General features: G+C 44.0%; 1 long non-coding RNA gene across 1 annotated transcript; it reads left to right on the forward strand.

Annotated features, from left to right (window-relative positions):
- Positions 1–11897: 11897 nt before the first annotated feature.
- On the forward strand, positions 11898–41036 carry LOC123024348. The gene is made up of 3 exons (XR_006414899.1): positions 11898–12009; positions 39692–39814; positions 40666–41036. It is a non-coding gene; the product is annotated as an uncharacterized LOC123024348 (long non-coding RNA).
- Positions 41037–72089: the final 31053 nt, after the last annotated feature.

Genomic DNA, 72089 nt, shown 5'->3' on the forward strand with positions numbered 1-72089 from the left:
GCACATGCTACCATTAGACAGCTGGCCTTTGTGAACATGCTCACTCTGCCGGGTGGCCACTGATACTTCACCAAAGGAGAGCACAAACAAATGAAGATATGAATTTGCATAACATGTTCACATGTGCACACAATTATGTATTATATGGAAATTCAGTAATAATGATAACCAATGTTTAATGGAAATAAAATACTTCTCCCCGTCATGAGGAAGTCTGACAGTTGCCAGTTTGCAGTTGTTGCTGGGCAATGTCAGCGTTCCTGCTTTCTTATGTCTCATCGGCTTTACACCAGACTTGTACCTGGCAACTCTTTGAACAGAAAATGTCCTCTAATCAACAGCAAGCCTGGCCACCCTTGCTCTCCGTTAAACCAAGAATTAGGTTATTAACTAACTTAAATCTAACCATGATGTTAACATTAGAATGGGACTATCTGAACAAGTTTTTCTTACTTTGCAGGAAATGTGAGTGGAAAATTAAGGTGGTGAAGGAGAGTAAGAGTAGAGCAAGGAAATGCTAGCGGACTTCCACATTTGCTGGCACTTACGGCATGCTGCTGCTGGGTGGGTGAGGGGTTCATGGAGGAAACGCTCCAGTTCCACTTCAATGCCACCAGAAGGTTGTGTGTGTGTGTGTGTGTCGGTGGGATTACTCTAGATGGAGCTAGCATGCCTAAGTATGGCCTATGGGGTTGCAGCAATCCAAACCGATGTTGCATTTTTCCCCTTGATAGTAATGGTGCTCCATGCTTGGATCTCAGACTTAAAGGATCCCAAGTTAAGTTAAGGCTTCAGGGTGATAATCAGGCTACAGTACAAGCAATCATTAATCAGGCATCTAAACCACCAGTGAGAAGGCCAGTTTGGGCCACTACAAAGTTCTACAATGTTCATATCACGTTCTGCATGTTGAGCGGCGTTGTGAGAAAGCATGCTAGGTACTTGGAGTGCGGCTTAGTGGCTTAGAAAACAAGGAATGCTTGGAGCCAACTGTGCCTTTCCTCTTCAGTGTCTGGATATAAGTACACTTATGACCCACTTGGGCAAGAATAGTCTTGAGCAGAAGGCTGGTTTGTCTGGATCTCCACTCCTTTGAGGTGAAGGCTGGTAAGATGCAAATATCAGTTGTATACCTGATCTGACAATTGAGCTGGGGCGAAGTTGCCTGAACAAGGTGGGCAATTGGAGCTGCTGATTCAGCACAGGATCCCCTTTTACCAAGAGAGCAAAGAAGTTGGGTTTTTTCAGCATGAAGTCTAATCTAGACAAGGCAGACTTGGTTGTCTGGGGAATGTTTTTGTTTTGAGTTGAGGGATTCAGCTGGTGTTGGACAAGGTTTGTCTCCTCTTTGCAAAACCAAGTTTATGGCTTGGGTGTCCTTTTGGATATGATGTGGAAGCACAGGTGGTGACTGTAGCCAGGTGTGCTTGATTGGTCTGATTGGTACCTGAGCTCCATTATGAATGCACTAGTTACATCCACATTGGACTGGAATAATGTGCTGCATGTGGAGTTGCTTATGAAGATGACTCAGAAACATCAGCTACTAAAGGATGCAGTCCCTCAAGTCTTTGTTGGGTTGAGATAATGAGACCCTGTGCCAGCTGCACTAACTGCCATTGTGTTTCCAGGCCCAGTTCAAAGTGCTGAATTTGACCTTGACATTTTGAAAGGCTGCTTACACCCATTTGTCCCCGTCCATGTTTTAAGATCATCTTCAGAGGTCCTGTCCCTGACCCATCAACAAATACCACTAAGATTGGTAGACATCAGAGACAGAACTTTCTTAGTGGTGGCCCCTACCATAACGGAATTTTTTGCAGAGAGAAATATGCTTAGCTTTTAAAGGGGTCTTAAAATTGATCTGTTCTTTCTGGCATATAACCAAAACTATTTGCTATTCACTGCTGATGGATATTTTAAATTGTAATTTATTGAAATGGGGTTTATTAAAATTATTTATATTGGATATTATATATAAATAGGTTATTTTTATGCTATAAACTATCTTGAGAGAAGTCTGTGACTGTGAAATGGAATAAACAATTATGTTGCAGATGAACATGTTAATAATGGGGATAGAAATGGACCAGCCCACATTGAGAAATTCTCTGTTATTATTACTTCATGTATTAAGTGTGAGCCTTGGCATTCAAAAGAGAATCCCATGGGTCAGGTTAAGATATAGATGTTTGCAGACATTTCATAACCAAGAGTGAAGCCTAGGGAATGTTGCTTTTTCTGTTTTTTTAATCAGAGAAAAGAATGCTGAGCATGGCTGCTAATAGCCAGGATGCTGTTTCTGCCAGTTGCCCCTTCTTTCAGGCTTCTAGTTTGGTGAATAAGAGACTTTTTCAGCAGTGAAGTTGTAAGGACATAGGAAGGCAGTCATTTGGAAACATCAATTCTGCAAACTTTCAGGATCACTGCATACAGTTTCCTTTAAGCTTCACTGCATCAAGAGTCTGACATTTTTACTTCAGTTGGCTGGTTGGCTGGATCATTAGGATTTATATCCCGCCCCCCATTAAGTATTTAAAAAGGACTGCTTCCATTTCTTTGTTCCAGAAGAGCACACCTGCGATTCATTCCATATCAACATAAGTAAGTAAGTAAATAATCTGAAATCTCGTAGCTTCGTGCAGAAGTTTTTATTTTCAAAGACTGCTTCTCTTCACTTGGCCTATTCTTTTGTCAGCTGTTGTCGTTTACTTTAGCTGATGTCACTGTCTATCTGCATTTTTAAAGATTGCTTTAAAATATTTTTTACAATCATGCCATTTGGACATAATGAAGAGGCCCTTTTGTAAATAGAAGACATGTTCTGCATAACACAACAGCCCGCAAAAGGTGGCCAAATGCACTCCAAAGGCGCTGCAGCCTCTGTGCCCTCTTGTGTGGACAGCCTCAATGCCCAGCAATGTAGTACAATAAGGACTCAGATGGAGCAATGGTAGGAATTTGCGGAAGGAATGGGAAAGCCCTGGGAGCAGCGATCCAGCAGAAACAATTGACCATTGCAAGCCAGCCTTCCTAGAAACATAGAAACCGAGTGAGTCATAAGGACCCTCCTGGGCCATCTAGTCTGAGCCCTGGCTCTAGCCGGCTCCGCTCAAGACATGCCCACCATGTGCATGCCTAGCTCATCCTTGAAAACCGTCACTGATGGGGTGCTGGTTGACTGCAGGCTAAACATGAGTCAGCAGTGTGATGTGGCGGGCAAGAGGGTGAATGCCGTCCTTGGTTGGATAGCCAGAAGCCTGGCTTCTGGATCGAGAGAGGTATTACTACCACTCTATACGAATCTGGTGGGCCCACAACTGGAGTATTGTGTTCAGTTCTGGGCTCCACATTACAGGAAGGATATAGCCAGGTTGGCGTCAGTGCAGCGCAGGGCCGCAAGGATGGTGGCCGGATTGCAAGGAAAGCCACTTGAGGTGAGAGTGAAGGAACTGGATCTTTTCAGTCTGGAGAAGAGGAGACTCAGAGGGGATCTGCTGGCAACATATAGGTATGTGAGGGGGTGTCACACGGAGGTGGGTAGAGGCCTGCTCTCCCCTGCAGAGGAGAGCAGGACGTGCTCCAACGGAGCGAAGCTCAGGGAACCAAGGTTCAGTTTAGATGCCAGGAAGTACTTCCTGACAGTTAGGGCCCTGAGGGTATGGAAGGGGCTTCCACAGGAGGTGGTTGAGGCCCCATCAGTGTTCAGGCTTAGGCTAGACATGCACATGGTAGGCATACCATGAGTGGAGCTGGCTGGTACCGGGGGTCAGATAAGTTGTTTAAATAAATAAATAAATAAATAGATAGATAGATAGATAGATAGATAGGTGGCCCAGGAGACCCCTTCTGACTCTCTCTGTTTCTATGTTTCTAATCTATACACCAACTGCTGGATGATGGATAGGCCCTGGCTTGAGTGCACTCAGCATCAGTTCTGCAGTCCCAGGGTCAAAAGAGACATTTCTTTAAATTCATAATTATCAGCTGCATCTTCTCCAACCTACTTCTACTCTAGAGTAAAACTAGGGCAAGGCCTCTGATCCAGATTTTAACCCTCTCCCCCCCCCCCCCCGCCTTAGGATCCTGATCTGGATTGTCCCCCTGTACCTGCTTTAGATTAACACTGAAAGACAGTTTTAGTGTCTAGGTAGAGATTTAAATCAAAGTCTGCTTTGGCCACTGACAATTGGCGCTGGCACTTTTTCTAGCAGGGAAGAGTTGGGCAAGCTTTGCAGGGCCGCTGCACTCTGCACGCTGTCATGTTGCCCGTCCTGGTTTGCTGGCCAGGGGCAGAGGCCAGAGTGTGCTCCCTCTCAGTGCCTCCCCCTGGAGCAACATGGACTGCTGCCGCTGTTTTTATGGATCCTGCCACTTTACTGGGGTTCATTTGTTGTGTATGTACTGTAGTTTCCATTGTTCCTGCTAGCTGCCTTATGGATCTGCGGATCAGACAGACAGTATAAAAATGTTCATGGAAAATAAGCAGAGAGAAACCAATGAAGGCAACAGGAGGGAAGCCTCTGGCCAGCAGCTTCTGCATCCCTGTGTTCTTTGCCATGGTCTCTGTGCATCACACACACGGGTGCTGTGCATGCGCGGTGCCTCATTTGGCTAGATTGCTCTAGCTTAGCCTAGAATTCTCTGCGGGAGCCCTGCTCCGCTCCCCTGTTGTACAAACGGGCAGGCTCCTGCCATTTTGTCAGTACGCTTCCGACCACCGTTTGCGAGTGCATCGGGATCTCTAGTGTTCCACCTAGCTTCCCTCACACTCTTTACATCAATCAGGGCTGAAACCAACTTCCATAAAGTCGATTGATTTGCAATTTCCGCTTTCTGTGGTCCCACTGAAGCTACTCTGCCTTCTCCCACCTACGTTCACAGCGTTTTATGAACGGGCTAAAAAGTCTGCACCCCCACATGTGACCCATCGTCCCTGCCGTGCGACCTGTGCTAATGAAGCCACCTTCCAGCCACTCACTGCTGTTGATTTGCGGCTCGTGTTCCGGAAGGTCTGCTTCCTGGTGGCGATCATCTTGGCCCGGCAGGCACTGCAGCCCTTGGTTACAGGATAGACAGGCAAGCTGGGTCTGAGCTCTGATGCTTGCTGTCATCTGCTGAGGGATTCCTATGGGACTAGTCACGTGGAATATAAGTTTAATGAATAAACAAATAAATAAAGGGTTCAAATGAAGTTGAACCTATAAGTTTATGCTGATTCTTGCTTCCTTTGTGGCTGAGATCCAGAAGCAGGAACTAGTGAGAAGTAATCAAGACCCAAGGCAGACCTCACAGACAGAGGTTTGACTCATTAAAAGATTCACTATAGTTTTTGGCACATCTGCTGCAGTCATATTTCTACCGAGATGTTTCTTCAATGAAATGGGTTCTGCACTCAGAGAAATCCCACCAACGCTTTATATTTGCTGAACCAGGCGTGTGTGCTGTGTTGATTTTGTGTCCATTCCACTTTGCAAGAATGTGATTCGGGTACCGCAGGGAACATTTATGGGATATAAGTGAACTGTCAGGGGACTATTACATGACTGAATGTTTAGATGTCTCTGGATTAACTCAGTTAAGCTTAAATTACCTGATGCCATAATACTATATCCTCTTACCTAATCCATTTAAGCTAATATTTCTTTTCCTGTGCAGTGATTAAAACTTCCTTGTATATTTGAACTTTGTCTCTTGGTGAGATCAAGCAGAGTTAATTCTTCAGCTAGGGCCGCATAGACAATGACAATTTTATGATTCCATGTAAAATAATCCATGGTCATCTTCTAGCTAACTGTGTCGAATAAAACAAGCAGATCTGACTATATTTTGAGATGAGCTTGGTTTAAGTGGCATCTCTTACTCTGAAGCATTGCACCTGATAGTACAAAAACACTGATCGTCTTTCCCTCAGAATATAGCTGCTCATGCTAAATTCACGAACAGACTCCAGAGCAAGGTGGCCATCGTTCCCCCTTTAAGGTGCAATCCTAGCATACCTGGCCAGCCATGCTTGTATGCCTGGAAAGTCCTGAGGCTTGTAGGTGGAGGTGGTTCTGTGTACACATGCATAGGATTGTGCCCTAGATCTTTGTAAAATCTCAAGAAATCTAAACTTGGGGTAGATACCCCAGGGCTGAAATAATGAATTCATTTTAAAATCTCAGGGTAGTATATATATATTTTTTTTCATTCTCACAGAGTCCTTACATGGATGCCACTGGAGTCTTCTCTACATTCCTGTAGTGACTAGGGATCTCAGGGCCGGGTGAATGCTTCCTTTGGCATAGAAAGGTAGGCTGTCAAGTTATTAATTAGATTGCAGAAATGTTGTGTAAACAGAGTTGTTGTTTTTTCCAGTGGGTACTCTTAGCTAAAAGCTGCCTAGAACTCCAGGTGTAGAGGCAACTCCTTCAAAGACCCATTGCTGGGGCAGGAGTGTGAAAGGAGACCTGTTGTCGTCTTGCTGTGCTTTGGGGCTTCTTGGGAGCATCTCACTAGTGACTGGTGACCATGATGCTCAACTAAGTGGGCTCTTCTTACGTTCCTCCCATTGTCACCGTGGGAGAGCTCATCCCTTGCTTTGTGGAACAGAGGAGCGGGACAGGGAGGCAGAGGCTTCCATGGGATTCTCTGCTGTGGTTGCAGCTTGCACTGTGGCTTAATGCACTGCTGTGCAACAATACAAAACAATGGACTCTGGGTTTTTCCCTGTTTGAATTAGGGCTTTGCAAATATCTCTTCCCCCAGTGGGCTGAATGAGCTCAGAATGCATAGAAATGCTGAAATTTTAATATCCCCTTACGTGGGGTTGCCAGATCTTTTTTAATTTTTATTTTATAGGATTTTACATAATTCTAAATGAGAGAGAATGCAGCAGATGTTTTCCGTTTTCCAACATACTTTACTCCATAAAAATCCACGGTGCAGGCTTTATGGCTTCTGCCTTTAAAGAATTAATCTGTTTGTCACTTTCACACCTGGAACAGTTTCTGAGTGTTTAGGATATGAACACCTGGAGCCTCCTGTTCTGCTGGAGTGTGATCCATATGTGCTTCGTTAGTACCCCATAATGTGCTTCCATGGAGCCTTACCTGGGAGATTTGGGGGCCTGAAGTTCCAGATTCTTTAATCTATTCTTGGTTTTTGCAGATGCTGTAAGTGCATTTTCAAATTAATCTCTTTAACCAGAAGCATCAGAAACTTGTTTTAGAATAGGGAAAATGTACAGACTACTGAGTAATTCACATCCCATGCCTGATATAAAACCCACAGGGAACCTTCCAGCTATGCAGAACGGCCAAAAACAAATAGCTTCAATGTAGATCTGTGAGCAGTTATCCTTGGGTGTCTGCCTTCAGTCGTTCATCTATTTCAGGGCTGGGCAATTGAAACCTTGGTCTACAACTTCCATTATCCTTCATCATTGGCTATGCTTATTATGGCTGATAGGAATTGCAGACCACAATATCAGAAATGCCACAAGTTGCCCACTCCTGATGTATTTGTACATCTTACTGACTCCAGTGGGATTAACTCCTACAAAACGAACCATCTAGAAAACATGTCATAAATACATTCTGGAAACAAGCTGGAAAAATGTTCTAAGATTAATGCCCTTTGAAAAAAATGGAATAGAATATCCTTGCTGCTAAGGCCACCCGTCCCTGCTTACCTGGATGTAAGCTGCATTGAAACAGGGGGACTTATTTCTCAGTAAACCTGCACGGAATGGGTCTTACCTGTGACTAACTTTTGCTGGATCTGGCCTTAAAGAGCTTGACATATGCAGTATTTCCAAGAGTGTTTGTTGCTTAGCTAGGGTGGCTCCTTTCAGTGACGGAGCACTTTGGGGAAATTTGAATCAACAGGAGGGCTACACACGCCTGAATTGACTTCACGAAGTTGGCAAGGTTTTTTCTTGCTTATTAAAAACTAAAACTGAGTAAAGGCCTTGCACTGGTAGTCCCATGAGTTACACAGCACATGGCCTCCTTAGCATTTCCATATCATTCAATAGCTAACATGCTCTGAGAAGGTCTTCAGAGCAATCCAGAGTAAAAACCAGAAGTTGCATAAACTCTAAAAAGACAAAAATTAAAAACTAAACAGAGGGACTGAAAAGCTTGGGGAAATAAGAAAATCCTCATCTGGCTTTGAGAAGACAGCAATATAGATACCAGATGTTTCTCTTTGGGGAAAGCATTCCACAGCGAGGGTGTCACTGATGAAAAGACTCTCTTTTTAGCAAATACTCTCCTCCTCTCATTTGTTCAGAGCATCCCAAGGATTGCTCTGAGGTTGATTTTAGGGTGTGGGCAGGCACTTGGGAGCTGAAACTCCTTCAGGCAACCTGATTGTTGGAATATTGCAGTGGTGTGTTGGTGTTCCTGCAGTGGAGTGGGGTGGGACAAGATTATAAGGCAAGGACTCAGTTAAGATTTTCAGACAAAGAAATGAAAGTTTTGGCAAATTCACTAGGCCTTGACAAATCTGCCTCTGTAGTTCTGTGCTTATGTGTGAGACCAAATGCCTTTGTGGGACATTGACCTGTAGCTTCTTGGTTCACATTTGGCTTCTCGGTTGCCATTTTTGGCTAATTTTCTGCTCTGTGTAAGCTTGTTTTGATTTGGTTCTCTGTCCATAAGTCAGATGCTGACTTTATAATTTTATCATTATACTTCATGTATAAATTGGGTGTATAGTTCTAGTCCGTATTCTTGTTTTTGCATATATGCAGTGCATATTCTATGGTTTGCTACTGGCTGGGATCATGTGGTTTAGTTATTGGCGCTGTGCCACTTTTAGTCTTTCTCTTGTGCTAGTGCCACCTTGAACTAGCCTGGATTTCGTGCAGTGGCCTCATGGCAGCTGTGAAGGCTGGCTTGGCCCACCTCCATTCCTGCGTTAGAATGCGGCACCTAGTCTCCAGGTCCAAACTCAACTCTTGCTGGTTTCAATATGAAAGGAAAATACCTCTCCCCATACGCTTAATATCACAATAAATGAAAATGGAAGTTTGCTTGCTGATTAAATGTGCTTGAGCACACTGCAGATTTGAAACGCTTTTTCTGTTATGACATGAGACTGAAGTGCTAGCTATGGTAAGGTTTCTGTACTAAATGACCATTCCCTATTGCTAGCCAGAGTGGAAGATGCTTCTGAAATATAAGTGCTTTATAAGGTGCTTTATAAATATACTTTGCAGGGTGTGGGTGCTTTAGAAATATTAGAAGAGGGATTTGTAGAAAGACCAACTATGTAGTAAGCTTTCAAAAGTGGATTTCTGAGCCATGAAAAAGGAATTTTATGGAAATTTCATTTGTATGATTCCTGGCTGAGGAACACATGGCTTGCCATCCGGCTATCTTAGAATCAAAAGATCTGCAGTTAACTTGCCGTGAGACATCCATGCTCCTTACATGTGTGCGCTCCTCATCTCTATGTGTGAGCCCTACATACAAGTGAAATACTATACGGGGAGTTTACACTGGCTGATCATATTTGTAAGCAGCAATTTTGTTAAGTAATATCTGACAAATGTTCAGCATCTGATGCTATTTTCACCCCTCCAAACAAATAATGGAAGTGAGGATTAGCAATTTGCTAAAGAAGGCTGTAGCAGAGAGCAGTACATCAGGAAGTAGCATATCCACCCTCGCACCCAAAGTATGTTTCTAAAGGAAGCCATAGAATCATAAAGTTGGAAGGGGCCTGTAATGCCATCAGTCCAACCCCCTGCTCGGTTTAGGATCCCCAGTTAAAGCATCCCTCACACGGCTGTCCAGCTGCCTCTGGGATGCCTCCACTGTGGGAGAGCCACAACCTCCCTAGGCCTTTGCTTCCACTGCCATACTGCTCCAACAGTCAGGGGGTCCCTCCTGTAACTGGAGGCTGTAATTCTGTGTCCTTCATTCTGGGATGATTGCAAACAGATCACGGCCCTCCTCGTTGCAGTTGTATCAATGCAGTCCGAACTACCATTTGTCCTTTCTGTAGCCACATCACATTGTTGACTCATATTCAATATACATTCTACAACAGTTCCAAGATCCTCCTCACTTGTAGCACTGTTAAGTCAAGTCCCCCCATCTTGTAACAATGCATTTGGCTCCCTTTTCCTAGGTGCAGGACTTGGCATGTGTCCCTCTTGAATTCCATTCTGTTCTTTTCAGCCCAACACTCCAAACATTCAAGATCAATGTGAATTTTGTTTTTGTCTTCCAGAGTATTAGCCATTCCACCCACCTTTGTGTCATCTTCAAATCTGATAAGCATTCCCTACACTCCCTCATCTCATAAAAATGTCTCATAAAGATGTTGAAGAACACTGATCCCAGGACTGAACCCTTCAGTACCCCACCTGTTATTTCTCCTCAGTTTGAGAAAGTGCCGTTGATGAGCGCACTTTGAGTCCAATTATCTAGCTGAGTGTATATCCCCCTGGTAATTATTCCATGTAGTCCACTTTTAGCTAGTTTGCCAAGCAGGATATCCTGGTGCACTTTGGTGTTGAATGCTTTTCCCTGCTAACGGGTACTGAGGTGGCAGTGTGCCGCCCTGACCTTGAGGCGAGGGAGGTCTGTGCACACAACCAGCATATGACAGAAAAAGTAGAGTGTCTTGTCCCTCCGGGGGTCACCAGCCGCTTCTGGTGATCCACGTGGGGACGAGTGACACAGCCAGGCAGGGGGCAGGCAGGATCACTAGGGAATATACAAGTAAAGGAAGAATTGCTAAAATTTATAGGATATTAATGGAGTTAGGGGATCAGACAAAAAGTTTAAAATCAATACGGAAAATGGACGTAGGTAAAATAAAAGACAAGGATTGGAAGAATATTTAGAATAGAAGAGTATATAAGAATATGTCAGTTTGAATTAAAGAGCATGGATATAAGTTGATATGGAGATGGTATTTAACACCAGTTAAGGTAAATCAAATTGATGACAAATATTCTAATATGTGTTGGAGATTGGAACTTATAAACATATGTGGAGGGATTGTGATAGGTCATTTGTTTTATTGCTTTAATTGTGTTTATGTATGATTGCAAGCCCCCTTGAGTGCCATTTTTCTTGGTAGAAAGACAAGGTATAAAATTAATAAATTTTGTATTACACTGTTCTAAGAGCCAATCTGGCTAATAAAACAGGTTATAAAAACATTAGATTAATTAATTAATTAAAGTATAAATAAGATTCCAAAAGTTAGCAGCAACATTGCTGTTGTAGGTAAATTAGTTAAAAAGCAGGAAATGGATGTTAGGAAAGAAGGTATCAATAGACATTCACACAACACTAAGGGTTATTCAATGTATGGTGAGGCTGTGGCCTTTGGGAGTGAAAAGGATGTATTTACTTGGTATAAATGGCTGGTAGGCTGTGTTTGGCTTGGTGCACTATAAATTATATATTTTCTAATATGACACTTTTAGGTAAATAAATGATTATTGTTCTCTTCATAACATATAAGTTGGTAATGTATAAGCTGGATCACAATATGGATTTTTTAAATCTACTTGGTTTCTTTATTTTACTGTGCATGAGAACCATGGAGCGAATAGCCTTATTGGCCTTTGCACCATGTTTATAAAAAGGTTCACTGACATGGTGACTTCCGCAGATCGGTTCCTGTTGCTCTGGCATCAGGTGGCTCCCTGGGTTCAGTGGAGCCGTGGAGAAAACTGACGATGTAGCAGAAGTGCTGGTGGAGAGTGCAAATTCGGTGAACAGCTTGGGGTAGTTAAAACCCCTTCCCGATTTACACATCTGACTTGAACCATCTATTTCTTCTGATAGAGGTGGTCTGCCTAGAGCCTCTTTGACTTTCCTCATGATAACACTAGAGTGACTTCTCTCCTCTTCTACTCCAGGACAATTTAATGCCTACATAAAGCCACCACGTGAGATTACCTGCGGATTTAGACACACCGTCATTCATTGGCTGAGGACGCCAGTGCTACTTTACTTTTACATGAGGTTCTGGTGCATCCCGTGTGGGTTCTGCGTAAGTGTCTGGAGGTACTAATAGATTGGGAAGGGAAGAATAGATGGAATCAATTCTGGATGCCTCACGGGGTTTTTCCAACAACCTGGGGATTCCTCCTGCTTGGCAGATCATGGCTGTGCACCTGTGATGACTGGGATTGCGTTCTAATTGAAGGGCAAAGCCGGTCATCTAGGGCTGCTCCTGGCTCAAGTACAACTTCTGGGGGGTGGACAGAGGGCTGCCATGGCAGGCAGGAAGCACTGCTCATTAACTGCACTGAACCCACTGGCTGCTTTAGGCACAAAGCTTTGATCTGGTGGTCATCATACAGCCTTTGGTGAGGGTGTTGTGGGTTCAGGTTTGCAGTCCGTCCTGACTTAGGGGCCTGCTGCACATCCCACTCATCAGGGAAAAAATCCTGGTCTTGTCTTAGGAGAGGTACCACTCCAAGAGAGTGACTGAAGTTCAACAAACTTTATTTTAAGACGATTAAAGCTTTTTTATTCAGACACCATCTGACCCATTTTCTGATGGCTCTGCTGTTATAATTAAGGATTGCTTTTACTGTATTTGTTATGTGGTGACCTTTGTGTGTGTGCTTTCATTCCTTTTTCAAGTTGCTTTTTGTTCCTATTTTGTGAAGAGAATAAATAAATAAAGGGGAATAAAGAAAGATATATTTTGAGAAATAGCCACCCCCTTGCTGAATGCAGGCTGCTGCTTCTCATGTTTCATGGCCTTTAAAGAAATAAATATTACAAGACTAACCCCTTTCAGCTGAATATGCATATGCAGTCATCTGAGAGGGACGGCTTACCTCCATGGCCTGCACTGAGCAGGGGGTTGGACCCGATGAGCTTCTGGCTCCGTCCAGCTCTACTATTCTATGATTCCGTATCATTTTATAGAATGTCTAGGTGTAGGTGAGGGATCTGACAAGAATTATATTCATTCCCCCACCTTGCCCAGTTCATGTGGGTGAGTTAGCTAACCAGCTGCAAAAGCAAGAGAGGACAAAGAAAGCGGCTTTATTCATTTCTTTGAGGAAACACTTGGTCCCTGCTAATTTTGTTTTATTACTGATACTTGTTATCTTTTCACTGAATCAAAGAGCAGAAATGTTTTTGGAAAGCCTCTGTGATATATCCTTTGAGTTATTTATTTGCCATTGTGGAGAACTTCACGAAGTGCACAAGTTCATTCCTTGGGGTCCCTCAGGGGGAGATGCAGCTACATGTTCGGTCTGTAATGTCAACAGCTTTGTTTTACATGTTGCATGTTTTATACAAGGAGATCTCTGCATCTCAAATTTCCAGGTCAAGACACAGGTATGGCATTCAAGTCAAGCCCTTCCCAGCATAGGTGGCCAGATGGGAAAGGCTTATATCAACAAAGGTTGCAATTGTGCTTGTGGCAGGATCCAGTAAAAGGCCACAGTTCTGTACAAACTTGCCCAGGAGTGAATTCTGCTAAAATCAATAGCACTTATTTCAAGTGAGTGAAGTTATTAGTAGCACAGTTCCATATACTTTTTCAGAAGTAATCCCTTCATGTTCAGCAGGATTTTCCCCAGCAACGGTGCTGCTTTGCAGGTTGTCCTTGTTTGACAGAGGCAGCGCATCTTGTGCTTGACAGGCTGCGAGGACGACGGAGGCCTTTTCTACCTCTTCTTAAGGCTTACTTTTAGTTACCCACAAGCATTAACTTTTTGGAGCATTTCAGCATTTACTTCACACAATTCCTAATGGATACAAATATAGGGGCTTTTGAAGAATAACTGAAAGACAGGGGTTAGGTGTCAATTCCCCCATGGTAGCTGCCTCTTCCAGTGAGGTATATGCCTTCTTTGCCCCTGAAAACCAAGCACAAGACATCTCTAATTGCCAATAAGTCTCAGGACACAACCAGGTCTGAGGTTCCAGCTGGCCAGGTGCCTGAGCCCTGCCCCTGTTCTGGAAGGGGCAGGGAGAAGTACTACTATTATTTTCTCTATGTGATATCTTGGGTTCCAGCAGTTGGCTGAATTTTCACTGGATCCAAAGGGGTGGGGAGAGATGCTTGCAGGAGCACCAGGGACTGGAGCCTTGAGATACTCTGTCCCCATGCTGGGTAGGAGCTCCCTCTTCATCTTTTCAGAGCAGCACTTTCTCCTCTGCTTCTCCCTCCCGGTGTCTTCTCCCCTTCTGTTTGCTGCTGCACCCAAGAGCTTTCTGTCTTCCAGCCTGTCCTCCATGCCTTCCTCTTCCTAGTTTCTCCTCATCTGACCCCAGAAGAAGAATCTTTAAAGTTTCTTTGGAGGGAGCCAAAGACCCATGAATTAATAACAAATTTATCAACAGATGCAAGAATAATTATAGCAAAGAACTGGAAAGCTAAACATGATTATCAACTGGGTGTTTGGTATAGAGAAGTATGGAGTATAGCTATTAAAAAGAAATTAACTTGTGATGTTAAAGTGAAAAAGGCTATATAAGTAGTAATAGTTTTGATGATATTTAGGGACCATTTATTATGTGCTAATAAAAGGGAAAGGGCTTGAACATCCACCAGAGACAGTTTTGGAAGAGGGTGGGGCTTTCTGAAAGAGCAAATGATTTGGCATGTATCTAATGGTCCCAGTGGTGGGATGCATAGCTTTGTTATATTATAGTATGATTGTAATTGTATGTTTTACTTTTTAGCTGTATTGTATTTTAGTTGCACTGTATGTTTTTTATTTGTAAAAAAATTAATTTTGTTTTTAAAGAACCATTGTAAGGGACCCAAAAGACAGCTGATCATCTACCTAGCAAGGCAGAGAATGGCCTGGGGAAAGGGTGTCTGTCTGTGCTTCCTTCGTGCCCTCAGGAAATATTTCAGCAGTAGCATAGTGAGATAACTTCTTGGGGCAGTGGAGAAATGGAGAACTCTGTGGCCAGGTGATAGCACTCGCTTTTCTTTCGCCAACCAAGAAGGTGCAGTGGCAGTCATGCCTTACAGGCACTTCTGATCGAGTCAGACAGGTTGCCATTCTATCCAGATATAGGATTCCTGTCTTAGGGGAGCAAATGCCCAGAGCACTGCTAGAGAATCATGGCCAATGGCAACCCCCAGTATCTATCCAATGCTCAGGCTGTCTGGCATTCCAGTATTTAATTATCTCTGAGCAATGAACACAGGCTGCAACAAGGTTGGAGAATCCCAAGCCCTGCCACTTCCCATTCTCTGCATTTCTTTTGCTACTGAAAGGAGAGGGACTGGGGCTTCAAGTAAGATTGGTTCATCCCAGAAGATCCCAATACCTTTGCTGCATAAAAGTTTGTGGGGCAGGGACAGGGTGTTTGGTTTTTCTGAACTGTCCCCTTAAAGAGGCCAGTTTCCTTCACCACAAACACTTTGGCTTACAAAGCTGCAGCCATCCTTTGTAACACGTGAGGGTTCCTTAACACTCAGAAACCTTCATAGGGCCACTCTAGTCATACACAGTGATTGTATACGTGTGCCTCATGCTCACAACACACAGGTGATCATTTGATATCAGCGGAGAGGTGTTCGGACTGAGTCCAGTCTCCTCCTTTCTCCACTTCTAACAGATGGCTTTTCCCCATGTCTCCCACTACATGAATTCTGAGCACCATTTTCCTCAATGCATGTTTAAGACAGAAAGGAGCACTGCACGATTCTCAGAAATAAGAACAGTGAAGGAGAGCTGCCTTTCAATTATCATATTGGCTCAGGAAGTACAAATTTGTTCAGTCACAGCTAAATGCAAAATGGGTGAAATTTCCCCAGTCCCTAATTATAATAAATCTCCTTATATTTGTAAGAAGCATTATGTGCCAGCACAATTCACTTCACCTTTACAAGTCAGGAAATTGAAACTTGGAGATATCACGCGAAAAATCCTGTTTCTTGAAATGTGACACAATTTGGGACTTTAACAAGCAGGATCTAGCCAATAATCTAGCTTATTTGTAATAATGTGCAGAATGGTTCAAACTGGCTGGCATTTTTGAGAAGTTTAGAGTCATTATGAAAATGGGTCCTGCTGCAAAGTAATTGTTTCGATTTGCTGGTGGGATCACTAACATCAGAAATGTTTATAGTTGGACATTAGGCTGCACGGTTTTAAAAGGAAATTCCTTGCTAAAATTTCTTCCCCATATGAAGGACTACACACTTACAAAACTTCTATTTGTGTTATCAGGATTTTTCAGAAAGGTTATTGTGTTCTGCGTGTCTGTGCTTTGTGGAAGAAAAACTAAAGCAGTGGTGGTTTTATTTTTTCTCTTATACCTTAGCAGAAGGGCTTAGAATTCTCCAGCTGTTTTTATTAATGATTTAGTTGAGGAAGTACAAGGAAAGATAATCAGATTTGCAGATGACAGAAAGCTGGGTGGAACAGCTAATACTCTGGAAGACAGAGACAAAATACAGGGTGATCTCAATAGGTTAAAACGCTGGGCAGATACAACAAAATGGAATTCAATAAGGAAAAATACCAAGTCCTCCACTTAGGAACAAGAACCCAAATGCTACAGTATGGGGAACACTTGGCTCAACAATACTGCAAATGAGAAGGAACTTGAGGTTGTTGTAGATTACAAGCTAAATATGAGCCAACAATGTGATGCAGCTGCAAAAAGGGCAAATGCTATTTTGGGATGCATTAAACAGAAGCATCACTTCCAAAACACATGAAGTACTAGTTCTCCTTTACTCAACACTAGTCAGACACCCCCCCCCCCCCTTACAGTACTGTGTCCAGTTCTGGGCATCTAAGTTTAAAAGAGATGCAGAAAAACTAGAATGGATACAGAGGAAGGCAAGAAGGATGATTTGGGGACTGGAGGCAAAGCCCTATCAGGAAAGATTGAGAAAACTGGGCATACTCAGCCTTGAGAAGAGAAGACTTGAAAGGCTGTTAGAAAGAGGAAGGCAAGGATCTCTTCTCGATCATCCCAGAGTGCAGGACACAGAATAATGGGCTCAAGTTACTAGAAGCCAGCCTCCAGCTAAACATCAAGAACTTCCTGGCTGCTAGAGCAGTACAACAACAGAACCAGTGCTCTAGGGAGGTTGTGGGCTCTCCCACACTGGGGGCATTCAAGATGCAGCTGGGTTGCCACCTGAGAGGGATGCTTTAACTGGGAGTCCTGCACTGAGCACTGGTCCTGATGGCCTTCTGGCCCTTTCCAACTCTACTATTCTACAATTCTATAATGGCAGGCATTAGGAATACAACTTGGGGCCTTGTGCATTTAGGCATAGCTTGTACCCTTTTCCTAATTTTGCTACAGATTAATGATGAATCCCCCATGCTTAAAGCACTTGCTGGAACTATACCACCTGACCAGTTTAATCACACATTATTTTGTTGCAAATGTAATGTCTGGAAAAGCGCTTAAACCACACCATTTAATCATACACCCGTGAACTGATTTTAAAATCCCCTTGGCTGCATTGACCATGACCATTGATAGCCATGACTCTAACAACTCATGCCCGAGGTTGGTTGAATCAGCTTACGGGGCTCTGACCAATTGGAAATTACAGTGTTATAAGTACCAACAGTGTGTCAGCCACAAAATCTGTAGACAACAAATGATTACATGCTGCTCCTGTTCCTTGTCTTCCTTTCATCAAGTCACTAAATCACAAGGAATGATGAAAATAGATTCATAACTGTCCTGGTATTAATTTTCCACATGAGTAACTGCTGCGGTTGTCACAGAGCCTTTTCTGATCACCAATTGTAGGGGAGGTGTCCAAGTGACAACCTATTAATGGTTTGGCCACCAGACAGAAAGGTTTGCCTGATGCCTGTGGGGAGTCACTGGAAACAAGTCCACCTATTTAGATGCTCACATATTCTTGTAAATTAAGTTCTTATTTACAAAGAGCATATTTTTGCTTGTAGACCTGGATTAAACCTTCTAGCCCTGGCCTTACCATTTTGGCTGCAAGGCATCTATTTGTCTTTCCGTTTTCTTTCATGGTTCCCCTCAAATTAATAATAACTTTCCAAGAGGCTCTTTGGACTTAATGCCACTGGATATGATGTCCTCTTCTCATACAGTCTATGCTATAGCTTTCTTGTACTAAAATGAGAACTTTAAATTTCAAGGGAACTATTGCTTAATGATATATGTGCTATATTTTCCTGAGCTTGTGTGCTATTTAACAAACAGGGTTGCACAAATGAGCACAATTAATGCAATTTTTCAAGGTAAAAGAAAGTAGAAATTGTGGTACAAAATGTAAGGAACAGTGAACACGGAGTTACATTGCTTAGAAGTGAAATCAGAAAAATAAACATAAACGGCTGCATGACATAGAAGGAGCCCTGACTCACCCTAACACCAAGCGCAACCTAACTCAGCCTTAGCATTTTAAAAGCGGGATTGATTAGATGTTTGTACAATGCTGTGGCTGAGATGCTGGCTCTAAGAGTAACTGAGCTCACAACTGCAGGCCAGTGCCCAAGGCTGCTTGCTCCTTGTGGATGAATTCAGATAATCACCTGTTACTCTTAACCTGTATCTGTTGGACCGCATTAAAAAACACACCCAAGATTTTGCTTGCTGAAAGCATAGTGGTGCTGGGGCACACTGACAACTTGGCACAACACAGTGCATTGTCCTGACTTGCCTTAAATAACCCAAGATGAACTGTGACATGCGCTTGGCCTGAGAACTGGCTGACTGAATTTGTAGCGACTGTTGGGGCGATCAGTGACTATCAGTTGTGCAAACCAAGCCATCAAGGGTTACTTGAAGGTTAAACAATCATCATATAATCTTCAGTGAGTAACAGAGCTATGCAAAGGTTGCTTAACGCTTGGCAGTCAGGTTTACATGACACAGCACAAACATGGATTGCTCCGGTTGGGGGTACCAGATTCACAAGGGTGGCTGCATGCCCTCACGGCTCTCTGTGGGTTAAGCAACTCACAATTGTCTGCCTATATCACGTGAGCCAGCCCACCGCACGCCTTTGGAACAAAATTACTTTTATGTGATATGTGATGATGACAGTCACAGCTGCTCTGTGATCAGGAATAAACATGTTTCCATCCGTCATGCTATTATTACTCTATCATTATCATTATCATTATCATTCTCAGCTAAGGTAAATCTGAAGGGAATAGTGATGAGACATAAAAGAAAGGCAGATTCTTAGTCAAAGGCATTTTGGTTATAATTCAGTTCCGAGAAGTAACAGGAAATTGTTTTCTCCTCTTTTTATTACTGCAGCTGGAACAGGAATTTAAATGTTCTCACGGACAAGACCAAACTTGGCACTAGCATTTATTTAGGTGTTTAAAGCGATAGTGGAAAGGGTCTTCAGGATCCTAAAGGCTTAACATAGTTTTGCAGTGAAATGTAGTGAGAGAATGACAATAAGGATGGATAATACCGGATCTTTGCCAGTGCCACATGGGAAGACATTGGAAAATGCTGACAGTGGCACTGTGGAATGAACCCTGGGATGCTGTGATCGTGCTGAAGGGCTGGGGCTGTTGCCGTCAGCAAGCAAGGCTTCTAGGAAGAGGCTGGGCGCACGTTCTTTCTCAACGTGCTCAGCAGCAGCAGCAGCCGCACCACTCAGAAGTGCCTCTTTCCGTTCCAAGAAAGATAAGCACAGAGATGATGACTGTTACCTCAGTCTTCAAAGAGGATGCTGCATTTCATGTCCCCTTGAAAACAGCTTGAAGCTGGATATTATTCTTGAAATGCAGAATCTCATCCTGGATGTGCATACCAGCTTCTCTTTATATTCAGGGCAGATTTCACATTATGTTGTCATTTACTTCTTTGCACTGAATATCCCCTTAAACACTTTATGTAAAGCCTGTTCATTTCAAGATCCCGTGAAAGAAGTTGCAGTTCAGCAGCTCAGCACTTTATTATTCATGAGCTGCTGCCTCCTCACTCTCAATTTTGCTCTTGCTTGCCTGAAAGACAGAACTGGAATGTCGCTGTTCCTTAGCTGTAGCCAAGTGACTGTGAGTGATTAAAGGGAAAATGATGAAAATACTGCAGCGAGTTATTGCCACAAATCTCCTTCCCGCGAGTGTTGTGCAGACAGTTTTTTAAAAGCCCTGTTTATTTGCAACAGCTGCCAGATGCCATTAAAAAACCTATTTTACTCCAAGCATGGTATAAAGTTTATAACACGGTCCAAAGCTCCTGCCACTGGAGAAGGGGATGCATTTCCGCACTGTCTCTTTGCAGCGTTCAGGCAGAGAGGCCCATTTTCAAGGGCTCCTGCAAAGTGTCCTTGAAACTTTGCACAGTGGCTGGGATGATACAATACAGCAATCCACTCTCATACTTGAGTATGGGCTGGCCATGGATTGTTGCTGTCATGAACCACACTTACTGGGATTTTTCTAACCACAAACAACCCATGAAAAGAATCTGCTTCTCCTGTTGGATTATGAACAGTGGGATGTTTGCAGTTAACTATGGCTTGTTGGTGTGGCTGGGCCCACATACGACAACAGCACATGCTTCAACAGCAATTCACACTCAGCCTAAACCCCTTGAGTGTGGGTCAGCATGTTGTTAGCATGTTGTATCAGCCCAGTCAGTTTTAGACACTATTTGATCCAGGTAAGAGGGTATGAAAAATAGAATCTGGTGGCACATAATTCTGGGAGAGTTTCATGCTTCACGATCCGTTCCAGGACTCTGGTTGTGACCCAAATTGGTCGTGAGTCAAGTTAAATTTCCCCATAAGGTTCAATGTAAATAAGGTTAATCCGTTCTGTAACCATTTTTTAAATCAGAAAATGTGAAGCAAAGTGACGACAACAAAGATGGCGGCCATCTCCCCCCACCCCCAAGCACAAGCATGGCCAACTCCCCGCGCCCCCCAGCTCGACCGAGATCGCGCCCGTCATTCCTGCAGGTGCCCGTCATTCCAGCGTGCTGGGGGGCAGGGGGGGGGGAGAGACGGGTGTGATCGCAGGCGCACTGGGGGAGGGAGAGATGGGCGCAAACGGTGCGCTGGAGGTGGGGAGATGGCCTCGATCACAGTTCCGTTCATGCAGGGAAGGCGTGCCTGATCAGAGGTGCGCTCCTGCAGGAAAGACAGGCAGAATCTCAGCCATCTCCCCCACGGCTCTGCTTTGCTGCTCCTGTCTTTAGTTCAGCAGCATGCCTCTGATCACGGATGCCTTCCCTGCATGACAGGAACTGCGATCGTGGCCATCTCCCCACTGGGGGTGAGGGGGAAGATGGCTGCGATCTTGATCGCCACCCAAAGCAGTGTTCACCACCCAAGTAAAAATTTTTCAGTAATTTTTGTTCGTGACCCGATTTGTTCATGAGCCAAGGCGTTCATCAGCCGAGATACCACTGTACTGCATACAGTGGTCACCACCATATTTACTGCAAATAAGCCTGAAAATCGCCATAATACTTCAAGCTTTTAGTGAAGTGGGCAATGGTCCATGGTTGCTTTTGCCAAAATGAATGTGTTCATCTTCAAGGTACCACAAGACTCTTCGTTGGAATTGCTGCAATACAAACCTGCTCTCTAGAAACTTCTTGCTGTTCAGTCCCAAAGTCATGCCCAACTCTTTGCAACTCCATGGACAACATTCCTCCAGGTTCTCCTGCCCTCCACCATCCCCCATAGTACACCCAACCCCACACCTGCTACCCCAGTAATCCCATCCAGCCAGCTCATCCTCTGCCGTTCCCTTCTCCTTTTGCCTTAAATCCTTCCCAGCATTAGGCTCTTCTCCAGTGAGTCCTTCCTTCTGGCCAAAGTATTTGAGCTTCAGCTTTAGTACCTGACCTTCTAAAGAGTGGTCAGGGTTGATTTCCTTTAGGATTGATTGATTTGATCTCTTTGCAGTCCAAGGGACTCTCAGGAGTCTTCTCCAACACCACAATTCAAAAGCATCAATTCTTCGTTATGGTCCAACTCTCACAGTCATACATTACAACTGGGAAAACCATAGCTTTGAGTATATGAACTTTTGCCAGTGGGGTAATGTCTCTGCTTTTTAGTATGCTGTCTAGTTTTGCCATGGTTTTCCTCCCAAGGAGCAAGTGTCTTTTAATTTCGTGGCTGCAGTCACCATCTGCAGTGATCTTGGAGCCCAAAAAAATAAAATGTGTCACTTCCATTTCTTCCCCATCTATTTGCCAGGAAGTGATAGGACCAGATGCCATGATCTTAGTTTTCTTAATGTTGATTTTCAAGCCAACTTTTGCACTCTCCTCTTTCACCCACATCAAGAGGTTCTCTAGTTCCTTTTCACTTTCTGTCATTAGAGTGGTATCGTCTGCATATCTGAGGTTGTTGATATTACTCCCAGCAATCTTAATTCTGACTTGTGATTCATCCAGCCCGGCCTTTCTCATGATGTACTCTGCATATGAGTTAAATAGGCAAGGGTACAATATACAGACTTGTGGTACTTCTCTCTCCGTTTTGAACCAATCAATAGTTCCGTGTCCAGTTCTCACTATTGCTTCTTGACCCACGTACGGGTTGCTCAAGAGACAAATAAGATGGTCTGGTACTCGCATCTCTTTAAGAATGTGCCACAGTTTGTTATGATCCACACAATCAAAGGCTTTAGCGTAGTCAATGAAGCAGATGTTTTTCTGGAACTCCCTAGCTTTCTCCATGATCCAGCATATGTTGGCAATTTGACCTCTAGTTCCTCTCCTTCTTCGAAATCCTGCCTGTACTTCTGGTAGTTCTCGTCCACATACTGCTGGAGCCTAGCTTGTAGGATTTTGAGCATCACTTTGCTAGCATGTGAAATGAGTGCAATGGTGTGGTAGTTTGAACATTCTTTGGCATTTCCCTTCTTTGGGATCGGAATGTAAACTGACCTTTTCCAATCTTGTGTCCACTGCTGAGTTTTCCAAATTTGCTGGCATATTGAGTATAGCACTTTAACTGCATCATCTTCTAGGATTTTGAATAGCTTAGCTGGAATACCGTTTCCTCCACTAGTTTTGTTGTTGCTCAGATTTCCTAAGGCCCATTTGACTTCACACTCCAGGATGTCTGGCTCAAGGTCAGTGATAACACCTTCCTGGTTATCAGGAACATTAAGATCTTTCTTGTATAGTTCTTCCATGTAATCTTGCTACCTCATCGTAATCTCATCTGCCTCTGTTAGGTCCCTGATATTTTTGTCCTGTATCATGACCGTCTTTGCATGAAACATTCCCTTGTTATATCCAATTTTCTTGAAGAGATCTCTAGTTTTTCCCATTCTGAAACAGAGGAAAACGTTTCTTTCTCCTGTTCATTTAAGAAGGCATTCTTATCTCTTCTAGCTATTCTCTGGAATTCTGCATTCAGTTGGGTGTATCTTTCTCCCTTGCCTTTCACTTCCCTTCTTTCCTCAGCTATTTATAAAGCTTCCTCAGACAGCCATTTTGCTTTCTTGCATTTCTTTTTCTTTGGGAGTGTTTTAGTTGATGCCTCTTGTACAATGTTGCAGAACTCTGTCCATAGTTCTTCAGGCACTCTGTCTACCAGATCTAATTCCTTAAATCTATTTGTCACCTCCACTGTATATCTTTCAGGAATATGATTTAGGTCATACCTGAGTGGCCTAGTGCTTTTCCCTACTTTCTTCAATTTAAGCCTAAATTTTGCAATCAGAAGCTCATGATCTGAGCCACAGTCATCTCCTGGTCTTGTATTTGCTGACTGGATAGAGCTTCTCCATCTTTGGCTGCAGAGCACATAGTCAATCTGATTTCTGTGCTGACCATCTGGTGATGTCCATGTGTAGAGTCGTCTCTTGGTTTGATGGAAAAGAGTGTTTGCTATGACCAGCGTGTTGTCTTGACAAAATTCTGCCAGGGTTTGCCCTGTTTATTTTGCACTCCAAGGCCAAACTTGCCTGTTATTCTGGTTATCTTTTGGCTTCCTACTTTAGTATTCCAATCCCCCATGATGATAAGAACATCATTTTTGTTGTGAGTTTTAGCAGGTGTTGTAGGTTTTCATAGAAACTGTCAGCTTCAGCCTCTTCAGCACCAGTGGTTGGGGCATAGACTTGGATTACTGTGGTGCTGAATGGTTGGCTTGGATTCAAACTGAGATTATTCTGTCATTTTGGAGATAGTATCCCAGTACTGCTTTTCCTATTCTTGTATTGACTAGGAAGGCTACTCCATTTCTTCTGAGGGATTCTTACCTGCAGTAGTATAAATTATGGTCTTCTGAATTAAATTCACCCATTTCTGTCCATTTTAGTTTGCTGATTCCTAAGAATCAGGCTTGTCATCTCATGTTTGACCATGTCCAGCTTACCTTGATTCATAGGTCTTACATTCCAGGTTCCTATGGAGTATAGATCTTTACAGCATTGGACTCTCCTTTCACCACCAGATACATCCACAGCTGAGTGTCCTCTTGGCTTTGTCCCAGTCACTTCATTCTTTCTGGTACTACCTGTACAAACCCTAAATTTACTGGGGAGTAAGATCTATTGAACTCAGGGTCTGCTTTTGGTTAGATGTGCAAAGGCCTGAAGTGTTAATTTTATCCCCCCACCCCCCCCACAGAGGTGGCCTGGAGCATCCTTTGAATCTTCAAATTCCTACACTCTGTAAAAAGCTTTCCTGTATATATTGAACTGTTGCCTACGACATCCTCTATTGAGTGGCAGGGGAGGCTACCGCTTCTTACAGTGACAGGCACTAGAATTTCCCAAAATTCAAACAGGGCTTTCTAGGGGAAAAACAGCATGGTAGCTGTTCCAACACACGTCTCCACAAAATTTCCCCTCACCCCTGGTGTATAGGAGACACAAAACTACTGATTTTAGGATAGTTAATGGCTGAAAAAGTATTGATACTGCCTAACTGGTAGTATTGTTAAGCACTAACAATACTACTTGCCTTTATATTTCTTGCTGTAATGCATTTTAAATTTATCCATGTTAAGTATGTGTAGCAGTCAGTAGGTTTCTTTTACAAGGTGGCACTTATGTCTGTTATATAGCTGCATAGTAGTATGCAGAAAATAAATTATACCTGTATTTATAAAGTTTTCCCTTCCTCTGTTAAAGTCAATTGACTTCATTGGAAATAGGGCAAAGCTCGATGGTCCTGGACATGCTCAGGAGGCTTGGTGGGTGTCAGGGCACCCATGGGTACCATGCCGCTAAGCCCTGCTTCAAGGGGACACAGGGCCCTTGCGCTGTTTTACTCTCCAAAGCAACTATCCCTCTAGAAAATGTTTGGAAAATTTCACATCATATGGTTCAAAAATGTATTGTTTTCTATCTTTCTACTTTTTGATTATTGTTCCAAATCACCTACTGAGTACAGAGAAAAAAATCTACTTCTACATTCTTTGGGGGAAAACAATCTGGTTTCTTCTTCTTCTTCTTCTTTGTTGGCATCATCATCATCACCATCAATTTATATTCCACCTATTCCCAATACTGAGACTCAAGGTGACTTTCAACATTAAAAGACAGAACAATTAAATCATGAACAGAAAAATACAAAAATACAAACACACATTAAGACAACTACAATATTAAAAGTGTGTAGAAAGGCAAAATTAAATGGCAATTAAAATGATTGTCTCATTTAGTCTCACAGGTCCAGCCTGTGTTCATGGTCCTGCTCGGCTTTTTAAACTCAAGGATGGGATTTCCTTTACAGAGCTGCTCTCATGGGTAGTCTTCCTCTTCTTCCTCTGGCTTCAGCATCCAGTAACATGATTGTCTTTGGTGAGTTTTGCCTTCGCGTGATGTGCCCAAAGTACGCCAGTCTCAGTCTGATAACTTTTGCTTCCAGGGGAAGCGCTGGTTTAATTTGATTTTGAACCACCTTGTAATCTGTCTGTCAGTCCAGGGTATTTACAAAGCTCTCGAGCACCCTATTTCAAATGCATTCCTTTTTTTCTTATCAGTTTTCTTCACTGTCTGGCTTTCACATCTATAAATCGTGATTGGGAATACAATAGTGTGGATGATCTTGGCCTTGGTCTCTAATGAAACATCCTTCCACTTGATGTTCTTTTCAAATTCCTTCATAGCTGCCCTGCCAAGTCTCAGTCTTCTAATTTCCTGAAGTCTCCCTTTGTCCTTTCAAAGGGAGCAAAGGTATGCCAAATCTTTCACAATTTCAACAATTTCTTCCCTGTTGACCTTAAAGTTGTGTAATTTTTCTATAGACATGATTTTGATATTCTTAATGTTCAGCTGCACTTCTTTTGCACTTTCTTCTTTCACCTTCATCAGGAGTTATTTTAATCCATCACTACTTTCTGCAAGTCATCTCCATAGCTTCAATTCTCCATGTATCAGTAATGTGCCAATTTTCACTCCTCCTTCCTCTGATCCTAATTCAGTTTTCCTTATCATATGCTCTACATACAGACTGAACAGGTAGGGGGATATAATGCATACTTGTCTGGTGCCTTTGGCTGTAAGAAACCATTTGGCTTCAGTCCTAACAGTAGCTGTTTGTCCTCTGTACAGCTTATGCATCAGGATGATTAACTTCATTTCTTTCAGGGAAATTCGTAGCTTCTTGTGATTCACACAGTCATAGGCTTTGCTGCAGTCTATGAAGCATAGACGGATCTTTACCTGAAATTCTTAGCTGTGCTTCAGTAGCAAACATATATTCGTGATATGATCTTCAGTCCTCTTCCATTTTGGAACCCAGCTTGAATGTCAGGCATTTCTTGCTCCATACAGGGTGAAATTCTCTGTTGCAGCAGCTTGAGCATCACTTTACTTTCATGGGGAATTCATGCCGTGGTCCTATGGTTGCTGTACTCTTTCCATCTCATTTCTTGGAAAATATATTGAAGGTTCCTGGCCTGGACCATTGTTTTGTTTTCCATATTTGTTGGCATATTTTTGTGAGGATCTTGATTGATTCACTTTCTGCAGCTATCGGTATCCAATCTACTCTGGGTGCTTTATTCCTTTCAAGTGACTCCAGAGCAGCTTTTACTTCACTTTCTCATATTGCAGGTTCCATCTTATAGCAATCCTCTTGGAAGGATTTTATCTCTCCCCCCACCCCCCTTTTTGTGTGTGTCTCTGCTATCAAGTTTTTCAGTATATTGTTTCCACTTTATTTTTTTGCTGATCAATATGTTCCCATGCTGGGCTTTCAGCATTCCCAATTTAGGTTTCAATTTTTTTCCTGTCTTCAATCTTCTAGAAGAGTTCTCTTGTTTTTCCTCTTTTGTTGTTCTAGTTCTTTGCACTGCTCATTATATTTTTTATAATGTAGAATAATCTTTGTGTCTATATGTGATGATTACTGAAAATTTGCATTCAGGAGTTGGACCCTGTTTCTGTCGCCTTTGCTTTTGCTTCTTGCAATTGTGTTTCTTCTCCCATCCATTTAGGCTTCTTCTTTCCTTTTGCCAAAAGGAATTGACTTTTGCAATTCTTTCCTAATACCAACTCTTGCTTCAGCCCACAGCTCTTCTGGGTTGTGGTCAATTGTGTTCAGTAATGTAAATCTGTTCTTTATCTGAGCTTTAAATTCCTCAGGAGTGCTATTAAGTTGTATTTTGATATTATGCTTCTATTGGTGAACTTTTCAGCTTTACTCTGATTTTTTATATAAAAAGTAATCATTACCACAATCTGCTCTTTGTCCTGTTTTGGCAGTGAGCATACAAATTCTTCATCTTTTCGTCCAATTTTGGAGCTTATTTGATTTCTGTATTGGCCATCTAGACATATTGTGTTTGTCTGGCTGACAGTGTGTCATTCCAGTCCACTACGGTGTACTCAAACCAAGTTCTGAGATATTTAACTGTTCCACTTCTTACTGTATGATTTCCAGTTTGCCTTGATTCATACTTTTGACAGTCCATGTTCCAACTGTATGTGTTGTGTAGGACTGGACTTACCTTTTGCCTCTCAGGATGGCAACCTTTGGGCTTCCTTTGACCTAGTTGCTTCATTAGCAACTGTGCTCTTTGTACTTGTCCTCTGCTGTTCTCCAGTAGCTGGCTGAGTGCCTTCTGACCTGGGAGTCTCATCATCTGGCACAATCTCTCGTTTCATTTTGGATTGTTTCATCGTAGGGATTCCAGGGTAAGTAATAGTCAGAAGTGGATGGGGGTGCTGTGCAGTGGTGACCAGAGATAGCCTCAGGATCACTGCCATTGTCTGCAAAAGATCCTCACCTCCACCAGTGTCTCCTTCAGCCACCGCTGCTGCCCATCACCACTAGAGACATCCCTTCTCTTCTGCTGATGTGACAGTTACTGTGGCAGAGGGTGGATGCATCTCAGTCTGGGGTCTCAGCTCTGACCATCCCATCCTGAGTGACTCTGCCGGGCAAGTGGCCTAGTGAGAGAGTCTGTCTTCCTGGAGGCCTTGCTCTCGGGTTCTCTGACACTCTCTAATCTTCTTAACGTGCGCATCTGAGAGGGGGTCTCAGACCATATGGCACAAATATAATAGTCCAAGCTACTGACTTCTTCAGGAAATTACTAAGCATAAATGATGTCCTAGGAAATACCATCATAGGAATCATGGATGTTGAAGCTCTGTACACCAACATTTTCCACCAAGATGGATTACAACTCTATGGAAAAGAATGAATGAACACAATTAGGTCTTCTGAGATGATCATATTTGTGACAAAAACGTGGGGGGATATCTATGTTGAAGAATACTCTCTGGCTGATGTTAAAATGTCATTCCTGAGCAATGGGACTTAAGAGGGAGACTAGCAGCAGAATTTATTGAATTTCAATACATCAGGGGGCTCAGTTTTATCACCTCTGGCTGGTATTGAGATAAAGATTCTTTTTTTATTTTTCTTCCATGTTACTTGCATTAATTAGCTTACCCAGTGCTGGCATGTTTGTATTATCAGCAACAATTGCTTTGTGAAAGGCCTTCCCAGTTTGGGAGAGGTCTTTCTCTCTGACCCACCACAATCAGAATGCAGAATGCAATTTGCCCAGAATGCAAGAGAGGAACTTCTTGTTGGATGCTTCTACCTTCTGGAACTCCCTGCCTAGGCAGGCACGGCGAGCTCCATCTTTATTGTCTTTCTTCTGGCAGAGTGTCATTTTTGTTCAAAGAAGCTTTTGGTTGTTAAGCAATCCTGTTTGTTGAAGTAGCTTTTAAACTAATGGGTACTTTTTTCTTATTTCTTTTAACTGATATATTTTTATGTTTTTCAGCAGATGAAATTTAATGTGGGTGCATGTAATCTATTAACTGCATTTTAGTAGTGTCGCTTTGAACAGTATTGTTAGAGAAAATGAAGGAAATACATCAAATGCATAAACATAATCACCTCTGTCTGTTCTTTCCTAATGTTGTTCCCATCTGGCTGCAATGTTTGCTTACTTCCATCCACCCCAGCCTTGTGCATATGTACCCGCAGCTCAGGATACAACTCTGTGCATCTGAGGAAGGAGAACATTTAATGAAATCTTAAGGTGCAGGTTGCTTGATCACGACTTTCACTTGAAAAAGGAAAGTCTTTGAGGACAGTCATCTCAGTCCTAGAATGATTTTATGAAGCTTTTGAGTGTTGTGCAATGTGCACGTGCTATAATGGACCAGGGGAAAGGGCTTTTAAAAGAAAATTCTTAAGGAAATGCAGTTCTGTTGAATGGCTTGAATTATTGGAATGATAAACATGCACTATGTATTTGAATGAAAGGGAACATTTTGAGGCAGACAGGAAGTATGGATTATTTCATTTTCAGAGCAAAGGCAGATATAAGTTATTTACAAGTGAAAGCAGTACAGGAAAGGGAAAGCAATACTCCAAATCCAGCCAATCATTAAAAAATACATGGAATTGATCAACTTATTTAAGCTGAGTCAAACCATTCTTCTGGAAAGAGAACTGACCAGATGTCTCTTTATTACCCTGTACAATGCACTGCTCACAGGACCACAATCCATCAGGGGTTTCAAACTGATGCTACAAAAAAGTGGCTGACACATTTTTACAGAAAGGCCCACGTTCTCACAACTTTTGTGCATTTTTACACTTGACAAATAGCTGTTTGACTCCAGTTTTGTTCCAATTCACTCTTATGTCAAGCGCAGGAGTCCCTATTCAAGTGCCCGCCAATGCACTGTTTCCTTTCCCTTTCTCTCTTTGTTTCTCCCTTGACAGACACTTGTGTACTTTTTCTGTCATGTAGCTGCTGGACATCTGAAAAAATGGGTTTCAAGGATTTTGCAACAAAAATAACACAGCATGTTAAAAAGAGGCCTGAGCAAGAAGAAAGTATTTGGTCAGCGAGTTCTCATGCTCTATTTTCTTTTCTTATACTAAGTGTTGACAGTGGAAGGGGAGATGCATCAATATGACTGCGCATGCACACACGTGTGTTAAAGAACATTCCAGGATTAAGCATTTTAAGTCAAATCATTCTAGTTCAGCCATAAATTAAAAACGATCTTGTATGCCTAACATTGCAGATAAATTTACTTTTTCTCCAGTTTGGCCAACCACAAAAGATGTATTTCAAAGTGAAATTTGGTCTCAGATTTGAATGGGAACCGGTGAAACCAGAAAATCAAACTTTTGCAGCATCCCTATTCATTTTGAAACCAATACCATTGAACCCTGCAAATGTTGGTAACTCTCTCCACTTGTTTGATTTTGAGGCTGGGGACTCCAAAGAAAGGAAGCCTCAGGAAGGAGTTGAGGTGCATGTACACCAATGCTACAAGCCTGGGCAATAAGCAGGAGGAGCTTGAAGCTCTCCTGCGAATAGGAGGGTATGATCTGGTGGGAATCACAGAAACTTGCTGGGATGAAAGGCAAGTCTGGAATGTGAACATAGAAAGGTATCACCTTTTTAGAAAGGACAGGAAGGGAACAAGAGGTGGGGGTGTGGCTTTATACGTCAGGGAAGGGATAGGATGCAGTGAGATGGAATGCAGCACAGATGGGGTTCTGGTAGAGGCAGTCTGGGTGAAACTTAGGGGTTTTGATAAGGAAAGAGACCTGACAGTGGGGGTATGTTATCGCCCTCCAGATCAACTTGAGACCCTGTATGATGTCCTGACAGGCCAGATTCTAAGGATATCTCGGGGGAGGGACACAGTAATTAGGGGAGATTTCAGTCTCCCAGATATTAGTTGAGAGACTCACTCAGCGGTGACAGCCAGGTCACGTCACTTCCTAGATGCTACAGAGGGAGGGTTTTTCATGCAGAGGGTCCGAGAGGCGACGAGGCGGTGGGGACATCCTTGCCTAGCTTTTGACCAACAGGGAGGAGTTGATAGATGAGGTACAGATTAGGGGAGCTCTGGATGGGAGTGATCACACCTGCTGGCCTCCATTTTTGAGGCCTTGTGGAGAACAGGTGAAGTTCCAGAGGACTGGGGGGTGGCATCAGTGGTCCCAATTTTCAAAAAGGGTAGTAGAAGGGACATGGGGAATTACAGACCTGTTAGCCTTATGTCCATTGTAGGAAAATCAATGGAAAGGCTCATAATAGGGAGAGATCTAGTGACCCTAGATAGGGAAGGGAGACTGGCGGCCATACAACATGGCTTCCGCAATAACAGCTCCTGCTAGACAAACTTTGTGGAATTCCATGACAAGGTTTTGAGATGGCTGGATGGAGGGGATGCAGTGGATGTGGTTTACCTGGATTTCAGCAAGGCCTTTGACAAAGTGCTCCATGATACCCTGGTTGAGAAATTGAGGAGTTTTGACTGACCGAAAGCAGAGGGTAACCATTAGTGGGGAACCATCAGGATGGCAGCCAGTGACAACTGGGGCCCCCCAGGGCCTGGGGCCGATCCTGTTCAATCTTTTCATTCAAGCCATGGAAGAAAGGGTGAATAGTCTGCTGATCAAATTCTCAGATGATACTAAAACTGGGGCAGTGGCCACAACTGAGGAGCAGGTACTCCAGATCCAAAAGGATCTGGACAGACTATGGAAATGGGCAGGAGAAAACAGGATGGCGTTCAATGTGGATAAGTGCAAGGTCTTGCACTTGGGTCATGGGAATGGGTGTCATAAGTAGAGGTTAGGGGACAAGTGGCTGGAGAGCAGCACTTGTGAAAGGGATCTTGGGGTGCTGGTTGACTGCAGGCTAAACATGAGTCAGCAGTGTGATGCGGTGGTCAAGAGGGCAAACACCACCCTTGGCTGCATAGCCAGAAGCGTGGCTTCTAAAACAAGAGAGGTATTATTACCACTCTATATGACTCTGGTGCACCCATAACTGGATTATTGTGTTCAGTTCTGGGCTCCTCATTACAGGAAGGATATAGCCAGGTTAGAGTCAGTGCAGCGTAGGGCCACAAGGATGGTGGCTGGATTGCAGGGAAAGCCATATGAGGTGAGACTGAGGGAAATGGGTCTTTTCAGCCTGGAGAAGAGGAGACTCCAAGGGAATCTGTTGGTGACATATAAGTATGTGAGGGGGTGTCATGCAGTGATCCTCAGGGAACCAAGTTCAATTTGGATGCCAGAAAGTGCTTCCTGACAGTTAGGACCCCGAGGGTATGGAATGGGCTTCCACGGGAGGTGGTTGAGGCCCCATCAGGGAGGGTGTTCAAGGATAAGCTAGACATGCGCATAGTAGGCATGTCATGAGCAGAGCCGGCTGGAGCTGGGGGTCAGACTAGATGGCCCGGGAGATCCCTTCTGACTTGCTCTGTTTCTATGTTGCTGTGATTTTCATCTAGCAAATCTGCATTCCTTAAACATCAACCTTTATTTTGTATGTTTTACTGTATTTTTTTGTTTTTAATATAATGTCTTTTATTGATCGGAACATGGTATTCCCCCACCGATACTGTTAGCTTACAGCAGCCTCTCAGGCGAACTCAGAATTCAGACTTTTATTTAAAGTAACAACAATGCTAAACTGTAACCTGGCTTGGAATTCTGCTACTTTCTGAGAAAGGGGAACCGTTTTGATTTTATAATGCAAAGGCACATATAAGCAACCTTCTTCTACCAGGATTTATTCTGAATTTGCACAACAGTAGGCAGGCAGGGCAGGAATTTTGGCAGCAAAAGTCCAGGCAACACCAGGAGGCAGAAAGCATCACAGCCAGTCAAGAAGGCCTTCATTGCCAAGGCGAAGCCTGGAGAGAGGAGCCTGATCTTGTGCAGCCACCGGCTAGTGCTCACTGGGCCCTGCAAGCTCCAGCAGGGTCTGGGCCCATCCCTGCACCCACTGCTGCGATCATTCTGCTGGCTCTGACAAGCAGGTGGAGCTGCGGAGCAATTCAGATCCTGACAATATCACTTCCTTCACCCACATCGCTTCCTGATTTTCATTATCTTAATATACCAGATAAAATCCTTTGGTAGCCCCAGGGATGTTGGTGAGTGGAAGACAGATGAGTAATCACCTTCTCCCAAATAGGAACTGATATTCCAGTACTCCAGGACTTTTTTCAGCCTTTTTTTCTTGAACTCAGGTTTTATCCATTACTACTGATGCTGTTTGCAGAATCCTACTTTCTAGCTGACCTGATAATATATTTTCTTTGTCCTAAATTTCCTCTGACCTGTTTCTGTTGATTTCATTGGATGGCCCCCAATTCCAGTAGTACATAACAACATGAAGCACTGATTTCCATTTGTTTCTTTCATTCTGTTTGTGATTATATGGAGGGGAAGGAATTCTTTTAGCCTGAAGGCCGGATTCAGTTGTGAAGATATTCCTTGGAGTGGCACTCTGGGGATGGGTAAGGCCACCAGCAAGAGCTGGCAGGACTAAAAAGTACATCCTTTCCCCACTAGGGATGTACACATTTGGTTAAATCTGTTCTGCCTGTGCTTTGCAGATGTCAAGCATATTTTGTTCCACTGGTTGCTCGTTGATGCAGTTGAATTGTTTCTTGGGAATGTTGAGAGTTGTATTCCTCTTTCCAAATGTCCATTTGTGCTAATGTGCTTTAGTGCTAGGGTGCACTTGTGCAAAGGCACATTTGCATAACCCACCCAAAAGTTTAAAAAAAACCCTGGTTCACAAGGCTGTGGAATTCACACAATACAGAAAAAGTGAGTGTGCTGTAGTAATCCAACTTCTCTACCCACCTGAAGTACCATTACTACCAGTTTATATTATGAAGGCTGTCAAAGGACAGATAACCAGGGCATGCCTCTGCAAGTTTACTTTCGAATGATGTGTCAAACCCCAGGCTTCCGCATGGGTGCTCAGACGTGCGTGAACACCACGTCTTCTCAGAGTCAGGCAAGCATGCTGCTGAAGGGCAAGGCTCAGAAGGACTCACAGGGCAGGCCTGGTCCGAGGCAGGCATGTGGCTCTTGCCCGTGCATGATTACTCAGAGTGCAGCAGGGCCAGCTCCTGGCTGGGCAGGCAGAAGCTGTTATCCCCCATCAGCAGCGGAGCGGAGATACCCTTTGGGGAAGAAGCACGTAAATCTTTTTGATAACAATGCCGTACCACATTTACCAAGGCAGAGGCTGATCTATCATTTCTATCCTGCCAATTTTCCTCTTGCAAAGAACTCAAGGTGGCTTGCGCTAGCCTCCCCATCGCCATTTTATCCTCCCAACGACCACCCTGTGAGGTGGGTCAGGCTGAGAGTGATTTACTGGCCTGAAGTCACCCCGTGAGCTTCAGGCTGAGTGGGGCCTGAAACCTGGGTCCCCCAGCTCCAGTCTGGCACACACATTTCATGGCTTCTCTGCCCCGTTGTCTGCTTGAGGGTATCGGTGTGAATCTGAGAGGCTTGGCTTCAGCCACAGCTTGTGGTGTCCGCTTTCGCACTGCTTTCACACCTGTTAAGCCAGAGGCAAGTTGCAACACTGCCCGGGAAGGCCACTGGTGCCCGTCCTGAGCCGGGGCTGCTATGCTGTTCTCAGCCGGCTGGCGTGCCCGGGAGGCCTCCGCGCATCTGCACCACTGCAGGGCGCATGCTCAGGGTGCAGAGGTGCTCGGGGAGCCATGTGCCGAGGAAGCACCACAGCCTCTCACCCAGGGTGCTGGAGGGAGAATAGTGTGACCCAGGCAGAAAGACTAAAAACCTACCAGCCGAAACCTTCCCAGCCTGTTATTAATCTTTTGAGTCAAGCCATTCCTTTTTGATGTTTGAAAAATGTGACTTGACCTCTAATGTTCTGTTCAAGCAAGGTTCTTGCTATTAGTTCTCTGAAATATGAATGGTATTCCTCCAGCAACCCATCCTGCACAAAAGTCAGAGGCTGTAACATATTTGTGGCAGGTTAATTTTTGCCTCTTAAATCTGGCAATATATTATGATTTATCTTCCCTTCAGTAATTTTTTCCCCTATCACTATTCTCCTATTCATGCATCATCAGTATGGAGATTGTGGTGTTTCTTCATATGCACCTATAATCTTTTCAGCCGGCAGTTATATGCCTTCATTCAAGCATCAAAATCATCTCATAGCTCACTGCAGGAATGTCTAGCATTATGAGAGCTTGGGGCTCTTTTGACAGCTGACAGAAAGCACCTGAATGATCATTTTTTAAACTGGATCCGTGATTAATCTTTGAGAAATAGACTAGTTCATATAATCTAGGTGAATTTTGTCTAGTGATCATTATTAATTCTAACTGTAAAAGTATACCCCTCTTTTTCAGAAATGCAAAGCAAATGGTTTGAGAAGGAAATGCAGGACTCTTTTCCTACAGTGAGATGATTTGCATACTATTATGGTTTGGGGGAAAATCAATGCAGAGAATACATCTTCCAAAATTAATTCCACGAGTCCTTATGAAGGTCTGATAATGCAAACTGATCTTGGACTCCAATGCTGGATTTTTCCATATCAGAAGAAGATATTTTGTCAGATTGTATGTATGAGGGAAAAAGCAGACAGGTGGAAACTACTCCCAGTTCGAGGACAATGAGGTGATGGGTGTCTGAGAACCACCCTGGAGCCAGGTGGAGCACCACTGTTGGTGACATTCCTGCTGACTGGATCAGTCCCTGGAGAAGAAAGGCATCCTGGGCTGCAATGCCAGTTGCTGACCTATCTGGGGTCCTGCCCCAGCAACTCCCCAGTTGCTAAGGGCTGGCATGAGGGTGGCTGTGTAGGAGGAGGGAGATGAGCAAGATGATCAGATCTATCAAACTAAGAAATGCTTAGTTTAACTGCTAGCTGTAGTCAATTTGGGCCACAGTATAGACATGCATAGCTGAAACCCAGCTAGGGGTCCGGTCAGGAAATGGCGTCTGTGGTGTACATGGCACCAGGTAAAGCTTTTCCTGATACTCTTGTCTTCTCAGCTATGCTTACTGTTGCTTGAGTGTAGCAAAGCTTGGAAACAGCCGTTTCTTTATGAACAGCAAACCTCAAAATGCTGTTTTTATCAACCTATTGCTTTAATCCCTCTTGCGTAAGGACTTGCATAGTCAAAATATGTCAGGAATCACCGGCCAAAAAAACAGCATTAAATGCATTTTTGACTTCTGCCCTTTCTTGCTGTGGTGCCACGGTCCTATCTGTGGCAATGCACAAAAACGATACATTGCAAAAACTATTGTGTCTCTCTCTTTAGCCATACATGGAAAGCTGATGTAAGGCTCTCCTACGTGAAGCATTTATTGGGTATTGGGGGAAATATGTGGGTCTTTCATATGACATCGTCTTCTCCCAGAACTCTTCCATGTTTTCCAGCCATTTTCGTGGCTTATTTAAGAGCAAGAATAATCCAGCATTACTGTTATGCCCTGTAGCAGCCTTGTGTATTCCATTCCATTCTATAGAATTCCATTCTATAACACTACTCTGCCTTCTGTTATATAATGGCAAATGTAGGGACATATAGAAAAATTGGGGATTACATGAGTGGAGCTGGGGGCCAGACTAGATGGCCTGGGAGGCCCCTTCTGACTCCCTTTGTTTCTGTGCTTCTAAAGGGTTTGAACTAACTGATATGGGGTGATTTGGATGGAAATTGGATTGACTTCTGGGACATTTAAATTCTAGAACTTCTTTCTGGATTTGCATGTGTGCGCATTCCGTGCAGACTTTACTCAAGTGTACGCATTCTTTTGTGCTCTTCTCAGGAGACGTGGTCTCAGTGGCCACATAAGCCAAGGGCATAACAGGTGCTGACCAAGGGATGTTGTTGCCTCCACCGGGGCAAGAGATGCCGCCCCATGCGATAAAGTGCACACCTTGGACAACCCGGCTGCCGTCCTTCAGCTTCCCACAGAGATTTGCCACCTGGGGTAGCCGCCTTCCCTTGCTGCACGATGGGGCAGCCCTGCTCATAGCTGACTGGTGCTCAGTCTCACCGTTTCAGGAAGCCAGATCTGTGGCTGTGGAAGAAGCCTCTCCCGCTGCATTAACATTCTGCTTTCCAGAACATCCAACACACGCAAAACATTCTTTCCTGGTTTTATCATTATAATATGCTTTTGATTACATACTGTTCTGGCACACGTTTTAGAGAGATTGCTTGTTCTTACTTGGCAATTAAGTGGTGACTTTCACCGAAAAATATGGGAAAGAGGAATGAAGACAGCATGTTGTAATCGTGAATTGCTTTCAAGACAGATGATCCCCTTAGGCAGCCCTTACCATGACCTTTTGAAACAACTTAGTTGCGGAATGCTTTCCGATTTCACAGCCTCTTCAAAAGAGAGGAGTGTTCTTGCCTGCCACATTTACAGAGCCAAGACAGTTGTTCATTTTTGACCTAAGATTAGTTTCAGATTCAGTTAGATTTTAATTTCTGTGCTCCTTGGAAGATACTGTTTTCAAGGCCACTTAAAAATACAAAGATAGATGAGTATGTGAAAGAATGCCAATTGTTCATTGTTTCAATATCAATAATAAGATAGCTCAAGTACCAACATCTGAATAACCCTCCAGGCAATAATTTTCATTTTAAATATGTGAAAATCAGTTACGCATCAGCCATCAGCCCAGGAATAGGATATTCCAAAGGCTCGACACGCCTGGTGACTGCGCAGTCTTCCAAGCCATGCCCCCTCAGCACCAGCGCTGCCCTCAGAGTCTGAACCACGTGCCTCCACTCTCCCCACCAGGCTGAAACGGGCTGGCACCCTGGCCATCGGTCTCATGCCACTTGCTCTGTCCAGCAGGGCATTTGAGCAGGTGGGCCTGTCAGCTCGGCTGATGGCACCAAGCCTGGGCCCTGGGCAGGTGCCTGTGCCTTTGGGTCTTCAGAGGGATCTGGCACCTCAGCAGCCCCCAGAGGGAGCCTGCCGGAAGCTGGTGCTGGACCTGCATAGTTTGCCCCGGAGTTTGTTCAGCGGGGGCTGCACATCTGCACTGTAGCTCAGGAAAGACTTGCTGCAATGACGCAAGCGAAGAGTGTGGATGTGGAAACAAAAGGGCCCTGGTGTTTGGGACAAGATGGCTTATAGGATAGCTTTTATAGGTTTTGGGGAAAAGCAGACCTTTTTGAGGTGAATCAGGGATGCAAGGATAGGAGGGATAAGCCCAAGGCTTATGGCAGAGAGGATGGCAGAGAGAATTTGGGGGAAGAGGGAGTTCAGAAAGCCAACAGCCAAGACCTACACGCTCGCCTTCTTGCCTAATCCATGTGGTTGGTGGGGGGGGGGGGGGGCTGTGGTTACTCACTGTGCAGGGCATGAACCCTCAGAGGTGGTGCTACTGATCTGGGGCTAAATAGCATAGCTAAAACAAAAGGGCATGTTCCAGGACTCATTTTTCTTTGAGTGGTGACCTATAAATATGCAACATATTTACATTCTATAAAGTGTGCACCACATGTCTTCTACTGCAACGCCTGCTATGGATTAGCCGCAAATACATACGTGTGTGAGTGTAGGTGTGTATATGGGATTTTGTGCAGAATAGCAGAAATGCTGAGAACACACTGCTGTGGCCTGCTTTAAAATAAACGTTTTTCCTGTGTTCCAATCTCTGAAGTTGGATCGGCCAATAAAATGCCAATAGGACATGCATGGTTCCCAAAGAACATTCAAAATTTTTACAGACACAGAGTAGATCTTCAGTGTATTTCTAGGTGTGGTCTAAATGATAGGGATGAAAGGATGATTTGAAACAAAGAAACAGAAAGAGTAAAAATGTAATAGAGAAAATTCCTTAGCCATAGGGGGAGGGGGCCAGGATCAGATAGCAGGAGGGAACTGGCATGTAGACAAAGTAGCAGCACCCTTGCTCAATGACCTCATGAATATTAACACACCCCGCATAGAAATAAGCTCATTACAATTCACCTGGAAGGGGCAACGTGGGAGGGAAGAACAAGTATTGGAGTGGCACAGAATAGGTGGATGGAAAAGATTGTAACCCCCCAGGAGAGCAGGAGGGAGGAAGCGGATGGGGAAAGGGCATAAATACGGGGTGTGAACATGTGCTCGGCGAGTTGGAAAGGGGAAGGAAACCCTCCGACTCCCTTTATTGCAATAAGTTTCGACATAAAAGAACTCTCTGCTGCCTGGTGCATTTGCTCTGAGGGAAAGGAAAGAGTGTAACTAACATAAAGATTTAAGCATGGAAAAGGAACTTGGTGATTCCTTGATCAGTTTTGATTTAAATCTGTCCTTGATTAAGTATTGGAAAATAACCAGTAATCTATGTGTGATCACATCACTGGGCTTGAGGCCTGAAAGATTTATATCCTGAAAGGCATATCTGTCCAAGTACTTGCCCAAGTCTCTTCTGTCCCAGATGTTTCAAAAGGGTCTAGTGTTGTGTCTGATTTTTGTATTCCCTCATGGTAAAAGGTAAAAGAGTTCCTGAGGATTTTACTCTGCTTAGCCAGCAGCTGATATCGGCGGTGCTCATCTCCATTTCCGAGGATGTGAGCCATTGCTGTCTGAAGACGAACCTGTGGTCATGTGGCCAGCACGATGCCAGAGAGTGCTGCTACCTTTCCACCAAGATGGTACCTATTTATCTACTCGTATTACATGTTTTCAACTGCTAGGTTGGCTAGGAGCTAGGGGCAAATAATGGGAGCTTACTCCATCTGGCGGAGGCTGGGCTTGAGCCACTGGAGCGCCGAGCATTTCTGGCCAACATTTCCAGCATCATTAAGCTGCCGTACCATCGCTTCTCCTGTATTCACTCATGGCAGCCCACCTGTTGTCCTGAACTAGGCCTCTGTATTGGATTGTGGCCCAAAGCTTTTTAAACCAGTTCACTTTCAAAGTTGATAAGCAGAAAATCTTGTTTGTGATGGTGTCAAGTGACCTCCTTACAAGTGACCTCTTTATTTAAGCATACTATGTTAATTAAAGCTGTTAAAAGCGATTGATAGGTATGTGAGGGGATGTCATGTGGAGGAGGGCTTTGACCTGTTCTGCCCTGCAGTGGAGGGCAGGATGTGTTCCAACAGGACAAAGCTCAAGCAACCAGTTAGGATATGGAATGGGCTTCCAAGGGAGGTGGTTGAGGCCCCATCAGTGAGGGTGTGCAAGGTACGTTTGGACAACCACATGCTGGGGATTACATGAGCAGAGCTGGCTGGAGCTGGGGGTCAGACTAGATGTCCCAGTAGGCCCTGTCTGACTCACTTTGTTTCTCTGTTTCTAAAAAGCTGTAGCTATAACTCTTGCTTAAATATTTAAATCAGCAATATTTTTCTTCTTTTTCCTAGCTTTGTTGTATGCTATAGCCTTCTTTAAAAGACAAGTATGGCTATTTTTCTGCATGACAAAACATATGTTTCCAAATACTTTCATCTAAGTAGCAGATTGATTTTTTAAAAAAATCTCTCATATGGTTTTCTATCAGATAAAAGAGGAGCTTAAGATATCTTCACAAGGAAAATCTCAATGTACACTCAGAGCTATGTCAGTGGAGTCACCAGCAGAGGCATATGGCTGAGATTACGCTAACCAAGCCCAGCTTGTGCTTAACCAAGAAATGATCTGAGGACAGAATCACAGGAACAACTGACCGGGTGAGTCTGAGAAATGCACACTCTGCACCATTGTTTTTCTGCTGCCAACTCCACTCCGTCCAGTCCACTAGAAGTGTGCACCAGCCACAAGGCTTGCCTTAGTTCTGATGATTTGGAGCATTAGAAAGCAGACACATTTGGTTATCTGCTGCATCTCAGGTAGTGAAACACAGTTAAGGTTTGGAAATCCAAAGCTTCATGTTCCTATTGCCTGTCATAGAAGAACTAAAAGGCTGTAACTTCTTTCTCTTCATCAAACTGGATTATATGTGCAGGCACAAAAGTCCTTTAGAAGAAGATTATACCTGCCACTTTTTAAGGTACAGGCTTTTTTGTTCTATGCCCCTTATAATGTGATTTGTTTAAAAGAGAACCCCTCTGCTTTTTTGAACAATTTGCATGGCAATGTCAAGCCACACAGAGCTATCCTTAAATGAAAAGTCTGCATAGTTTCAGAAGCATAGGTGCAGGGACTAAGGAGTTACGGCACTTGAAAACCCGCAATTTGAGTATTGTGTTCAGTTCTGGGCCCCTCATTACAGGAAGGATATAGCCAGGTTAGAGTCAGTGCAGGGCAGGGCCACAAGGTTGGTGGCCAGATTGCAGGGAAAACCATATGAGGTGAGACTGAGGGAACTGGGTCTTTTCAACCTGGAGAAAAGCAGACTCAGAGGGGATCTCTTGGTGACATACAGGTACGTGAGGGGGTGTCACACGGAGGTGGGTAGAGACCTGTTCTCCCCTGCAGAGGAGGGCAGGATGCCCAGGATGCGCTCCAATGAAGCAAAGCTCCAGGAACCAAGATTCAGGGGGGATGCCAGGAAGTACTTCCTGACAGTTAGGGCCCCGAGGGTAAGGAACGGGCTTCCACGGGAGGTGGTTGAGGCCCCATTGGTGAGGGTGTTCAAGGATAGGCTGGACATGCACATGGTGGGCATATCATGAGTGGAGCCAACTGCAGCCGGGGTCAGACTAGATGGCCCAGTAGGGCCCTTCTGACTCACTCTGTTTCTATGTTTAAGGCCTTTTGTTAGTAATGTATGCTGGTGGCAATGCTGGAGGAGTGGGTCACCTCACCATCCTATTCTGTGCTCATTCTCTCTCCTCTAGTCTAAATGGGCCTGTCTTACCTAGAACTGTACCGCTCTCTCTGCCTTAATAGCTGTATAGAAACTCCAGTCTTGTGAGAAGAAACTGCAGAAGTGTTACTACTTAGGGTTTCTGTGAACTGTGAGAGTATCATGCTATGTGCTAAGACTACTTAGCACATACAATCACAGAACACTAGAGTTGGAAGGGGCCGTGAAGGCCATCAGGTCCATCCTGCTGCTGTTGCAGGACACCAATTTACACCATCCCACTCAGATAGCTGCCCAGTTTCTTTTTGAATGTCTCTAGCGTGGGAGAGCCAACCATTCCTCTAGGCAGGTGGTTCCACTGTGCTATCACTCTGACAGTGAGGAAGCTCTTCCTGATATCCAGCCTGAATCTGGGTTGTTGCTGCTTGAATTGATTATTCTGTATCCTACACTCTGGTATCAGCAAGAAGAGATCTTGACCTTCCTCTTTGTGACAGTCTTTGAAGTAGTTATAGAGAGATATCATGTCCCCCCTCAGTCTTCTCTCCTCAAGGCTGAACATGCCCAGTTCTTTCAGTCTCTCCTCATAGGGTAGTATTTCCAAACCCTGGATCATTTTTATTGCCCTCCTCTGGACCCTTTCCAATTTTTCTGCATCTTTCTTAATTCTTGCTGCCCAAGACAATATTCCAGATGAAGTCTGACTAGTGAGGAGTATAGGGGAACTACTACTTCTTGTGATTTGGAAGTAATCCTTCTGTTAATACATCCCAAAAGAGCATTTGCTCTTTTGGAGACTGCATCACATTGTTGGCTCATGTTTAGCCTTTTATCCACAATTACTCCAAGATCTTTTTCTTGTTCAGTTCTGTTGAGTCACGTATTCCCCATCTTGCATTGATGCCTTTGGTTTCTTTTTCCTAGGTGGAGAAATTGGCACTTGTCCTTGCTGTATTTCATTCTGTTGGTTTCAGCCTAGTATTCAGGTTTATCAAGATCGCCCTGGATCTTCAGTCTTCTAGGGTGTTTGCTATTCTGCCCAGTTTTGTATCATCTGTGAATTTGATTATCTTTCCTTGTACTTCCTCATCTAAATCATTAATACAGATGTTGAAGAGCCCTGGGCCCAGGACTGAACCCTGTGGCACCCTGCTAGGTACCTCCATCCAATTTAAGAAGGTGCCATTGATGAGCACTCTTTGTGTCCAATTTAGCAGCCAATTTTGGATCCACCTAATAGTTTTTCTATCTAGCCCAGTTTTTGCTAATTTGCTTATCAGAATGTCATGAGGCTCTATGTCAAAAACTTTGCTGAAGTCTAGGTAGTTTATGTCCATAGTATTCCATTTGTCCATTTGGGAGGTTACCCAGTCAAAGAATGAGGTTAAATTATTCTGACAGGATTTATTTTTGATTATCCATGCTGGCTTCTATTAATCATTGCATTTTCTTCCAGATGCTGCAGATGGATTTTTTAAATAATTTGCTCCAGAATTTTTCCAGGGATTGATGTCAGACTAACTGGTCTATGGTTCCTAGGTTCATTTTTCCCCTCTTTTTGAAGATAGGGACAACTGTTTATTACTTAGAAACATAGAAACAGAGCGAGCCAGAAGGGGTCTCCCAGGCCAACTAGTCTGACCTCTAGCTCCAGCTGGGTCTGCTCAGGACATGCTCACCATGTGCATGTCTAGCCTATCCTTGAACACCATCACCGAGGGGGCCTCAGCCACCTCCTGTGGAAGCCCATTCCATGCCCGTGGAATCCTAACTGTCAGGAAATACTTCCTGGCAACCACCTTGAATCTTGGTTTCCTGAGCTTTGCTCCACTGGAATACATCCTGCCCTCCACCATGGGGGGAAAAGGTCACAACCCACCTCCGTGTGACACCCCGTCACATACCTGTATGTCACTAGCAGGTGCCCTCTGAAGCTCCTCTTCTCCAGGCTGAAAAGACCCAGTGAAAAGACTTAATGTGTCTTGGGGGCAGGGGTGCTAAAGGTGCCTCATGGAAAAGGCCATCAGAGCTGCACGAGCATATTTTGAAATGAAAAGGAAGCATTTGAATGGGCTGTGGAGACTAAAATACTGTAAGGATTTGAGAACTGGCTAGCTCAGCAATGCATTGCAACATGCTTTTTGCAGAGGGAAATTGATAAGGGTGAGTGGCGGCTTCCCGGGTTTCATTCTTTGCCCTGCCTGGGAACATCTGGGACCTTCCATGTGCACAGCCTTTGCCGTCCCCCTGAGCTGCAGCCCTGAAGCAGGAAGTTGGTGGCTGCTGGCTGGCACTACTAATATTCCAGAGGCAAGGGCAAAGGCACCAGCAGCGTCACTCAGCTTGAGGCTGCCACTTAGTGGGACTAATGGTAAAGTGGTAAAGAGGACATGGGTTACTACCAACAAGCAATTCCTGAGGGGGAGTCTATGGGGTGTCCAGGCTTTGGATCAACCCTTGAGGAACTGATGCCTGCTCACCCCTCTTGGTGCATTGCTAGGAACCTTTGCCAGGTCAGGATCAGGAAGAGCTGAGACTGGAAGACAAGCTGCGGGACCTCCTTTGTGCTGAGGTCCTGGTTCAGTCCCATACTAGTCAGAAAAATTAAGAAGAGAAGAAGATGGGGACAGTGCGTTGCCTGGGTCTGTGAGCACAGGCTGCATCAACCATGAACACAAACACTTCTGTGTTCAGGGTCTACTGTAAGGCAGGAAGACTTAGTGAGAAAAATATGAACAAATTGGAGCCAGATTCCTGAAACATTTGAACATGCCTTCCTCATAGACTGTTATGAGCATGACTGAAATAGTCACTGTAAAATCCCTTTTGGAATTCCTTTTGGAAATTAAACCTGCTCTAAAATGATGGCCAATTATAATTTTTTAATGAAGCATTTGATCCAAGAGAGGGAACTCATGAAAAATTAGAAGCTTGTACAATTTGAAGAACTGGTGTTGCAGATTTTATTTGGTCTTCCTGAGAAGTGATGTGGAGACTTGTAGCTATGAAATAAAATGTTTAAGTATCTTATTGCTTTAATCCTCAAGCAGCTCCTGATTTCTTGGGATTGGAATTTGCAATGTGGTGCAAAGACATCGTAAAGAGGCATCGCTGAACATCTTTTCCATTCCATTATGGCCACAGGCCTATTCATGATGGAAAAGAAGGCAGCAGTGTGTCAGGCATCTTAAGGGAAATGAATGTAAAGTTATATTTAAGGCTAGATATTTGCCTAGTATGATCAGAGAGAGAGAGAGAGAGGGAGAGAGAGAGCTTTATCCCCTGATAAAGTACCAGATGAATCCAAAGCTGGGATCCATGCATAATGCAGCACAAACGGAAGAACCTGCTTGCATTTTTGTGCCTTGCAGCAGTGTGTCATGCACATGGGCATCATCAGTTTTGAACCTCACAGCCAGTGGGAGAGCCAAAGTGGGGCGTCTACAGCTATGGGAAGCTGCCGTAGAAGCTCAGCTTGGCATTTGCTATCCAATCCATTTTATCCTGCAACATGCACCCTATTTCACCAGTCTGGGGAGAGCTTTGGCTATCGGACAGCACAGGCATTGAATGCATGAATGAATGAATGAATGAATGAATGAATGAATGAATGCATGGCAGGAAAGTGGCAAGCACATTTGGCCCACCTCAGGACTGCTTCCCACATTTCCCAGTGTTTCCATGTTTCCTTCCCAGCAGCGGCCCACTCACCCCTCAAGGCTGCCCTCCCTCAGAAGTAATGACACGGTCACATTGCAAACAAGATTTGGTTGGGAAATTAAGTCCCTGCCAAAAAAAGAGGGGGGGGGACACTTTTGGTTAGTATCCTCACAATATGAAATATCTAACAGCTAGGGCTGTGAACAGCCAAGAACTTCCACAGAAGGTAAGAATGGAGTGAGGGCTTTGGGGAAAACCTTTTGTCCTTTTAAAGTCCCACTGTTGTGTTATAATTCAGTACCTGAGAAAAATTGATGTACAAGTATTTTATCATTACTTTCTCCACAGGGCATTTATTGTTCAATGGCCATCCACACTGGTTATTTAGACAATGTCATGATCATCTATTTTTGCTTCTGTTTCTGCAGGGTTTTTTTTAAGAGCCAAGAAAATGCAGTAGTATTCCTTGATAATGAAGCAAATTATGTGATTGTGTTATTCTGCTGCACCATAGTGCCACCTAGTGGTTATGTAGCAGGAAAGAAAGTGCTTCGTATGGAACTGGGATCTTAATTCTGGCGGGAAACTGACATTCGATGCCCTAGATTGAGAACCTGGTGTAGAAAAGCGCATATGCCAATGGCAATTCTATACAAGGTGGAACTACCCCATTTGGCTGATAAACAAATGGCATTAGTTACATGAAAAGTACAAGCTGATCCAATCAAGAAGATGAACTATTTTGAAACATTTTCAAATTGAAAAATAGTTAATGGTGAAGTTGATACAGGAATAAAACTAGGAATTGCTTCACTGCGCATAAGTGTTTATGAATTTTTATTAGGTCTGAGAGCTAAGTGGGGAAAAAGTGAGCAGTGCCACATTTGTTGCTAGAGAGATAGTGCAGTAGAGATCAAAGGATAGACTGGTGGCTGCTTCCATGGTCATTCTTGCCAGAAGACTCGATGATGTTTGCATACCAACAATGGTAAAATGGCTGCATCCTGGGTCCAGATGACCGGTGGAGCCATAGAGAAGTATAGAAACCTTAGAACAATCCATGGTTTCAGAAATCTAATCCTACCAAGCAGGAACTCTGGAATTGGGTCTGAACAACACAATAGACCCACTACAGTAAGATTTCACCTTATTTCAACAGTAAGATTTCTCATGTCATGTGCACCAGCCCAATATGTAAATGGAAGGTAGTGTAGACAGGGCATTATAACCATAGGCTGCCATGTGGAATTGTGTGTATCATCCACGCGTCAGTAGTAGAAGCATATCCTTCCTGCCATCTTGCTATGTTTTTATTGAGCACCATCTATCACGTATGTGCTTTCAATCAAATATTTAATGCAGAGGAAATGGGGGGGGGGGAAGCGAGGCAGTGGCAAGTGGGCAAGGAATGTGCTGTGTTTTCAGCTGCTTCTGCTTCAGATTAGTTATATCCCTACTGCTCAAGGGATGTGTGGCAGTCAGGCGATTAGACTGCAAAGAAAGCTGATGCGATGGTTTATTTGAACATGCCTTTTCACATCTTTCTATAATTAAATATACCTGCAAGAAAGGATTTGGCCTGGTACCAATTGTAGAAATGGAATCTATTGTAAAGAGAGCATGACAAGCACATCTAAACATCAGCAGCATATGCTAAAGGCTGAATTTGTCAGAGCAGTTGGCAAAGTGACTTTGCACCTCTTTATATTATCTATTTATTCCAAGAATTTATATTCCACTGTTCAGTTGAAAGATTCTCAGAGCAACTTATAAGATTCACTCCCTGCCCTTGGATTCGCCATTGAAAAAGACATAAGATGGAAGGAAAGGGATTGCGAGGCAGGCGGGATGAAATGTTAAAAAGCAGGATGGCGATGCCCAGTTCAGTTGCCCAGATGGAGGGAATACTTCAGCTGAGCTCAGGTCTGCAGTACATCTATTGCCTATGGGGCTGGCCTCTTTTTTTTCTCCTCTAGCTCCTTTTTTGAATCCAAGCCTCACCTGTTTCTCCTCCCATCCCGTCAGGGTGGGATGCTCCTCAGATGCCCTTCTGGTGCCGGGTGAGCTATGGAAGGCAGCATTTTGTGGCAAGCATTTTAGCATACCTCCACATTAATAAATAAAGGGCTTTCGTGGCAGCCTAACAGGTTTTTTTTGCCAGGAAAAAGGTAATTATTAGCAATGTCTGCTTTCATTCTAGATCTTTTCAATGGGTAGTAGAGTTTTTTAAATATCTTAAAGCTGAAATGAATATCCACAAATACATATCTTGGCTGCAGTCACCATCTGTGGTGATCTTGGAGCCCAAATGAATAAAATGTGTCACTGTCTCATTGACAGGAAGTGGTAGGGCTGGATGCCATGACCTTAGTGTTCTTATGTTGAGTTTCAAACCAAGTTTTGTACTCTCCTCTATCACCCACATCAAGAGGCTCTTTAGTTCCACACAATCAAAGGCTTTAGCGTAGTCATTGAAGCAGAAGTGTGTGTTTTTCTGGAACTCCCTAGCTTTCATCATGATCCAGCATATGTTGGCAATTTGATTCTCTAGTTCCTCTGCCTTTTCGAAACACTGCCTGTACTTCTGATAGTTCTTGGTCCACATACAGCTGGAGCCTAGCTTGTAGGATTTTGAGCATCACTTTGCTTGCATGTGAAATGAGTGCAGTGGTGCGGTAGTTTGAACATTCTTTGGCACTGCCTTTCTTTGGGATTGGAATGTAAACTGACCTCTTCCACCCCTGTGGCCACTGATGAGTATTCCAAATTTGCTGGCATATTGAGTGTAGCACTTTTACTGCATCGTCTTTTAGGATTTTGAATAGCTCAGCTGGAATACTGTCACCTCTACTAGCTTTGTTGTTGCTCAGACTTCCTAAGGCCCATTTGACGTCACATTCCAGGATGTCTGGCTCGAGGTCAGTGACCACCCCATCGTGGTTATCAGGGACGTTAAGCTCATTCTTGTATAGTTCTTCTGTGTAATCTTGCCACCTCTTCTTAATCTCTTCTGCCCCTGTTAGGTCCCTGACATTTTGGTCCTTTATCATGCTCATCTTTGCATGAAACGTTCCCTTCATATCTCCAATTTGCTTGAAGAGTTCTCTAGTCTTTCCCATTCTGTTATTCTAGTCTTCTGTATTCCTTCCCATTCCTCTATTACTTTGCACTGTTCATTGAAGTAGTCATTCTTATCTCTTCTAGCTGTTCTCTGGAATTCTGCATTCAATTGTTTGTATCTTCTCTAAATTCAAAATTTCTCATTTACATTTTGAGTGGAATGAATGTAACTTTTATCAGAAGATATGAATTTGCCTTTTGCTTCCCTTCTTTCCTCAGCTATTTGTAAAGCTTCTTCAAACAGCTATTTTTCTTTCTTGCATTTCTTTTTCTTTGGGATGGTTTTAGTTGCTACCTATTATACAGTGTTGCGAACCTCTGTCCATAGTACTTCAGGCACTCTGTCAACCAGATCTAATTCCTGAAATTTGTCAACTCCACTGGATATTCATAAGGAATGTGATATAGGTCATAGGTCTAGCGCTTTTCCCTACTTTCTTCTGTTTAAGCCTGAATTTTGCAACGAGAAGCTCATGATCTGAGCCACAGTCAGCTCCTGGTCTAGTTTTTACTGACTGTATAGAGCTTCCCCATCTTTGGCTGCAGAGCACGTAATCAATCTGATTTCTGTGTTGACCATATAGTGATGTCCATGTGTATCTTGGGTTGTTGGAAAAGAGTGTTTGCTATGACCAGTGTGTTCTCTCGACAAAATTCTGCTAGCCTTTGCCATGCTTCCTTTTGTACTCCAAGGCCAAACTTGCCTGTTATTCTGGTTATCTTTTGGCTTCCTACTTTAGCTTTCCAGTCCCCCATGATGATAAGAACATCATTTTTGTTGTGAGTTTTAGCAGGTGTTGTAGGTTTCATAGAAACTGTCAGCTTCAGCCTCTTCAGCACCAGTGGTTGGGGCATAGTCTCGGACTGCTGTGATGTTGAATGGTTTGCCTTGGATTCAAACTGAGATCATTCTATCATTTTGGAGATTGTATCCCAGTACAGCTTTTCCTACTCTTTTATTGACTATGAAGGCTACTCCATTTCTTCTGAGGGATTCTTGCCCGCAGTAGTACACCTGATGGTCATCTGAATTAAATTCACCCATTCCTGTCCATTTTAGTTCACTGATTCCTAAGATGTCGATGTTCAATCTTGTCATCTCTTGTTTGACCACATCCAGTTTATCTTGATTCATGGATCTTACATTCCAGGTTCCTGTGAAGTATCGATCTTTACAGCATCGGACTCTCCTTTCACCATCAGATGCATCCACAACTGAGTATCCTTTTAGCTTTGACTCAGTCACTTCGTTCTTTCTGGCACTACTAGTACTAGCCCTTGATATCTAGGTCCAGGCAAGCCTAGGTTTCAGCAGTGTTTAAGCAAAATCATAAGACTAAAGCATATGTAGCTAGTATCATGCCTGATAAAGGAGGGCAGCACAAATGTAAAAAACAAACAAAACAAAACACTTCTTGAGATCTCTCTCCCTCCCCCCCCCTTGGGGTGTGTGTATGTGTGTGTGTAGAGAAAGCAAGAGTGAGAGCCTATTTTAGGATAAAAATGCAGACAAGGAATTCTTTCTGTAATTCTTCCTGTAATATGCAATAATAACGAGGAACTAGCTGTTGTGGGTATTTGACAGATAATCATGCTAATTCATATTAATATTAATCTCACCAGTACTTGCATGAATATATATATAAAGGATAGTTCTGTTCTTGACATCTAAGTTTTTCCAAGTGAAAAAAGCCCTCCCCACATTTAATCTAGGGAGCATAATTGAAGTGGGAAAATCAATTAATGTAATTAAAACTTAACTGTGGTCATCTTTAAATATTTGTTCAAGAGCGGTCTCAGTTCTTGGACATGCTTAGCCTTAGTCTTAGAAATCCAAACTAGGTTTTCAATTATAAACATTGTGCTTTGCCTCTCAGGGTAGATCATCCTTTACTAGTTCGACCTCTGCTCGCTCTAACCTATAATAGTCCTACTTCAGAACTCAAAACCCCGGGGTAGCAAGAGCTGTGCCATCACTTTGGTGCCGCATGACCCAGCATTGTGTGGAGCACCCTGCCAGAGTGCTTGGAGTGCTGCACTGTACTCTTGGCGACCGTGGGAGCCGATCTGCTTCTGCCCGACACCGACTCCTCGCGGCAGCAAGCGTTCTCCCATTACGCCCCCTGCAACATGCAACCACGTGGAAGGCTTCGTTTTGCCCCTTCATAATACTAGGACCAACTGCAAGGCTGCCCTGCATGTATGTGGGAGAGGCTGGAAGCCCCCCACCTGCTGTCTGTGGAGCGGGAGAACTTCCCATTCATGTGGCACTCTCCTGATCCATTATTTGGTTAAGTGGCAGTTGGAAAGGGGGAAGTTTCTCCAGATAATGCTTGGGGGCTGGTTTCAAGCCAAGGTCACTGGAAAAAAGGGTTCCTTTAGGATTGCTCTTAACATGCATAAGCAAGTGCCCGCTTTCAGCTGATCGAAAGGAAACTTTTGATTGATAGACAAAAGTTGTTTTTAATTGTCCGTATTGTACTCCCCAGTTAAGGCAACTGTTCTGAAGATGTGATGGGCATTCCTAAGCCTGGCTGCATGGATCTGCGGAGGCCTGAGTGTCACAGATGCTGAGGGAAGGGTTCCTCCCACCAGCTCCGCTGCCAGGCAGGGGGCAAGAGGGGCTGCATGCTCCCTCCCCCGATACCTTCCCCAGCATGGCAGTTAGCTGGAGAAAAGCTGGTTTGGAATATTCCGGAGCCAGGCACCAATTAACTGAAGAACGTTTTCATTTGAAATCATAGAATCATTGAAGAGGCCAATACAGCCATTCGGTCTTACCCCCTGCTTTATGCAGGACTTCAAGGAGCATTTCCCAAACAAATCACTGTCCAGTTGCATCCTTGACACTGTGGGAGAGCCCATGAGCTCCCTCGGTCACTGATTCCATTGTGGAAGTTTTTCCTGATGTCCAGACAGAATCTGGCTCCTGTAACTTGAGCCTGTCCTGCACTCTGGGATGACTGAAAAGAGGGCCTGTCCTTCCTCTTTGTGACAGCCTTTCAAGTACTTGTAGAGTGCTATCATGTCTCCCCTCAGTCTTCACTTCTCCAGACTAAACATGCCCAGTTCTTCCAGTCTCCCCTCACAGGGCTTCGTTTCCAGTCCCTGGTTCATCCTTGCTGCCCTCTTCTGAACCCTTTCTGGCTTGTCTGCTTTTTTCTTAAACTGTGGTGTCCAGAACTGAGCACAGGACTCCAGATAAGGCCTAAGCAGTGCTGAGTAGAAAGTAACTAGTAACTTGGATTATTTGCAAATGATACACCAATTAATGCAGGCCAGAAGAGCATTTGCTGTTTTTGCAGCCACAGCAGCTTTTTAACTCATATGCAACTTGTGAGCTACAACAGTTTCAGGATCCTTCCCACCTGCAGTATTCTTGAGCCAAGTATTTCCATCTTGGTTTCTTTTTCCTAGGTGCATTCTGTTGTTTTCAGTCCATGGCTCCAACCCATCTTGGTCACTTTGAATTTTGTTTCTGTCTTCCATGGTATTGGCTATACCACCCATTTTTGTGTCATCTGCAACTATGATAAGCATTCCCTACACCTCTTCATTCAAATCATTAATGCAGAGCACTGAACCAAGAACTGAACCCTTTGGTACCTCAGTCATTAACTCCAGTTTGGGAAGGTGCTGTTGATAAGCACTCTTTGAGTCTAATTCTGTAGCCAACTGTGGATCCACCTGATCATTGTTCCTTGTAGACCACTTTTAGCCAGTTTGCTAATCAGGTTATCATTGGTCAGTCTGTCAAAAGCTTTGATGAAATCAAGATATATTTTGCCCATGGAATTCCTACAGTACACAAGGGAGCCTGACCTATCAAAATCTAGTGGGACTTGTTCATGACAAATCTATGTTGGCTTCTAGTAATCTGTGCATTGTTTTCAAGGTGTTTGCAGATTGACTGCTGCATAATTTGCTCCAGAATTTTCCCAGGGATTGATGTCAGACTGACCAGTTTATAGTCACCAGGTTCTTTTTTCCTTTTTTTGAAGATAGGGACAAGGTTAGCCCTTCTCCAGTCATCTGGCACTTCCCCTGCCCTCTGTGATTTCTCAAAGATAAGAGACAGTGGTTCTGAGAGTTCTTCTGCCAATAGCTTTATGGCTGTAAGATGCAATTCAGCAGGCCCAGAAAATTAGTACTTGTTCAAAGTCATGGGGTGTTCCTGGGCCATCAGTGTATCAAGGTCAGGTTGCAGTCCTCTCCCTTCAGCTTATACTACACCTTCACCATGCAGGTTGTAGAACCGCTTGGGAGAGAAGACTGAGCCAAAGAAGGAACTGAACAGTTCTGCATATACCGAATTGTGAATTAGAGTATGCTGACTTTATGTAGATTGTGACCTAAAGGACTAGAGCCCATATCTTTGAACTGCCTTGCAACATTCCTACAAACTGTCAAGGTACAATTATGATTTTTAGGTATTCAGCTTTCTATAAAAGTTAACTTTGACAACCTATTCCAGCTCACCATTTTTTTAAAGCATAAGTGATTTGGTGCATTGACATGTCACCCCAACAGACCTGACAAGAAGCCACAGTGACTGGGTTCCCATGGCACATTAAGCTTGCCCGGCTCTTAAAATCTGGGTTGGAGGTGCTTCTTCAGGAGCCCTCTTTGAAGGAGATTAGGAGAGTGGCTACCTGGAGAAGGGCCTTCTCTGCGGTGGTGTCCCAGTTATGGAATACGCTCCCCAGAGAGGTGGCCTAGTGCCAACGCTCTATTATTTTTGGCACTAGGCCAAAACCTTTTGATTTTCCCAGTATTTTAAGGTTTAATTGCTATTTTAATTGGGGTTTTATTGAGGATGCGATGCTGTGCTTTTTTATTTTTATTGTATGACCGTTCTGAGATCTGTTTGTTATAGGATGAGAGAGAAATGCTTTAAATAAATAAATGAGTCTTCTATGCACTGATTATCGCAAGTTGCCATTTGTCCTTCTGATGTTGCACTATTAGTCGTTTAGCCATCAAAGGGCATGGCAAATCCATTTATGTTGACATTGAGAAAAGCTCCAAGAAGCAGGCAAATAAATTAAGAATGTGCACATCTGTAAATATTAAAGAACTTTCTGTCCCAAAGTGTATCTGTATTATTACCTGTAATTATTTGTATCATTACCGAGGCAGCCATGGAACATTGCCAAAATGAACAGGTGAGACAAACATGAGCTATACTGTACCTCCAACAGTTGGCTGATTTAGAACCCTTAGGGGTCATGATAATCTTCTTTCTATTTTCCCAGTCTTAATGTATGTGCTGCCAAAATGGGTACAACCTTTGACCCAAAATAGACTGCTGCTCATGCAAAGGGGAAGAAATGTTTACCGATTCCTCCCATGCTGTTGCAGAGAGTCCCTGAGCCCTTAGGAAAAAAGGACTCAAAGGAAATCATCCTAGCCCCAACTTTTTCCAGATGAAGTCTCCTGACAGTAGTGCTCTGTTCCTGCTATTCTTTTGTCAGAAATGGCCTTAAATGCAGTTAACTCTGTTGGATTCCTTGATCAGCTCTAAAAATATATTTTTTCCTTTGCCTACTCATTGACTGAGACCAGTGGCGATTCTGCCTGAAAAACAGGCAATTTATAATGACCAGCTCTATTTTCTGTTTAACAGCATAGACTGAATCATGGTTTTTAACACTCTACACATGCCTTTTAAAAGAGTTTCTTGTTGATCATTGTGGGGAACAGTAGCATTGTTATTTCCTTGAATAATCCTTATTTTATTGGCATAACATTAGATTTTCAGGGCACCAATCCTATGCATGTTTAGGCAGAAAAAATATTTTAGCTCCTAGCATTGCTCCTGGCTGGGAGTTGTAGTACTTTTGTCTGTTTAAAAATACATAGGTTTGTACCCTTAGATGGAAAGTGAAATGGTTTGTAGTGTGGGTATTTGACTCTTCTCTCCTGATTCCGTATGATAATTATCATACTTTAAGTATGTCTGGAAAAGTATCTTAATCTCAGAACATCTGTATCACCCTGTTCTATAGTTTTAAGATGTTAATGGCTACAAAGAAACTTCATAAGATACATGTTCCTTCATAATGTCAAATCAGATTGTTGCAAACATTATAAACTTCAGATTATCATGCAAGTTCCTAAGGAGCCTTGGTTCATTTATTTGGAAACAGGCCCTGTGGTTTTCTGCATATCCTTACATTCAGAGGAATAGCCCAATCTCTGATTATTTCCCCGTGCAATGCGTAGCAGCGGAGGGCTGGGTGAGAGATCTTAGGATGTATTTCCTCCCTGAAGAGACAACAGGAAGGCCACTCCAGGAAGGTGTGTTTGAGAGAGTGGGCAGGAGCTCTGCAGAAGATAATCTCAGCTTGAATGAGGGAAAATTTTCTGGCTTTGGAACAACTCTTGGATCACTGCAAATTTATATACTCTTTTCCCCTTGTTGTTAGGAAGTATTTTCTTGCACCTGCAAGAATAAATCAGACGATATTTCATGACTTAGAAAGAATCCATTCTGTGTGCTTTTCAGAGGCAATCAACAAGTCCTTTGGACTTCTACCAACAGTGTGCTGTTAAAAGGCGGAACTGTCTTTCCAGACATGCAGCACGAGCAGCTGTCTGTCAGTCATTAGTAGGTGTCTTCTGCAAGCCTCCATCTTTCATAAAGATCAGCACTGTGAATCTTAGGTGAACTGCACATTTGGACTGATCCCAAGCATCTCCCCCTCCAGTCCCCACATTTGTGGCAATCAGATGTCCCTTGCATTTTTCTGCTGTTTAGGACAAAAGTGAGCTGATTTGTGTGGCTTGCCCTTTTTCATTCCATTTAAAAATGCATGTTAACAAATCCACAGAAAGCAGGCAAGCAGCTGTTGGGGAAATCCAAATAAATCTTTATAGAGAAGGTTGCTTACATGTGCCTTTGTGATATAAAATCAAACCTGCAGTGTCCCTGCTCCTCTTGCCCAGAAAGAACCAAAATTCCAAGACAGGCTCCTTTTCCCTGAAACATTGTTTGTCATCTGTCCCTTTAAGACACAGAGACTCTCCACTGCCTGAGGTGGCTGCTACATTTAGTTGCAAAGTTAATCCTCTGTGGAATGCGGTTCCCAAGCATTCCATTCTTCTGCTAGCAAGAGCAAAGCTGCTCCGACCATTTTTCCTGTCTTGTTGCGATCACTCTTGCTTACATTTTCAAGCTTGCACCCAAGACCTGTAATGATTCATGTGCCTTTCTGAGTATCATATCAATCTCCTATCCTGTAATCACTGATATTTGCTGTACTATTGTGTCATGTCCCTTCTGCAGATTTCTTACATTATCTTGACTATGAATACATTATGTACCCATTACTGCTCATCATCAACCTTATCCCTGTGTACATGACTAAAAACCTATAAAACTGTATATGTTGGTGGGCATGCCTCTACCCAATAGCACAGTTCATGAAGGGTTGTCTCTGCAGATGGGTTTCCTGGTGTTCTCACCAAAAAAACTGCTGAGGTTCATAACATAGACATTTCCCTGTGGATCCGAGCAGGTTGCTAAACTGGGATTCCCTGACACAGCCTGTCTGTCCTAAACTATGACTTGACTATCCTAAACTATGACTTGACAGAAAGCAAACCAGGGACCAGTTTCTGATTCTGAATCAGACTTACTTTATACATAGCTGTGGTTTAGGATGGAATTGAACTCATGTGGTAGTGAGACCCTGAGGCAGCCAGAAGGATTGTTATGGCTGGAAGGTAAGTTAATTTTTCTGATTTGATAGTTAGAGCTTGCAAGAAAGTGTCATTATGAAAGAAAATGGGAAAGTGGTAGTTAATGTTTCCCATCTCCTTAATTCCCCCTCACACCTTTATTTTAGGGTGTTCTCTGTCTCCCTAGTGCTCTAGCACCCATACATAGCTTATTCATCCTTGTTAGCCAAAAGTGCCCTCCAGACTTCCTGTTTGCAGTCTCCTCCAGAGTATGTACAGCCTTGAGCACATGCTCCTCTTGCTGATGATAATGGACACTCGGCTTACTTGCAGTCCCAAATAATGCTGTATTAGAGACTCTACAGCCAGAGACAGAGAATAGGGTTTTCCCCAGAGAACCAATAAATAAATAAAAACATAAAAAATGAAAGATGGCTTTCCAGCTATATGATATGTACTCATTCCTCTGATCTTTGCAGGTTTTTGCATGTTTAGATCAGAAGCTAAAGGACCACTCAGTGGAGAGACTGATCAAATAAGCTCTCTTCAGCTCATTTTCTCCCTGCCACCCCACCGACCCCCCCATGCAGGGGTGGCACCACAGGGTGTGCCTGACCTCCTGCTCCAAAAGCCAGAGGAGACTGGTGTGTGCAAGAAGGGGGCCTCAGCAAAATAGCTGGGATTGAGGTGGGGGCGGTCCTTGCGTCTCCCATGGATTCTCTCCATTTTGTCACATGCAAAATTGGGGGGAGGGGAAATTCCAGAGAGGGTGTGACTATTCCACATGACAGCTGCTCTGTCCGTCAGGGCCACCCCAGTGAATTCCTCCTAATTTTGCACGTTCCTGGGCAGCATCAACCCAGGAGCAGTGGCAAAATGAAAAAGACACTCTCCATTGGGTGACCCCCAAACCTTGATGCTCCTGCTGCTAAGAGTGTCCGCCCACCTTGGGCTTGGAGGGGCCACAATGTTTTTCTGTGGCAGAGACAGAGACTACAAGGAAGACTGTTCCTACCAAAAGTAATTTGGGAAAACATGCCAGCATTTGTTGATTTTTCCATTATAATCAACAGGAAATAAATAACATCATCACCTGGAAAATAAGGCATGACTTCTGAGTCAGTGAAATTGGTTCTGAGGATCTCTTTCTCTCTCACTCTCTGGGGGGGAGTGTGCACCTTTCAGAATACATATTCAGTGTGTGGCCCTATAAATAACAGCTGTTTTTAGGAAATAGCCCGTGTGGTGTGGTGAGAGTGCTGCACTGGGGCCCTGGAAGATCCTAGTTCTAGTCCTTGCTCGGCCATGGAGCTGACTGGGTGACTTTGGTCCAGTCACTTACTCTCAGCCCCACCTACTTCAGAGGGTTGTTGTTTTGAGGAGAAATGGAGCTAAATAAGCTGCCCTGGGTTTCTCACAAGAAGCAAAATGGTGGCATGTAAAGATCATGTACTAAGAATAAGAATACTAATGCGAGCTGCAGTGTATTAAACAGATGTGATGCACTGGTGGAAACACTGCAGCTGCAAAGCCTCTTGAACCAAGCTGCTGAACGCAGCCAAGAGTATGAGTGCCAGCTTTATTATACGGCCCTCCTAGCCTGATTGCCCTGGCCTCTTTAGCTTAGTGCAGAGTCAGGCCACCTGGTGACATCCAGAAGGTTTGGACTACAACTCCCATCACCCCAATCACTGGCCATGCCAATTGGAGGTGGTGGAGTGGCCGTCATCCAATCTGAAAGGTGCCATGCTGCGTAGGGACAGGCGGTAGAGAGTCCTTGGGAGCCAGGCAGCCTCCCCAGCTCATTCTCGCATTTCCTACTGCTTCAGCAATGAATTTTCCGGCAGAATTCAGGTGCATGAAGCCAAGCCATGTTCTCTCCTTGAAATGACGTGCACAAAAAAGTGGCTTGCTTGAAAGCAGAATCATATCCCTGAAAGCTCAGAGTGGGAGAGGGTTTTTTAAAAAAATTTCTGGTACGGTTTGCTTAAAGCTAGGTGTGTACTCCTCACGCATATTGTTTCAAAGGGAATTGTTTTTCCTACAACTAGCCACTAAATTTGGGCAGCAGATTTGGTAGTGGGTTTGTGGACCACCCCCTGCTGGGTTTTGTGGGTTGGGAGGGAACTGGCTTCTTGCAGGTTACTGAATCATCTGATAAAGTCTTTTCAAATGTGCTGGCTTTCAGTGCAAAGGGTGTAATAGTTATTGAATGCCAAGGATCAGGAGGAAATCTCATCTGACCACCAGACCCCACTGTTCATGGAAGTCCTCTTCCCACCCTTGCACCTGATTTGAAGGAGCAAAAGTCCGCACATTCAGCACAAGCACAATACACTGCACAAAAGATACATCAGTCTTCCTGCAGCAGGTGCCTGTGGGATGCTTGCAGACCGTCAAGATCCACTACAAAAGCTTGGGTCATGTGTTGGTTTTTTTGACTGCAAAGTTGGTAGCAGTGGAATAACTGCAAGCAAGAGCTTCTGTTCCAGCTTTGCACATTCTGAAATGTACAAAACCATGTACAATTTTAGCCTCTGAAACCCAAATTGAATTGTCTGGAAAAGATGTGCTAGAGTGGCTTTAGAAGCAGATTTTTTCCACGTTTACATCCATGGAAACAAATTACTTTCTCTGTTCACAGGGCCTTTCCTAAAGAGAAAAAAGGATGTTCAGTAAATGGTGAAAAGAAAGAAGATTATATTGGTATGGAAGATGCTGTGCTCAATAATGCCCCCAGTGAGTTAATTTTCAAGAATAATTAGAAATAAATTAAAATACTGAAGAAAATGGTGAAATGTTGCAGGGTTTATTCACAGTGCTGGCAAGATATTCTTTTCATGTGGTGTTATACCAGAGATTAAAATCATCTGTCATTCTGAGGCATGAGGGCCTCCTAATTACTGCAAATAACTGGAGGTTGAGCACTTAGACAGGTTTTGGCCTATGTTTTAATTAAGGCACTTAAAGACATTTTATGTAACCTCTGCTGCAGGTCATCTGCTAAAACTAATCCGGACATAACACCCTAACATTCAATTGTTACTTGTATTAGCATTAACGAAACATTACCCCATAAATTAGATGCCCAAGTACTAAGGGAGAACCTGAATAAATGTGAATTAAAGTGCTTTTGGGGACTAATTGGACAGGCCTTTCAGACAGACCCCCAAATAACTTCCCTGACAGCCTTTCAGGAAAGATCAAATTACTTTGCATTTCTCCTTCCTGAAGTCAACCATGACTTAATCTGGTCTGTAGGTTCAAAATATTCCCCATCATATTTGACTTGAGTCATGATGAGCATTACAGGGGGTGTGATGGCTGCTGAATGGGTTGCTGATAAGTAGCTGCCTGTCCACAGAATCATGGAGCTAGAAAGAATCTGCTGGTCGAATTTCAAGCCACTTCCAGTATAAGGTTCACCCTTCCATGGATCCTTTGTAGATGTCTACTCAGAAGAAAGTTCCATGGAGCTCAAAGGATTTACTTCCAGGAAGCATATATAGGACTGTAGCTTGAATTATTTCCCCCTTTGATCCTCCATTTGAAAAGCAAACACAGAAACCTTTGGTCAGATCAGACAGTCCAAGGTTACCCAGCCTGCTTGCATGCAGTATGTCCCCTGCATCAAGTGAAGAGTAAAACTGAGGTTCCCAGGCCAACTTGGCCTGCATGATTTTTAGTTATTGGTTATTAGTTCTGTTGCTTTCAGTCAAAGTATATTTGCATAGTTAAACATATGTGACAGTCTATGGTGCTAATTCAATATAATTCAATTAGTGAATTATCAGGCTAGTTAATTAAACACAATTTTAGTCTCACTTGCAAGGAAGTCACAGGAACTTCCAAGTGGATGGTGATTACTAGCACTCCATCCATAAAATCTCCTTTTTGTCCAGTCTGTGTCCAGTCATATTGGGGACTTGGATGAGCATCTGGTTCTCACAAATAGTAGATGTAGTGGTTGGGGTCTACTCTGCCCTATATCACTTCAGAATGCAGGTTGGACACACTTGTCTGAAACAATCTCATTTTATGTATGTCTTAATATGTCTAAGAATAAATTCCTTAGGTTGATCAACTCAGAACAAGGCTGAGGTTAAAAAATGCTTTGATATATAGTGAAAGAAAATCACAATATTAAAACAAGTGAATCCCTATGTATCCCATCACTCTAAATATGAGTAAAAAGAAAGCACTCTTAGATGCTTAGTGAAATGGCCTCAGCTGCCAAATCAAAGAGTGGCAAGCACCTTGGAGATCCTACTACCTGAAACTACCTGTTACTCTGCTGAACAGCCTTTGGTTTTAGGAGGTTTCTATTATTTAGCCAAAATCTGCTTTGGGAGAAAGGTGCAAGGTGAGAGAAGAGCCAGCTACCCCACAAGGCTTCAGCAGAAGGGCACATGACCATCCCTACCTGAGGGATGAGGCAAGGAGCTCTGAGAGCCAGGGCAGCTGGCCTTCTCATGCCTCCACAGGGGCTCCTTCCCTTTCCCCTTAAGCAATACCTGTTGCTTTTATGGCTACACTAAAGGCCAGTGCTGGGCAATGTGAAGAATTTGCACCAACTTCGCAGTTACTGATCCTAACTCTTGCCTGGGCAACCTTGCCCTAATAACACAATAAAATCCTACAGAGTTTAGAACAGCTGCAGGTCTTGTGGTCAAAGTTAATCAAGTCGTGGCCCTGGTTAGCCACAGCCCACCTCCTCTGTCTATTTGGGATCTGTGCTCAAGTGTGTAGATGTAAGACAATGAGTGTAAATGATGTTAGCTCACTGGAAAAACTGTTTGCAAAAAATGCATTTAAAATGGGAAGGGGCTGGTTAGGGGATTGCAGATAGTGCAGATGAACCTTCTCCTCCCATATGCTACAAAAACAGCCTGGCAAAATCTGAACCTCGGACACCAGCATGGTAACTGAACTTAGTAATAGAAGTAGTGGTGCCTGTAGAGCAGGGGCGTCCAACCTTCTGGCTTCTCTGGGCCTATAAAAGCCCATGATAATTTTTTCTTTAAGTTGAATGTCAGACTGCAGCTCTATACATTCCATTGGAAAATTGGCAGGTAACGTATTTGTGTCAATTCAAAATGGAGTTGGAAATACACCGAAATAGTGATTATTTCCCCAGAAGTCTGGAAATCTGTTTTCAAATTCTCGTATCAAATTGAAGAGCAAGGCTGCGTATTTTTTCACTGTCCACAGGACTGTGTTTAGCCAACAGGTCGAAATGAATAAAATTGTTTGCAATGGTAGATTTAAATATTATTGATAACAGCTGTGTGTCACTTGCCGAGTCACCATGAACACATGTAACATCTGATGGTGTCAGTTCGACTGTCTGCACTGTAAGCTGCACACAGCTGTAAAACTGAAGCCACACATGTGTACAAATAGTGAGAGCACAGGTATATTTATTTTACATGACTTTGCGACATGATAGTGTCGTCTACAGAGTACGCACTGGGGAACTGCACAAATGAGCTACAAAAAACATTGCAAAAAATCTCATAATGTTTTAAGTAAATTTATGATTTTTTGTTGGGCTGTATTCATAGCCATCCTGGGCCGCATGTGGCCCCTGGGCCATGGGTTGGACTCCCCTGCCATAGACAGTTTTTCTCCCTGCTTCTGTAAATTGGTTTGGGTACGGATTGTTCAGGGCCACGGCTGGGGAGGAAAGGCCTAACTTAGCCCTCCATGTGTGCTGTGATAACCCCTGGAAATTATCCCTCTATATGCAGGGTTGCCATAAGGCAGAGATGACTTGTCCACCAATAAGAGCAGCAGCAACAATGACTGATGAAGGGGAATAAATAATGAGCAGTCCATTTTTGTGCAGAATCTGGGAGAGGGTTTGACATTAGTACTCAGTCAAATGTTTGAAACTGCATTTTGGTGCAAACCATTTTAATTTTAGGTGCATCCCTGCAGAAAAAGCTCCAGCTCCTTAACAGCTATGCTACCTGAGCTGCTGGCTGCAGAGGGGTGAGCAAGTGCAGGCCATTCCAGCTAAGAAAGTCAAAGATCCATCACTCTGGGCAGTCAGGTGTTAGGAGGAAGTGTCTTGGCTCTCCTGGGCCTGCTAAGTTTCCCTGGTGGGGCAGTTTGCTTTTGGGGAGACCTGTGTGATTGCTCCTCTGCCCAGCAGCCACGTTTCTCCTTGCAACAGGCCTCCCTTGATCTCTTCAGCCAGTCATGCACAAACCAGCCAGTCTGCATGCGCCTTAACGGCGCACAGCATCTGTTGGCTGACGGTTATCTCACACTCTGCAAGGCTGCTGGAGCAGCATGTCAGGAAGATAGCTGTAACTCCCTGTTGAATTTGATCCTATATGGATAGTGGCAGTATTGTACTTCCGTGACTTCCATGATATATGATTGTGTTATGACTTGTTATGCCATGTCAGCTCTTCCGGCATAATTAATAAGATGCGATCTGATGCAGCACCAGTGGCTTTGGAATTGAAATTAAAAGTTGTCTGCGCACCACAGAACACATCTGCTTCATGGCATTATTCAAATTACGTTCAGGGGATTGACTGCATTCTGGTGTCTATGGCAGTGACACACCAAATACAAAGCAACCTGAGACCCTGAAAGTGCCTTTGAATACTTGCATGTCAAATCACTGATGCTTGTTTCTGCACATGGTAAATGACTGACACAAACAATTTTATTTAATACACTGTAGCATACTGTGTGTAAGTGTATTAACAGGAACCTGATAATCCAGTAAGCATATTGATTCTGCACTGGTGGTCGAGGAAACTGTTTGTGATTATTTCACTGTGGGGAGAGAAGTCTTGGGGATAGTCTTTGGCCTTTCGCTCTTTTTTGTTCTCTAGGTGCAAATATACCAAGAAGACCCACACTGTGCCTCATAGTCCAGTCTAGGGAAAAGCCACCATCTTGCCAAAAAGAAGGGAGTGTAGACTTACTTATGAGCTGCAGCCAGAGCTGTTTCCATGCCAAAACCTGGCCTGAACCCATTTCATATGTTGCATGGAAACAGCTTTAGCTGCCCTGGAGGATGTCCTGTGCTGTGAGAGCAAATGGGGGAGTGTGGCCCCTCTGGTACTCCTGGATTTCTTGACAGCTTGCATCAACCAGGGTATCGTTCTGGGGTGACTGCTTGAATGGTGAGAGTGGTGGGTGCTGTTCCCACTCGGATGACCAACTCCATAGGTTGGTGCTTGGGGATTATTGCTCAGTGCTGTGGATTGTCTACCATGGGATTCCTCAGGGATCAGTGTTGTCCACAATTCTACATGAAGCCACTGAGTAGAGATCTGTGTGGAATCCAACTAGGGGTGGGAATCCCTCAGATTCCCAGGGCTCAGTTCCCTTATCTCCTGGCTACTGTGCAGCAGCCCAGGGTCTGCTGTGTGCCCAGAGCTCACGAGGAATGGGGCCCCGTGCATGGTGCAAGCACAGCTCCTCTCCAATGCCTGGTGGTATGACTGTTGCTGCTGAAGAGGGCAGCTTTGTCTTAGACTGGTGTCTGCACTGTGACCATTCTGTCCTTCCGCACCAGATTCAGAAGAAGGTGGGTTGTTGGGGCTGTCAGGAATGGCGACCACTGGCAGCACACCTATTCCGCACCTGATGTAGCCACCAGTGCCTGCAACGGATGCAGAGGAAGGCTGGCTGCCAGGGCCTCTAGGAACGGTGACCACTAGCCGCATCCCTCTTTCGTGTCCCTTTGGGTGGCTCTGATGGGGAAGGTTCCTGGTTGTGCAGCCAGGGCTCCACGCATTTCTGAAGACTTCCTTTGTGCATGGCAGACCTTGCAGGAATGGGTTGAACATGAGAGGAGGTCTGTGGATGCTAGAGGAGCAGATTCCATTGCGTTTGCCCCAACCCTAATGCTGAATGGGGTCATGTGGGGTTCTGGAATTTGATACCATTAGTGCACTGATGACATCCAGCTCTACTCTTCACCATCAGTTGAGGCCACGCTCAATCAGTGCCTGGCTGCAACAAAAGACTGGAAGAGGGCATATAAACTGGAACTCAGTCCAGTCAGTGGAGATGCTATTAGTGGGTGGTTTCTATGACCAAATGGAAGGTGTTCAACTGTTCTGGATGGGGTTCCACTCCACATGAAGGAGCAGGTTCATAGCTTGGGGGTCATCCAGGAGCAATTTTTGTCACTTGATGCTTGACAGCCTTCTTTCTCTCCTTTTATATTATCTGACCGTGTTACTCCACTTCTACCCTCTAACCCTTGCTATTTCCCCTCCTTCCCAGCCTTCAGCCTCTCTGCTTCTTCCCCCACCCTCCACCTCTTCCGTGTATGTTTGACAAGCCAGGACCACATGGCAGCTGTTAGGAGACTCGCTACATCCCCCATGTGAGCCAATTTTGGGTACGTTCGACAGCAGTGTCTTCATCTCCAAATGTGCCCACAGGTCCAAAACAATTGGGGACCCCTGGTATGGAGTGCCTGCTAAATTCAGCTGTTCCATAATCCCATCTTCCTCTGTGAGAGCAGAGAATGGCTCTGGCCTGCAGGAGCTACAGGAGATAAAAAGAATGCTTGGATTGGTAATTATTAGGACTGGAGTAGACAGAAGAGGGGGTTCCTGCAACTTCTCCCTTGTATGTCAAGTAGCACCAGTGGAAAACCCTTCTTCTTTGGAGCCGTTCCAGTTCTCAGAGTTGAGTCCTGTCCTGCTGTTTGTCTGGTCAGCCTAATTACATTGGTCTTGCTTGTACAAAGTAAAGTGGTAAACAGTCATCACTGCAATTAGTCCGGTGCATATGCGATCTGATGGAATAGCCAATAAAACAAAGGGCCACCTCCACAGCATCCCCTTCTTTTCACAGCACCTGAGTTTTTCTCTTCGGTCCCTCTTGCCAGAACTGCTGCCCATGCTTGAGTCATTAGGTACTTTGGCCTCGTCTCTTTCCCTGCTGATTTCTTTTTGTTAACCAAACTCTCATCTTTTTGGCCTAGTAAAGCCATCTGTTCCATCTTTGCCATCTAACGATCCAGCTGTTTCCCATCCTTTAATCCCATCTTATTTCCCTTGTGTCTTGGGAAATGCTACTGTATTCCAGTTTGTTTTGATCTTAAAATTAAAGCCTCTTTACACCCATTCACCCCATTCCACAGCTGCTCATTAGTCTTTGGATAAAAGGCAGGATTACGCAGCCATTTCAGCCATTTCGAAAGGATGTGCGTAGCACAAGCAGAGGGTCTCCATTGTAATGTTAACACTTGCATCAAGGTGCCTCTCTAATGAGCCACTCTGGGGGACTGTGATTAAAATTCAAAATAAGGAATTTTTTTTGATTTAGTACTTTTGCTGTAATATATCCCGGGTACAGATTTGTAAAGCTAGGATGAGGAGAGAGTGAATAGCTTGCTTTTAGGAGAATGTCGGGACACTGAAGTTCTGTATTGGGTTTGAATCAGCAAGAGAAATCTTGCTTGTTTCTCCGAATGTTAAATTGCCTGATTATCAAGTAGGGAAGATGCCTGAAATATGGGATGGAACTGTCACCTGTTTTTCTAGGTTCCCTGCATCTGCGCACTCTCCAGTATGTGACTGGTAGGGAAATTAATGTCTCATGTGCTGACTGTCATGAGTCGTAGAAGCAACACAAAAACAGTGATTAAAGAAGAGGAAATGCTGCAGAGAGATCTGTGGTGGTAAAGAAACAGAGGGCAGGATGTGAGGTGGCGGGAGGAAAATATGAGGAGGTAATGGAGTCTGCAGCAAGAAATGGATGGAGAAAAGAGACAGGTAACTGAGAGATGAGGGTGCAGAGAGACAATTGCACGTGAAAGAAAAGTGGGGGAAATTAGTAGAGACAGCAATTCAGAGAGAGTGGTGGTACCGAGACTGAAGAGGCAGCGTGCCATTCAGCCACATGATTGCAAGAGGGCATCTGGGGATTTGGGGTGAGGTTTCATAATAAGCAGGCAACAGCCAGATCTATTTTTCCCTTTCATGATCCGGGCAGGAGACTGGGTGTTCTGAAACAGTCATGGACCAAAGGGACTGAAGAACTGAGGCACAGCCAGTGATGCTACTGATGGGAAGTAGTTCAGCCTATGCGGGTTAGCATTTCACTGACAAAGAAAGATCAAGTTCATAGCTTGATGCTGAGATTTATTTACTTGTAGATGGCATCTGTGTCAGAGCTATGGTTGGTATACTTGCTGCTAACACTCCTGGTAAAAATAAGTTTCCCAATTACCCATGCCTTATTCAGTGGTCCAGACTTGACTACTGAAATATGTTATATATAAGGCTACCTCTGGACTCTTTAGAGACTTTACCTGGTTTAGACTGCGGCCACCAAGCTATTACCCAGGACACATTGTAGCAAGCATATCTCACCATTCAGAATTAAAGTTCAGCATGACTCCCAGTTTGTTTTAAGGTGCAATTTGATGCTTTAGTGGGCAGGACCTATAAAGAACAGTTGCAACCGCCCTCCATGGAATCGTCCCCTCTAGCATTTGTGGACTTCCTTTCATGCTTGGCCCTTAGAAACCAAGCCAGAGGAGGTCTGTGAATGCCCACAGAGCAAAGGTGGCACAATTGGCATCCTTCCTCCAGGCCTTGCGCAACACAATGTGCAACACAATGGCTGCTGCACTTGCCGTGGAAGAGGGACGCCACTTGTGTGGCAACCGTGTGGGCCTTGATTCCCGGTGAATACCATGTGAATTCTGGGTGCATTTGCCAGGAATGCGAACTCATGGCCATGCCAAAGCAGACTGGAATCAGGTGAGTTCAGCCCAGGGAAGCTAACAAATTCCCACCCCTAAAACAGATTCCTCACGCATCTCTGCTACAAAGTCCTCAGTGGCCCTGGGTCAGGATATCTTTTACCATCATGCGGCCTGTCTCTATTGTCTCCTTTCCACCTGGCTCCATCTGTGACCAATGACAGAATGGATGTGGGCTGACAAACTGAACCTTAACCTAGGCAAGACTGATAGGAGAGGGCGCCCCTGTGTTCAGCCTGTTCTAGTTTGGGTTGGACACTTTTTAAGCAGCCATGCGATCAGAAGATGCTCCCAGCTCCGGATTTTATTCTGAGTAGCTAGGTGGAGGTCATGAACTGGAAGATGGTTGTCCAGTTTTGGCTAGCACATTCTTTTGTTCTGAAGAAGCCTGATCTTGCCCCAGTTGCACTCTTGTGTGTTAGACCCTTGGTATAAAGTTCAGTGGGAAGGTTGCTGCTGGTGCCCGCACTGTGCCAACGCACCAGTTGCATAGTCCTGGTGTGTCTCAGGCTCAGTCCCACTCATAAAGCCTGATGGGTTTGAGGTCAGGACAGCCCAAAGACTGCATCCTGCCACTTGAATCCTACAGTCATACAGGGCCTCAGCCCTGTGAGGTTCAGGATGGGGTTACAAGCTCAGCCGTTCTAAGGAGCAGCACTTAGATCATGGAATTTCCTGCAATCCAGCTTGTGGGGACTTTCAGGAAACAGGTCAAAATCGCCTTATTTGCATGTGCTTTTCCAATACTGGCTCTCATTTTTTTGTTTCTGCTGCTGCTGGGATGTTTGCTTCACCATTTTTATATTCATTTATGTTTTACTATGTGATTGCAACTGACTATGAAAACCCTACTGAGGGTGTAAGATGTGTGACAGCAGTGGCTGTAAAAGCAAGCACACACACACACACTTGTGTGTTTATTAACCCTGTTAGCCTACTGTGCTCATCTCCTTATAGCTGCTTCAGGTTCCTTTGCTGTTGAGAGCGCGGTGATGGCCATGCTCTAGTCACTGTGGCCCTATCTGTGGCTTCCTTTTTGGAATCAGCGTGAGATGGTCTCCTCACTTTGATGACAGATAAGACGGAGAACCCGTCTTGTGATCTTAAGTGCTGTTTACTTCTGCTGTTTTATATATTTAGGAGTTTGAAGTCATTTTGTTTGGAACTGTTTAAAGATATCATCCCATGCGACTTAAAATGAATTATATTTATCTTGAAAGCAAATTTCTTCTGAAAGTCTTAATTATAAAAATAGAAGTGGCCCACCCAAGTTGTTTGGATTGTGCACAGTTCATTTAAACTGTGCTTTTAGATTTGTAACAGTTGCTTTTGGTGATAAATAAGATGGAGGAAGAGATCTTCCATCCTACCACAGCAGTTTAGGTAAGTAATGCTAGAATGTCAAAAACTGTAACAATAAATGCCTTTTTTGCGGGGGGGGGGGGGGGACTGGAAAATGCATGTAATGATGAGCAGAGCTAGCCTAGCCTAATATGGGGTCCACTGTGGACCCAGTACTGCATCTGAGTATGGGAGGTCAGGCTGGGAGGAGCACAGCTTCCTAACTCCCTTCCAGCCAATAGTTCTGGGGCTTGGGACTATCACATACATTTTGTTGTTGTTGTTGTTAAAAACACCCAATAACTTTTGAAATGGTATTATTGGTAGCAAGCAAGGAAGTCATCCACTGCACAGCTGAGTAGTATATTTAAGTTGTCTTGAAAAAAGATACAGTTTTAATTGCTAAAGCAGATCTGTAGAGCGGATGTTATAAAGCTGATAAACAAATAGTCTGAAGTTGACTTTTTAGAAGGACATGCTGGATATCTAACCTGAAAACAGTGATTGGTAAATGCTTGATAAAGGCCAGATGTGCTCATTAGCAAAAGTAACTCCCTGACTTGGAGAGCACTTCAGCTCATGTGAGCAGAGCTAACAGAAGGCCTATTGTGGCCGTGTAAGTGGCTCATAAGCATAGGGTGGAATTTCAATGATCCTGAGGCAAGGCACCTCTTCAAGAACGGAGAAACTGCCAGCGCCCCATCCCAGCTCACTGTAAAGTTCTGCTTTTAATGCAGATAAGGTCACTACTATAAACTATTTTAAAGGTGCAATCAGGCATAATGTTTGCTCGATCTACGTGGGAAGCAAATCCTCATAGGCTGGAATGTCCTTTAAAGCTAGACTCGGCGAACTGGAGTCTGGAGACAGCTATTATCGCGGTGTTCCTGGGGCCCCAGCAATGCTAGCAAGCTGAGATTTATCTCCCAGAAACAGCGGCAGCTCTAATGTGATAGCGCTGTCCTAATGATATTCTGGCCATATCAATGTTGCTTTTATGAAAAAGCCTTCATTGCAAGAAAGCTTACTTCATAAAGGACAAGTCTCACACTGAAATTTAGCTAAGAAGTTCAAAATCCAAGAGCACTTGGCTCGCCTCCCCTCCCTTTTACAGTGAACTATCAAGTTCTGTTCATCATTTATCCTAAATATTGCAACCAATGGCTTCTCTGTTCAGGAAAACAAAGGGTGGAATTTTGGGGGGTTTTCATCCAGGACTGGAGTGAAAATCCTCACCCCTTTTAAACTCTTTATATATAGCAAAATCGATTAGCATATGACTAGGATTGTCGACCAGTCCATAGCACACCAGTCTTAATCGAACTGTGCTGGCTTCCAAGTGCTGCTCCCCATCCAACACCTCCCCCCCCCCACCATACCTTTTCATGCATACAATGCTTGGGTCTAGCCTTGACCTGCTCAGAATTAACCTCATCAGTGTTCCTGAGCACATCAGAGACTCTTCTCTGGCAATCCCTCCTTGGTGCAATTAGGCTGCTGGATGCATTGTTCTGGAACGGAGATGGGATACTTAATAGTAACTTAAAGATGGCCTTCACAAACTCCCTCAGGATTTCCAGGCACATGGTGGTCGGGAATTATTATACTTTCCCCATTTAGAATCAGCCAGCTTTGCACCAAAAGTTCCATTTTGAATTCCGGAATGCTCTTGTAGTTCCTGACCAGGTGGGCCACCCTTTCTGGCAACCTCTTCTAAGACAGTCATGGCTTTTTCTCTCTGTGCTTCTGCATTAATTCTGCTAGTTTCTTTGTGGCTGCAAGTAGGTGTTGCAACATCATGTGTGCTTGCTGTTCCATGTCTTCTGCCTCTTTGGCATGCCATCTTTACACTTGTGTCAGAGCAGGATAGCTATAAAGATGTTTTTCAAGGCTTGCATTATAGGTTATACTTCTACAATTTTAGAAACATGCACTGCAGTCTGGATGGTGTGGAGTTTAGAATTTCCTCTAGAATATTTTCTAGGGGCTTGTGATCTGTTTCCGCAGTTATGCGGCATCAATATGTGTGTTGATGGAAAAATGGGGAATAAATCATTTCTGTCTGGTCATATTTCTGCTCAGCCGATCTTAGTGCTCCTGAGGCTTGTGCTGTGGGTTGCCCTTCCTGCAGTAATGCTGCCCTCCTGCCCCCTGGGGAAGTATGCTCCCCACTGAGAGCTCAGCTTTCCCTCTTGTGGCAGCGCCGCTTTCCCATTTTGAAAGAAACATCAGGATTGTTGTTCCCTTCATTCCAACACCATTTGCTGTTTGTTTGCTTTTTCCCTGGATCTTGTTGGGGGGAATTTCTGTGAATCCTGGGATGAACTTTGGAAAGTATGACACCCGAATTCTGTAGGGAAGTTGGTGTTCTTGATTCTTCTATGGAAACTGCTGGATACCTCCCATGTTTGAAAATGTGACCCAAATATTCCAACTTGCTGCTTGTGGGGGTTGTACTCTCTGCATTGTGCATCTAGTGCTACTAGGTTTTCATTACGTTCTCAGGTTTTCTTCCATGTGCCAGATCATGATTTCTACAGGCTTCAGGTCTTCCAGTGCTTTCTGAGTTGGAGTACTGACTGTGCCAATAAAGTACCAAATGGCATTCTCTTGAAGCACTACTTCTGGAAGACATGTTGAACGTGGTGAGCTTACTGCTGTCTTGGTCCGATCTGATTTGCTAGTGCCCTATGTGGGCATCTAGAATACTGAATACCCTAGAAGTAGATCACTTGTAAATCATGCCTTGTGTGGGCAAACGAGTGCCCCATCAGAATTGCTTAACTTGCGGGCACCGGTGCACATTCTGGCTGCGCCTGTGCCCTTTTCTTGGTACAGCGACCATTGCGCTGACTCCAATGGGCTCACCACTCACTCAGACTATCCTGAGCTGTTCTGTTCAATGGAGTGCTTTCTTCATGCTGCATTGCTAGGGGAAGATGCCTTGGTGCAAGGATTGATGGCGTGGCATCTTCTGATCACTTGCTCCTACAATAGTCTAGAGGGCATCTCACTGTCCCCCCAGCACATCCAGACATGATTTTTTACTACTTCTGTTGTTAGAGGTTTGTCTATTGATTCTACTGTCATTAGGATTTTTATTCACCTCCAGGATTTCAAAACCTTCAGTTCTAATGCTGGTTTTCATGAGGCGTACTGAAATTCAGTTGTTGGCATCCCGTAGAACCATAAGAAAGGTAGAGCTGGGAGGAGCCAGGGGGTTTAAGTTAAACCATCCCCCTCAGATGGCTGCCCAGCTGCTTCTTGAATGCCTGCAGTATGGGAGAGCCCACAACCTCCACAGGTCACTGGTTCCAATGCCGTGCTGTTCTAACAGCCAGGAAAGTTCTCCTGATCTCCAGCAGGAATCTGGCTTCCTGTAACTTGATCCCACAGTGCCCTGTGCTTTGGGATGATTGAGAAGAAATCCTGTCCTTCCTCTTTGTGACACCCTTTCAAGTACTTGCAGAGTGCAATCACATCTCCCCTCAGTCTTCTCTTCTCGAGATTAAACATACCCAGTTCTTTCCATTTCTCCTCATAGGGCTTGTTTCCAGTCCCCAGATCATCCTTGTTGCCCTTGCCTTTTCTGGTCTGTCTGCATCTTTTAACAACT

Source organism: Varanus komodoensis, unplaced genomic scaffold, assembly GCF_004798865.1.
Source record: "Varanus komodoensis strain SLA01 unplaced genomic scaffold, ASM479886v1 scaffold23, whole genome shotgun sequence".
Classification (NCBI taxonomy): Eukaryota; Metazoa; Chordata; class Lepidosauria; order Squamata; family Varanidae; genus Varanus; species Varanus komodoensis.